Source organism: Parus major, chromosome Z (genome assembly GCF_001522545.3).
Source record: "Parus major isolate Abel chromosome Z, Parus_major1.1, whole genome shotgun sequence".
Classification (NCBI taxonomy): Eukaryota; Metazoa; Chordata; class Aves; order Passeriformes; family Paridae; genus Parus; species Parus major.
Genome location: NC_031799.1, coordinates 17104246 through 17176334, shown reverse-complemented (window position 1 = coordinate 17176334; position 72089 = coordinate 17104246). Strand labels below are relative to the sequence as shown.

Below are 72089 nucleotides of genomic sequence, written 5' to 3'. Positions count from 1 at the left end.
GCCAGCCTTCTCTGGCAGTGAACGACTCACAAATGTGACAGGCAAGGTTCAGGCCTGGAAGCAGACCATGCAGACACCACAAAGCTTTGCATTCTGAAAAAAAGATGATGCCCCAGCAGCTAAGCAGGGCACCCTGGCTGCCCCAATCACTAACCAATTTGTAAAAGCACAGCATTTCTCAACTCCTCCTCTCTCATGAGCTTATGCCAACCACAAATTCATTGGGAGGCTTGCTTGAACTTTTGCAGTGGTTTCATCTTTCTGAAAGCAGTTTGCAGACAGCAGCAAAAACTAATGTGGGAATAGCTGGCCCTGTTTATACCAGCAACTGATTAATGAAGTCCTGTTGCACAATAAAAGCAACAGAAGTTGCCACATGCCAGGAAACTTTCAGTGAATCACTGGAATCAGGACTGGATGAGGCTTCAAGGCATACAGGTTTCCTCCCAACCCAGGACAGACACAGCTGAAGCAAGTGGCTCAAGACGACAGTGCACTGTGCAGGCACAGCTGAGGGGCCCATCAGCATGGTTCCAAAATGGGCTTCATACAAGATTAGGACAAATGCCTGCACAGCTGTGTTTTTTAAAAGCTAATACCAACTTCAAGAAAACCAGAAAAAGACCTAGTAACTGTGAACTATGAGGATTAGCATTATATATTATTATACAGTTCAAGAGGAAAGTTATTCTTACGAGCTGTGTCCACTTTAACAGAGGAAATGAAATGGAAAAATACTGCAACAGTCCCAGTTACAGACAACTGCACAATCTAATAGATTAAATGGTATGTCCAGAAATTAGGTTTTTATTTTATGATCTACCTCATGGACAGGTGAACACCAATATGTACAAATATCAACAACAGCAGACAGCTGAGAACCTAATGATGCAAATGGTTAAATCTTCATCTGTGCATCAAATGCAGACTATTTTAAGAGAAATTCAAGCCTACAGCTTTTCTCTCTGGATGGTATAGCTACAGCTCCCTCTTATACAAAAATGATGATGAAGTACATACTGAAACAATGTACATATTTTATTGACACAGACTTCTTCAGTTTTGAATCTATTAATTCAGCTGACAATAGTGTAGTAATTTGAAAAAAGTTCTTCTCCTTCCTTGATGTCTCTGAGAGTGACAAGAACTACACACCTCAAGTGGCTGTAAAAGAAGAAGAAACAAAACATGTGAAAGCGAACAGTTACATTTTCCTTTGAATTGTTTTCAATTCTTCATTTCAAGAAGCTAAAGCAGTGGCCTCACCTAGATTAGTTTTGAGTAATATGCACAATGCAGGGCAGGGAACATGGAAAAACAACACTTGAAGACAGACAGCAAATATAAGCAAAACCAATATAATTACCAAAACCGCACCACCTATGTAAATATGCAAAAAATGTTTCCACTCAATTGTTCCATACAATCATTCAGAGCAGAAAAGAATTAGTCACGACTGCAAGAGACACATTTACTCAGACAGGAGCAGAAGCTACAGCAGCGTTCATGCAGCAGAAGCTACTCCTGTGGACACACCTGTCCATAGGTGCCATCTGGCTAAAGTGTCTCTCCTAAGGCCCACCACCACCCAGGAACACAGCACCTAACTGCACCAGAGACCGGCTGCCATCTGCAGCAACGGGTCAATTATCACAGAACCACTAGGCTTGGAAGAGACCTTTAAGACCATCAAGTCCAACCCATGCCCCAACACCTCAACTAAACCACAGCACCAAGTTTTTTCAGTTTTTCATCCAGTCTTTCTTTAAACACATCCAGGGATGGTGACTCCACCATTTCCCTGGGCAGACAATTCCAGTACTTTATCACTCTTTCCATACAAAACTTCTTCCTAATATCCAACCTATGTTCCCCTTGGCACAGCTAAAGACTGTGTCCTCTCATTCTGACAGTTGTTGTCTGGAGAAAGAGACCAACCCCCATCCAACCACAACCACCTTTCAGGCAGTTGTAGAGACTGATAAGGTCACCTCTGAGTCTCCTTTTCTCCAGCACCGGCCAGCTGAAATCAGGGGCTGGCAGGCAGAGATTTCACAGAGAAATGCAGAAACCCACCCCTCTAAAATTCGTTTTAGTAAACAACCATGCCTTAAAGCTGAAGTATGTTCTCTAGGAAGTATGCTCTCTAGGAAGGAGAGTACATGCTTTGGCGATACTGGTGAACGAGGAAGTGAAAAACAGCATCAACCCAAGTCTCAACTATTAAAAGTTTAGGGGGAGGCCAGTTTGAAAAATACAAAACAAGGTAAGTGTTGAGAACTCCTTCATAAGATACAAAAATGTCTAGAAACCAGATAATCTATGTTGTTAGCATCATATACATCAGTACTGAAACAAGTACCTAGAAGCAGATGGGATCTTTCATCTGGGGCTGTACACTGGGAGAAATGATGATCAGAAGACGGTATTTTCTTGGACAGATTCCAAGCAAGAGCAAAATTGCCCCTTCCTGAAGCAGTCCCATAGTTTATGGGCTTTTGCGCTTCAAGTACAACATCCAGGCTTCCTGAGAATTCAGTCCTATTGCTTATTTTATTAGCATTACCTAATTATCTGCAGATTCCAAGTGCATCTTTAACCTTGACTCAACAAACTCCAAGTTTAATCAGAAAAGCCGCTTTTCCAATATGAACTGTAACTTTCTCCAGTGAAATTTCAGAGTACTTAAATAACTCTAGAATTACATTCAAAGTTCAGATGATCTGCTCTAAAATTCTTATACATCCTTGAAATGAAGATTATCTGAGAAAGATTTCCAAGTGCTCCAATTTCTGAAAAAAGGTGTACTTTCAAGTCATAACCAGGATGTTGTAATTTTACTAATTATACTGTAACTATAAGTCTATGCCTTTATATTGCATAGTATTTCACTTGTCTCAATACAATTTTAAGTTTCTTCTTGCAAATTCATCTGCTTATTTGTCACCTAATCAGAAGACATGGAGAAGAGAGTAAGAAGTCTAAATTCTGAATTATCTCAGAAGGGCTTTAGTCAAGGCTGAAACAGATTTGAGATATATACTGAAAAGCCTCAGCACTGTAAGACAAAGTACAACTAGTGCTTTATGGGCTTCAGAAGAATTGCACTATAGTGCAACAACTGCTTGCAAAACTTGTCTTCAGAGCTGATGTCATTTATGAAAATGTGGAAAAAGTAATGAAGTCTTGTAATTAAAATTAGTCTATTCAGAGAGGTAACTCTCCCATACAATTGCACACATTTGTGTAACTCATCTTCACATGATTTGTTATTTTTCAACCATGTTTGTCTTTTCTTTACACATGCAATATGCCTTGTATCAGAGAAATCTATGAGCTCTTTCATTTGCTGCCAACCTCTCTATGTCATGGCTGTAGACGATGTTTGGAAGATACTGTTTCAGTTCTACTGGAAAATGTCCTGGCACATCAAACTCTTGATAACACACATTTGCTGCTTTTTCTGGGAATAAAAGAAAAAAAAAGTTATTAGGTAGGATTTCGAGATATGTAAAAACCTCAAATCTACTGCTACAGAAGAACCAGATGCTTCATCAAGCCTGAAAACCATTCTGCTGTTGGGAGGTATTGCACTCCTCTGAAGGACTATTTTGAACTACACAAGAGGTATGCATCAATGCTTTGCCCAGTTACCAACATGTCTACGAAGAGGAACAACTTCCTTAGTGCCTGGTGTAGCTTATAGAACTGTTAAATGTCCCAAATACACAGTGTTTGCTTTTACAATTTAAAAAAAAAAAAAAATTGAAAAATATTTTTGCCTGGTGGCAGAACATATCAGAAACACAGGCTGGGAGAAAATCACCACTTACATTGACATGAAGACTGGAAGAAACAGCTTTATGGGACAGCCCTGTATTGCAGTGCCAACCCTTGGTTTGCTCCTCCAGCAAACTTTCTGAATGCTGCTTGGAGGGGAATCTTTAGTGTAATGCAGGCTACAAGTGCCGCTTAGAAGCTGAGTATCAATTCAACTTTCTGTACAGTACAACTGTTCCCATGAATTACTTAAGATCAACAGTGACACAGAATAAGTAGTTCCCTTCTTCAGCTCCAAGAAATGAGATTGAAACAACAGTTCCTTAGATTTGTGCATATATTTAAGGAAGTCTAAAAAAGGTCTTACAGTTCAAAGTGAGCCGTGATAAAATCTTATGGTACGTCACTATGTGTAGTTTTGTCGTGAAGCCTCCTGGAACCATACTGGGAAACTTGATCTGCAGCTCTCTACTGTCTTAGGCTGGTGATACTTTGCCAGATATCCTTTCCCACCATCTCACTTTTGGGGTGTATGCCTTTCATTCTACATACCAGGATGGAAACTGGGGCATCAGTAAGAAAACTTTTGTTTTTGTGTATTTGAAGTGATGCTGCACAGAAGGATTCTAACACTCAGCTGTGACAAAAAGCCTCAGAAATGTTTTACTCCCTAAGTGCCTGTTTTAAACAGTACTACTGCACCCCAAGATCAATTACCTATTTTCTGTTACCTTCAAAATAATTTATATCCGTAAAGCCAAACTCATACTTGGAAAATTTACCTGGCAACTTACCATGTGAGCAGTTGTTGACATACTGTCCCACTGCCAGTGGGTTTTGCGGGGTGGCTGTGAGCCAGCTCTCATCACTCATTTGCAAAGGGCCAAGTTGATCTCTTCTGCTGCAAGACCTGAAATGCCCAACAGTGTTAGCATGGATCATGCCTCCTTTACCTAATAGGTTATCTTTCTCTGTAGGAACAGCCACAGTCACTACATAGAGTTATAGCTGCCCAACCCGTCTGGGGTGGAGGACACGTGCATAGACCAATACCTCTCACTGCTCTGTGGTGTCCTTCAGACTCTGGTGGAAGCACCTGCAGAAAACCACCACACACTCTTCCACAAATCAACATCTAATACTACCACTACGGAAGTGTCAACACCTTTCACTCATCTCTAAAAATGCGAAGACTTATTACAATATTAGTTTTGAACTAATTCCATTAATTAAAATCTGGTTTTAGTTGGTATTAATATTCAAATTAGGTATTATTTTATATCATTGTCTTAGTTCTTTTCACATCATATTTAAACACAAATTGCAACAAATTATATTTTAAGGTAAATCGACCGGTTAGCTGTGTCAGGGGAAGCTCAGACTGGACATTATGAAAAGATTCTTCTCTGAGAGGGTGGCCAGTCACAGGGCTCCTCTGGGGAATGGTCACAGCACCAAGTCTGCCACAGTTCAAGGAGCATGTGCATGATGCTCTTAGTGATACAGTTCAGTTTCAGATAGCTCCACAAGGAACAGGGAGGTTGACTTAGTAAAGTAAGAAGGTTGGAGTAACAGCTCAGAAACATTTCAGTGCTTTTACACTACATCCTGCACTGGTAGAACTATTTTCTGTACAGGAAAGTATCTACATCAATATGCATCTCACTGGTCCTACAAATGAAGACAAAAGTACATGCTGGGTCACATCCAGCGTCTCTCATTCTTGTGCTGTTCACATTATGAGCAATGCACAGATGGACGACAATCATGTACAATTCAGGGTAAGAAACAGGGAACTGAGGAGTATTTCTGTTTTAAATCAGATGAGTGACAATCCTCTATTTATTTTGCTTACCTATACACTGATCTTGACAGTCCTTTATCATTCCCATCAATAAGGACACCATCAATGCACCTAAAAATAAAGGGATTGCCAAGGGACTGGAAAAAGATGGGCTCATGCTTTCTGTATACTGTACCTGTTGCAAGACAGATATTATTTCAGAAGTAAGTTAACTGCCAGAATGGGCTTTCAGTCCCCGCCACACAGAAACTCAAAGCGCAGACAGCGGGTGGAAGTCCCCTCTCACTTAGTGACATTGACATCTGGAAACCTACAAGCTTTCAGACAATTTTCTGGATGTAAAAAATCCCCTCTCAACTAAATGAGCTGATACAGTCCAAAGAGAGAAACCTCACAAGAAGTCATAGAAGGCCTGAACTGAGTATCTTTGGGAGAGGTAGATAAAGCCCCACAGCCACCTAGTGCACTTCAGAGATTAAAACATCCCATGGTATTTGTTCAGGAAAACACAGTTTAAGATACTAAGCTGTTTTATTAGTACTGAGTCAGGACTCTGAAAAACACACACAGATTCAGCAAAGAATCTGAAAAACATCTCCCCATTACCCCAGGGATTTTATTAGGTCCAGGAGATGGAAAACGACAAACCAAGAAAAAATTATTTCAGCACATTGCTTCCCAAATCTAAGGAAAGGATTTAACCTGCCACGACTTCAAAGCACAAGAAAGCAACAGCTGACTTGTTTGCCACTTTTCATGAAATTGCTGTACTGCATCCCTCACACCCACTACATCTTCAGCACCTGCCTGCAGAAATCATGCACTGCAGTCTCACAAGAAGCCAGGCAAAGGCCACAGGCAAGCTGGAGTCCCTTTACACAAGGTTCCATCCCCAGACTGGCAGGTTCCTTCTCTACCCTGAAAAGTCATTTCAGTAGCCAATCCTCTTGTTTTGCTCTAAGAGCTGTTACAGGGGACTATGCATGAGCCTATGCTCACATCTAGTATCTGCCTGAAATTTGAATTAAACTGCAAAAGTAGTAGGCTCTCTTGCTGTCACTTGACAATTAGTTAGTTCATGAGTAATTAATGGCAATGGCCAGGCACTCCAAAAAACACTCCACTGCCCAGTGAATGCTTGGGCTGCTCCAATCCTGCACTGCTGGCAGAAGACAGAGACCACAGGAGATGATTTTGCTGGCAGATGAAACAGAAAAAAACCCAAAGCAACTGAGCAGAGCTGCTAGCTTGGCCATACTGACAGAATTACAAACCTTTTTAAGAAATGTATGCAAATACAGTTCCATGAAATCAGGAACAGAGAAGTATTGATTCTTCCAAACATACCTCATGGAATAAAGCTCTGCTAAATGAAGGTTTTATTTTCATTCTCCATTTTTCACTTCTGTACTTTGAAGAATCTCATGCAATTGTCTACTAACCTCTGTGGAGATCTCAAAAACCTCATTTTTCAGATCCTGAACCAAAACCGAAACCCCAAGGAATTAAACTGTACTGCTGATCTACTTTAAATTTCTCCCTTGCATTTACATTTCAAGAATCTGGAACAAGCAGCTGCTGGAAAACCAGGCTTTAAGTAATAATTTTTTTTTAATAAACAAAATTATCCTTCCCAATATTGTTTTTTGTATTTCCAAAATAACTCTTGGCAGTTTATAAATATTCTCATGCAGCCTAACTAGTAATTTTGTTAAGGAATGACAGAAAAAAACCCCCATAAAATAAAAATTAGTGTATATCTTTGGCATTCTATGACCAGGTGGTTAGAAGTCCCATCTAACTTAATCAAAAATAAGAACATTCCATTACCAGGATACATAGATACAACCGTCCCTTTTGGTACAAAGCCTCTGGTAACAAAGACTCCAGTTCCAGCAGACACCAGGGAACTCCGGTCTCTGCTAACAGTGAACCCAAGCGTGTTAAACAAAACTTCCTCAGGACTAAATAGGTGCTGACTCTGATGGTTACAAGAATTTACTTTTGACCGCTTCTGCTCCACAGTAAGTAATTCCAGATATTGACACTTGACTTCTGGAAGTAAGGCCAGAATATCTGCTTGCCTACTGAAGTCATTTATGAACAGAGCTTTAAATGTTTTGAGTAGTGTTTCAAAGACGGCTTCATCAGCAATAATTTTGTCTTGACAGTTGTCAGGAACATATCGAAGGGTCCTGTAAAGAAAATACAATACTTAAAAATTAGAAACATGTATTACTTTCTATTCTAAATAGAGGGGAGACACTTTGCAACACCAGTAACTTCGATACTGTTGTTTTAGAAAACCCCAAGCTTTATTCAGCTTGTTCTAGCTAAAGCCACTGCTCTTAACACTAAAAAAGACTGCTTAGTTAAAACCAGTAATTGTTCTACTATAAATAATCTCTGTGTATTTACCATGAGCAGGTTAAATCCTACTAAGCTCAGTGAAAACAGCACCGAAAATGAAACATAATTATCATGTTTATTAAAAAAAAAAAAATACAAAGAGTTCATTACACTTCAAATGAGGCAAGACAAATATTGCACAGGCAAGTAAAGTTTTAATTTATTACTTATTTTAATTTTGTTACTTATAACCATGTCATAATAATTTAAATACTACTTTTACAATTAAAATAGGGCATACACGTTACCAACAAATTATCTATCTATCTATCTATCTATCTATCTATCTATCTATCTATCTATCTATCTATCTATCACATTAAACACCATTTTAAAGTATCTAAGAATTTCATGCCAGCCATGGGGCGACCAATGCTGAAGCACTTCTGAGTGACAAACCCGAGTGAGCTCCTGCGGCACAGCAGACCAACCCGGCTAGGGGCAGCGGGGTCTAGGCTGGGGCCCGGGACCTTTCCCCGCGCCTCACCTGCGCTGGCGGCGGAGGTTGAGGGCGAGCCAGGGCACGAAGCGGTACTTGTACGAGCCCCAGCGCCGCCGCAGCTCCCGCAGCATGGCCGCCTCTCCCTGCCGGCCCCGGCACCACCCACCCCGGCGAGCCGCGCCCGCGCGAACTGGGATAACCAATCAGCGCTCCGGACACACGCCGGCGCGTTCGTGTTCTGAGCTGCCATTGGCTGCGAGCGGCCGGCGGGGCGCCGAGCGGCCGGCGGGCTGTGAGGGGGGAGCCGCCAGGACCGAGGGTGAGGCCCTCGCGCTCGGCGGTAACGACGCGCAATACCCAGAACTGCAGGCACCGGGAATGAAAATGCATAGCTCCCGGGTGCACACTTACAGACGTAAATACACACACTTCTCTCGGAACAACGTTACACTGCACCTTCTGTGTTGTACTGAACAATCCAAAAAGACAAGATCAGATTTAAGGATGGTTTAAAAATTACCTAGAAGCGGGTATTTAAGACTACTCCTAACACTGTTAGATCACCCCTCCAAAATAATGGCAGTGCCTGTTTCTAGCGATGCTAAGGACTGTTAGTACCTCGGATGGTCACAGAACGAACTAGGTCGGAAAAGACCCCTCAGACCGGGTCCAACCTTTGACAAAACACCACTGTATCATTGTTCAATCTTCCCTTAAACATCTACAGGGACAGTGACTCCAACACCTCCCTGGCTGGGGAGGCCAGCCAGAGCCAGCCCATTCCAATGTTTAATCACCCTCCCTGTGAGGAAATCCCTCCTGATAACCAACCTGAACCAGCTGCACAGCAGCTGAAGGCCACGTCCTCACGTCCTGTTGCCCGAGAGAAGAGGCCGATCCGCACCTGGCTCCAACCTCCTTGCAGGCAGGTCACATCTGAACTTCTTTTTCTCCAAGCTGAGACCATCCCCAACCCTCAGCTGCTCCTCTTAAGACTTGTCCTCCAGAGTTGTGATCCATGTCATAAAAAGAGTGGCTCAGTTACAGACATGAGACCTGTTACAATTCTGTCCACACTTTTAACTAGTATTTGACTGTGATAACAGAGACATGAGTTGTACGTTGTAGCATGATAAGCTTCTGTAGATTTAAAGGTGCTTCCCACTGACTGATGTACACCAAGCAGCAGCATTGAAGTATATTAATGAAGATTGAAGGGATGTACTACAAATCACGAGCATTTACAAACAGGGCCATAAGCCATTTTGGTGCCTCATTCTACCATCACATATCTCTAAGGTAATTAAAAAAAAAAAAAATCTAGTGAGGAAAACAATCACTCAGCAATTGGTCTTCAAAAATTAGCAATGGCCCCCAAGTAATTCTCTACAAACACTATAGGTGTAAAGATAAGGGTACTGTTATTGTTGGCCACTGTTGTCCTTTGCCTGCTTGGATACTTAGTTTCATAAAACTTTTATCTTTGGATGCTACTCCTTATCTGCAGTTCAGCTTAACACTGCCAGTGAACTGGGAAAGTAAGAACATGTGTGCATGTATTTTACTTTGGAAAGCAGTTAAAAAGATATGAAGCACTTGAGAATTGGTTTTTGAGTAAACAGAAATCAGACCTCAAAACAGTCAAAGGGCTTACACTGCCTCCTCTGGACCTGAAATTTTGTCAAGGGTTTGGGAATTTGAGACAGGCCCACCAAAGCAATGTAACTATCAGAATTAACTTCCCATCTCAGAACTCTACAAACACTTAAAAGCTGTGCCCATAGTCAATTCTACTGCTGGCTTGATCATCTTTTTCAAGAACAGGAGCTGTGCAACGGGCTATTGTTAACTGAAGAAATTGAGGAAAGATTAAGCAAAAGGCACAGTGGCTACCAGGAAGGTGCTTTCCTGACATCTCCTGGCCTTCCTCGGTAATTACAGGGATGAAAGATCTCACTTCAGTACTTTCAGCTCTGGTTTCCGCAGCCATATGCCATAAACAGAAAACAACGCACATGTCCACCACACAACAACACATGCATATTGTGGCTCTTAAAAGTAAGGCAGTCACAGCATGATTCAGGTCATTAAGGAAGACTAAGCAATGAGTGAAAAATTACTAAGGGAAGTAGAGAGCTTTGGGAGGTGGGCTGTCAGGTCACAACAGTCACACACAAGCTGCCCACTTTTATGTGATGAAACAACATACGTGAGCCTTTGTGACACTCTAACAGGTCCTGGAGGCAGTCCTTAGCCTTGAGTGAGAACTTGCAAAAACACCATTAGACTTTAACCTACGACCAGTATACGGAAATGTAATTTTATTCCCACTAGGGAAGTCACACCAGGCAAAGAGCTTTGCCCTGTAGAAGAACTGAACATGCCCTGAGCACATACTCGGTTCCCCAAGTAGGCGTCTTTGAAATTTACTGCCATCTCCTGGGCATCAGTGATCTCTGCCATCCCTTGTTCCTGAAAAGGAGGCTGTAACATCACAAGTACAACACAGTATTGCAGGATTCAGAACTTCTGTAGTAAATCAGATAAAAAAACACTATAACCCGTTTATCTTCTACTTAATCCTTGCCATGTATTTTCTTTTCTAACATTTCAGGTAGTACATTTTCCTGATTTGAGAAATCAGATACTGGAATTTATTTGAAGATTTCTGCTGCCAGTTTTTTCTGGTGAATTGATATATCTATCAGCAGAAAGTCTCATGCCTAAAAAAAATAATAAAAAAGTGCAGTCCTTCAAAAAACAGAATTTATAGTCACAAGAAAATCTTTAGTTGAAATCTGTTTCCATAAAAAATATTAATTTTTAAAATTTCAAAAATATTTGGAGAAAGACAAGAACTGAAACAAACCCTAGTTTTGCAATATATGGAATGCCTGATTAAGAAAAGGCTTATGTTTGCTATTAAAATCTCAAGCAACAGAATAATTTCAGCAGAAACATAAACCAACAGATTAACTTCCAACAGACATTTTGATAGCTCTAGAACTGACTTAACCAGCCCACCTGAATAGCTAATTGCTACATTTGCAATAATGCAAAATTTAAACAATTCTTGTCTTAAAGGCATAATCAAGTGAGGTTCATATATAACAATGCTGTCATAAGAGAAGTTTCTTCCTTTATCATTGATTAAAGAAAAGAAATTAGTCTTTGTTGCTGGCCTTTATCTAAGCACTTTATTAATTCACCCAAGATATATATATATATATATATATATAGCCCATATATATTCACTTGTGTAATTTAATATTGGAAACTAATATTCACTTACTTGTGTAATTTAATATTGGAAACTAACTCTTGATATATCAAGTGTATGAAATGGTGTATAAACAGTAAATTGTAACAGAAATATTTTATTTTCACCAGTAAAAGGAATGAGTTTGTCTTACAGTAAGCAAAGGACCAAGTTTGTTCAAAAACTTTTATTTACTATGAAGACAAAAAACACCAAAATACGTACAAATTATACTATATAAAATTGGTTCAATGGGGTAAAAACTTTTAATTAAAATATCTTGATATATTTAAAATAACAAAGGATACAATGAAGCCAAATTTCTTAACCCAGAGATTTCTGTAAAATTTGCTTGCACAGTAAGGTGCTAATAGAAGTTAGCCCTTAAGCCCTGGAAGTCTTAGGAATCAGTCACATAGCAAATATAATTTCATTGTGAAAGTGAACTTTGGTAGAAGAAACTCTATAGGACACCTGAGGTAGTAGAAACTGGAATAAACAGCAGTAGACGTTATTTACAACTTAAGTACCAAATAACATTAAGAACACAAAAAAAATAATTACACAATACAATTTTCAGTCCAGCTTTGATCCAAAGAAAATAAGAATATTACATCACATCTCCATTTTAAAAAACACCACAATTACCAGCAAGCCGAGGGAAATGCAAACTCAAACAAATGCATTTGGACACCTAAGAGGCAGTTTGAGTTTGAAATGTGGTAGGTATGGTGATCTACATAGTAATACTGATTAGCTGAGGTTCATCAGTTTATACAGTTTACATTTCTGCCAGAAACAGTATTAATCTGACAACTGATCTTCCAGTATATAAATTGGCAAGAGTGCATCCTTTAAAGCTTGCACATAAGAAAGACTTGGAAACAATCTTATTAGAATGAGAAATTCTAAAGTGGTCAAAAAAAAAAAAAAAGTCAAGTACAAAACAGAGCTACCAAACTTCACATTTCGGTATTATTTTTTTAACTCTTCAAAGTCTGCCAATCTTCAAAAACAAAGGAATGTAAAATTTCCAAAAGAAACACATTCACAACTAATGACATGGTTTTTTTTTTCTTTTATTAGTATGAGCACTATCATTCATGTAAACTTATCTTTAAGATGTCTTGCTTCCAATTTGTATTTTACACTTTTAAGGTACTATAGCTTATTTAGTTTGTCCTGAGTCTTTGAAAATAACCAATTCTATTTGAGTCCAACAATCCAACTGGCTTCTGAAGAGTTATAACATGAACAGTATTTCTTTTCAAAATGGATTAAACACAATCATTATTAGATTAAAAAAGATCCCCATTTTTAAAAAAGCAAAAGAAAAAGCTGCCATTTTCCTTCAGAATTACATGCATCAGAATCTAAAAACCTGCCTTTAAAATAATTTTAAAAACCTGTTTAAAAAAAAGAACCCCACACCTCCTAAAAACTGACAAGTTTTGCACTACAGGTGAAGCCTTACTTCACATTTTACTTTATCTTGATCTTCAAGTCCAAGTTTGTTTCTTGTTAAAATAAATACCTTTCTTATGGTAATATTTTTAACATTTTCAAATTAAATTATCACTAATGGCTACAGTAAATAGATGATGTATGGCAGAAGGAAAACAGCAGGTAAAACTTGTTATCAGTAGAGAATGTAACCTCAGTTTCTTTACACAAAGAATGAGATTTGCTCATTTGGCACCTGCTCACGCTGAAGTACATGCCAAAGTCTCCCATAAAATCTTTAAATGGGAGCTGGGTTTGGGGGGCCTTTGACATGAAACTTCTCTACACGATTTGCCAGAAGAAACTGCTATATGAAAAAAAAAGGCTCAACAACTTCTAGCATGGTTCAGACTAAGTTGCTTTATACAGAACAATCTTGTTTATTAAATAATCTATACTATCAGAGCCTTCAACATATCCTTGTTGAAGGTGGCATTTTATCCCAGATTTCCAGCAAATCTGGTTTTAAAACTCTTGTATCAGGAAAATATTCCATGACACAGCTTGCATCTTTTTTTCTAAAGACTATTTTAAAATATCCCCTTTTCATGAAAGATAAAAATACAAAGAAAACAAACTTTGATTTCAAAAGAAATTACATGGCCAGCAGTAAATGCACAGTGAACCATGAGTGCCTGCTCTTACTTTAATAGGAAGGCAAATGCTTTTTTTAAAGTTTTCATCAATATTTGGATTTGTTACTCAGAGAACATCATGTAATTAAAAGGGACAGATACAGAATGTCCTTTTAACCAGTACTGAAAACTTACTAATTGCAGAGCATATACATGTGAAATTGAACAGTGATTGCTATATTAAAATAGATCTTGAGCCTCTCAGCTTCTAATACTGCTGAAAAAGTGCTCTAAATAAAATAAAAATCACTTACCTGCTAAATAATCATGCAGATTTAAGGAAAAATGTCTTTATGTTAACATAGAGCCAGATGTTTGAAAAGGCACAGTTTACAAATCTCTGCATGAGTTGTCAAACATTGCATACTGAGTTTAGGTAAAGATCTTGATTTGTCAATCACATACTAAGGTAGGGTCCTGCACTGGCCTTATGGTCTTGATGTATCTATCATTAAGGCCAGCAGAATAATATAATTTGCTGCATTTTACTGCACTGCAAGACAGTTATTGTATATTCAGTAGCATTTTCTTCAGTATTTCAGCCTTACACACAAGTAGCTACCATGTAGTACGGAAGACTGGGTGTTTCAGCAGCTCCCTTGAAGGGGGTCTGTCCTGAGGTTGAAGTTCTAAACACCGAAGAGTCACATCTTTCAAGCCTGGAGACAGATGTGTAGGGATTGATGGAGCAGTAGTTGCACTAGCAATCTGAGCAAGGGGAAATAACTTATTAGAAGTCAGTGATTAAGCCCCCTTTCTACCCCAAAAACATTCTACAAACTGATTTCAGCTGATGAGTTAAATATATGAACTTTTCTCCATTCAGCATGTTTCCTAATGCAGTTTGAAGATTACATTACTACTTTCAGTTTATTGTCCTTATGCCTATTACTTTTTAGTTTGACCCCCTCCTGATACTTTTTTTGAAAAGTTCTTCTCACAGCAAGATCCTGCAGTGATCATCTCTGAGCCACAAGGAAAAGCTCCTACAGCACACATACAGACTCTGTTCTTCAGTCTACTAGCTGCCTTCACAGCTAGCTGACATGATTCACCACAGAGAGAGATTAAGCTGAGTGAAGTTTCACTACAAGTTAAGCTGAGTGTGCTTTCTTGCACTGCCTTTACTGTATCTCTGCTACTACTCTAAAGGTAAATATTTCTCAGAAAGACACAGATCTCTCCCAGCCAAATTAATTGTCATTTTATTGAGATGCATTAAAGCAGGATGACTGGGAATACTAGAGTGGCACCACCAGACTCATAGAGACACAGAGAACCAAGACATCTCTTAGCACAAGTGATTTTACTTAGAACATCTCTGAGTATTACTATACAATGTCGGTTTTCTGCAATACTTCATTTACTTGCAGCAGTACTTTCTTCATTTATGCCTATAGTTCAACTGGACTTTAAGAATTAAATATAACAGATTTTAATAAGAAACATGAATGCTGAGATGAATGATCTAGCAAAGGAAGGGGCAAAAATCATACATAGCATGACATAATGGAAAACATCTTTCAGCAAAATCTGCTTGTGGAACATAAGGCTTTTACAAAAGGACTTTCCCCACCATGAAATATGAATACATTCACAAATGGTTTATGGTAAAAAAAGTTCAAATCCCAATCTTCTGCCTAATTTAAAATCAACTCTAACACTGTATTTTTATGTCTTAGAACAGACATTTCTGAGCAACCTGCTCTAGTGGTAGGTGCCCCAGCACATGGTGGAGAAGGTAGAACTAGATTATCTTTAAGGTCCCTTCCAACACACACTGTTCTGAAATTCTAAGATTTTGAATATCATGTATGTAGTATCTTTTTTTGGTATCAGTTTGTTCAGGCTTTTTGTTTTGTTTTTTTTTTTAAAGTATGTTTATATTAGTCCTAGTATTGCTTCTGTACTAACAGCTCCAACACAAAAACAAGCTATTGCAACAACCCCTGCTACATGCATGCTTTTCTAAAATTCACATTGCTATACACAAGATTACTTGGCATCTTTTGTAGTATATTGGTAATAACAAAATACCTCACCTTAAATATCAGAGCAAGATGATTGGAGTGTTTCTCTGCGTTCCAAGGAGGTTTAGCACAAGCCATTTCTATGACAACACAGCCAACGCTCCACACATCACAGCTCCTTCCATATTGCTGACCTCTCAGGACCTGAACAGACACCAAAAATCAGTTTATATGCTTCAAAGTCTCTAAGCTCTAAGTCATTTAGAAGTAGACCTCAACATAGCATCAAACAAGTGTATTATGATTAACATTTCAGGCTAAGAGAGTAACCAGTGATGTCAATGCCAGAAGATTTACACAGGTCTAGAGATCTAGTAAATAAAATACTTGTCCAAGCGGCAAGCAAAGTACCTTGCACTGGCGAGCTTTTGAGCAAATGTTTATTTGGGCATTAGTAACAACACTTGTGATAACTGTGTCTTGTAGCAAACTACTTAAAACAACTTTGACAGCAAGAAAGAAACGTCATTGTTGCCATGTTGGAATCATTCCTAATCTTTAGAACAAAGGCATTTAAAACACATTTGAAACATATACAACAATTTTCTGGGTTTTGGCTACATGAATTAGCTTGAAGAGTTCAAACTAATTTTTTGAAATAACTTTAAAAACTGTTTTCTTACCTCCGGTGCCATAAATGCAATAGTTCCCAACAACTGTCCCTGAAACTCCCCAGCACCAGTTCCTTTTGATGCCAACCTGGCTGCAGCTCCAAAATCAGCAATTCTTAATCTATGACCTGTGCTGTCAATTAGCAAATTGGCACCTGTCAACAGCACAATAAAAATACTACTAGTTGGCTTTCTATTAAAGGCAAAAGGATGAACAGACACTTGACACTTTTCCTTCCTGCACTTCAAAATTATTAAACAGTTTGACACTCCCCACCCCAGTATCAAAGAAATCTAAAAATCAAGGATACAGTCTAATAACCTCACTCTCCTGTTATGCCTGAATGATACTGCACACAGCTTGAGGCTGTTCAAGAGATTTCGAGAGGCAATCAAATTTTCAAACACACAGAATTCTGGAACAATGCCTGGAGATGGTATAACGGAAGAAAACGGTGACCTAAAGCCCTGGAGGCTTTCATTGCCTGCAGCTCCTCATGAAATTTCAAGTTATTTCATTATCAAGCAACCCTGAGTTGCTCTAAAGATAATTACAAGCAATTTAAAGTTTCACTATATCAAAAAGAATTAATAAAGACAAATATTTACCATCAATATGTTCTACTTATATATATTATATATATATATATATAAAAAAAAATATATATATATATATCCAGTTCATGGACAGCTACAGTGACATTAAAGGGAAAAGTTCAGTAAGATTGGTATTTCCCAGTAAAGTTTGCATGTTACTCAGGGTACAACTGTATTAATGTTCAATTAGGATGAAGGAAGAAGACTCATAACAATATTTCCACACATTAGAAATCTGGCTTTTTGCCTTGGTTTGTTCACAGATATTACTATCATTTAAACACTGACTATCATGTGTAAACACTGACATTAATTTAAGCAGCAGTAGTTTTAAAACTGTATGGCAACTTCCTATCTTATTTTAGCCAGCTGAGAAAGACTATTTTTCTAAACTGTTAGCACAGATAGCAAATATCCATAAGCTTGCCACAAACATTCTGATTAATTTCAGTAGCAATTTGATTAACTTCAACAATAGAGTTTCTTAAAAATGATCAGACAAACCCAGTAGAAATACCGCTCCTGAGATGGTATCTGATGGTATCTATGGTCTCAGGCCAAAACAAATGCTGCTTTCTGAATACTCCTTCTTAGAAGAATTTATCAGTAATTCTCACCTTTAACATCTCTATGGATTATCTGATTCTCATGGAGGTAAGAAAGGCCACGTAACAGTTGTTCTGTGTAATTAATAATAACCGATTCTTTGAAGGCTCCATATTTACTTAGCAAATGAGCAACTGAACCCCCTAAAAGATAAAACAGTACATTCTATCAACAGACATTCTGTTACTAGAGTGCAACACTGCATCCTAAAACTGGAACTTGATATTATTAGTATTTCTAATTTCTATTTCTCCTTCCCCTACCCCCAAAAATTAAAATAATTTAATGGGCAAAAAGTGATGTAGGTCATTCCTCAATTACTTTTTAAATGGAACTGCACGCATTAAAGACAAAAGTCTTCGTGCTTCCTAGTAATTTTATACTTCCTTAAAAACAACACTTTATCCACACTTCAAATTGACATGTAAGCAGCAGAACATTAACTATTTTTGAGGCAGTAGGTAAGTGCAACCTCCAGCAAGCATTCCCTCTTAATATCTTATGTTTGTTATCATCCAATACATAGAACTATGCAGACAAGCCCAGAAAAACAGTATATTCCTCTATTTTCCAAAACTGGTAACAGATTATCAAGATTTTAGATTTCCAATTTGTCTCTGAAAGTACTGTAATACAACCTGGGCTTGAATGAGGTAAACCCAGTTCCTGGCATTTAACTATCATTATTACATTTCAGAAAAAAATTACACTTAGTAAGTTTAACACTCAAAATTGAGAATCTTGCTCTACTTCTTGTAATGACATGTACTTAGGGGCTTTGTATGTTAGCACTCTGACCATAAGTTAGGGTGTTATGCTTTCTTTTACAGCAAATGAGGATGTATAAAGCACCACTTTGTAACTGGACAGCAGCAATATATAATCACATTCATAAAATTAATAAAACTACTTTTCAAAATAAATAGAGATTTTACTGTCCCTGCTCTATACAATTATGAAAAGATTTCAAATTTTTTTACTAGATTACCAGTTAAGAGATCTAAGATTTGAACTAATTTTTCCAAAAGCACTATTTACTACTTATTATTTGAAACTTACTTTTCAGTTCTTAAATGCTCTGCATGTCACCTGACACAATTTTTATGAAAAAGTTGGGGACAAAAATAAATTACAGGAATTCCAAACTTTCTAGCAAAGTTATTTTTAATAGCAACCTCAAACTGCACAGATACACTGAAAATGCAACAGTTTGAGAGACAGTCACTTCAGCTGGAAATAAAGCACAGTTTTTAACTTCTCATTTAGAGTCATCTTTCTTCATGGTTTCCAAGTGCTTTAACTGTAGACAGGTTTGGTATGGAAAATTCTCAATCACAGAAGGATGCACCATTAAGAATATTGCTATGACCACTTCAGCAGTTCTGTAAATAGACTTTTATACTGGTTGCTAACACAGCAATGAAAATATAAATTCACAACTTCACGCAATGCAACACTTCCAAATAGTATTTTGACCAGTTGTTTACCTGCCATCCATTCAATGAAGAGGTTATAGTTACTTTTCTCGCATGTAGCACCCAACATTCGAATAATGTTAGGATGGTTCAGATGACTCATCATCCTTATTTCTTCCCTCAGTGCTTCAACCACCTCTTCTTGCTCAGATGATGTATTCCTGACATATGTCACCTGTTTTGAAATATGGTATTCAACCTAAGTACAAGTCGTGTAATCACCTTTCAGTACAGCAACAAGAATGGATGGTTTTCATCACCACCTGTAACTTCTATTTTTACCTCCAACCCCATCAGCTGAGAAATATCTACATGTGAGACAGTCACAAAAAATTAAGAGTGATCTTCTAGGGAACAAACAAAAACTTCTCCAAGTATAGAGTGGGGAAACATCCCTCTTTTTGCCTCTGTTTAAACTAGGAAGAAACTCTTCATTTCCAGATATTGAGGAAAAGGAAGAAAGAAAAGGCATGAGATAGGATCCTGAGTGTCACTTATATAATCTTACTGGTTAAATGATAAATGTTTCATAACTAAAGCTCTTACAAAAATTCAACTGAGGGGAAACTTGACAGATCAGAAGTAATGGAATTGCAGCCAATCTCAGCTTTGATCCATACTAAATATGACAAAATCACAGAATCACTAGGCTGGAAGAGACCTCCAAGATCACAGAGTCCAACCGATGCCCTAATACCTCAAGTAAAAATGATCACCTGGCAGGGAATTTCCCTAGGCATCACAATCACCATCACATCTCCAAGACCACATGAACAGTCCCACTTTTTCACAAGCAAAAGTTTCAAAGGAGGAATACCTGGTGTATTTTTCATATATATATACAGTACATTATATAGAATATCTAGTGTGTGTGTGTGTATGTATATATATGTATATATATATATATATATATAAAATAAAGATATTCTTTCCTTGAGCAATTTCAAAACATTCAATCTATTCCAAAGGTGTAAGTTCATTGTAGAACTGGTAAAAGTTAGGGGACTAAAATTCCCTCTATTTTGTTACCACTGATTCAGCCCTAGGGCAGCTCTAGTGTGAACAATTTACTCACACCTGAAACCTTCAAAAATCTTGACTGAAGCATGTGCCTCTTCTCAGCCACAGTTCTGTATCTATTAATTTATATAGTAAGAATACTTGCCTCCAAATTGCCTTTATTTAGTTAGCAAAGTTGTATCAGAGGAAACAAATATTAAACTATATTTCCTCCATTTAAAGTTATAGGAAAAATATTATTGACAAGTGAGGAGAAACTGTTTTAAATAGCCATTTTGCAAATAGGTCATTAATCTGGAATCAAGATGTCTGGGCTATATTCCTAACAGTCACCGTTTTATGAACCTGACAGAAGCAAAAACACACTTGAAGAACTATGGAAGAAAATGGGCATAAAAAAAAAATACCTTTTTTTTCACTCAAAGAATTGAAAAAACTTGTACATGTTAAATTAATACCATGCACACATAAAGGTTTTCTAAATTATGTGTTTTGTCAGAAGACATGACAAGGAATAGAAAAAGCACAAACACAAGAAAGCAAGATAGTGAGTTACTTTCCTGTAGTCTTTACCTGTTTTACAGCCATTAATGTCCCTGTTCCCACATCTTGAGCTTGGTAACAGGAAGAGAAAGCTCCAAGACCAATTTGCTGACCTTTAAGCCATTCTACATCTTCTCTGTAATGGTGCTTTGCTTTGGTATGTCCAGGCAGGGTTTCTGGTGTCTGCAAATTAAGTTCAAAATGAATTCCAAGTTTACTAATAAGCTTCTAAAATATTCAAGCTTATACACCTCTCCTCTCCCTTACACTTCTTCAACTCTTTGTTATATAGGTGTCAGCTGAGATGAGAGCACTATTCTGTAATTCACATACTCTGTAACATGAAACAGAGCTTCCTCTGTGTTACTATGTGAAGGTGAAAGGCAAGATTCAAGGACACAGGTTGGAGCACAACTTTTTTTCTGTTCCTTGTCTCACATCTAGTTAAGGCTTTAGCTTGCACCCACAGTAAACAGAACCAAAACCAGGTTGTTTTCTATTTAATTTTTCCCTCCTGTTTTATGCTTTACATGTTGTTACTTCCAAGGACCACAAATAAAATATCCCTTTCTCTATTATTGTTTCTTGTGCTTTTTATTTGCATATATGCATTTTTTTTCTGACTAATAAAGTATCTCTCATCTTCTCTCAAGAAAGGAGGAAAAGATCTTTTCCAATTCTTTCTTTTGAAAATGTTTGGTTTTGTACAATTGCCTTCAAAGTAAATCAGTATGAGGACTCACTACAGTTCTACTCCTGCTTAAAATTTTTGGTTTTATTTCCCAGTTTCCCCAATTTTACACTTTCTTTTTTGTCACTTTAAATATTGATAGAGTGATAGAGTGTTTCTCTTGCAAACATTCTCTCTACATTTGTTAATAACGTGGAAGGATTCTCTTAGCACCTGCAAGTGGCAGACTGTTTATATTCAATTTTTTATGAAAGGGTTTTAAGCACCTTCAAGTTTTCTGTCACTTTTGAAATATAACAGCACTGCTTTATAATTTCAGTGACCCTCAGTTGAAACTTAACCTAGATTCTCATATGTATACTTACATCCTGCTGAATGATTATGATATCTTCACCATTTTCGACCTGTAGTTGGGGAATTACTGGCAAGGCATCTTGGGATGCTGACATTGCCATAGCAATAGCTAAAGCTTCCTCCTCTTCAGCTTCCATCTTTTCCTTGCATTTTTGATTATGATTTACATCATCTTTGTAAGTATCATCATTTTCTGCCCGCTCAGGAGAAAGAACTGCAACTTCAGACTTGAATGTAACTGTGCCATCACTCATTGGCATGGAAGCCTCAAGTAGGTCCTCAATACTGGAATTGAGCTCTGCATTAACATCCAACCGGCACTTTTCATCTACTGGCGTGAACACTGTCTCTTCACTTGGGATAACTGCACTGCTATTGCCATCACACTGTGAAATATCATTCAGGTCAAGTGTCATACTGCTTTTTAAGGTTTCTCCTTGCTTGTTCACATCACCTGGGGTGGGTCGTGATGGCTTTGGCCTATGTACATGACTGGATGGCAATGGCCTGGCTTGAGTAAAAACTGGAGAAAGTTTCTCAGATTCTTTATTTTCAGAACAGTTTCGCTGAAACTGGAGAGAAAGTTTCCGCTGTGTTTGAGGAGAAGGTGAGGGGATTTTGCAGGGAACAAATCCCTGAGGTCTGAGTTTAGAGACATCTGTTACAGTGCCAGCTGGTACAGATGGGTTTGATGGAGACAGAAGTGTTGGGAATAGTGACTGGGAATGACTGGATGAGGGAGAAGAGTTCACACACTGACTGTGGGGTTTTCCTTTTGTTTGAATGGCTGGTTTTGGTTGCTCAGTGGTTACTGATGAAACAGGAAGTCCCACAGCAAGGCCAGCTAGCATCTCAGAAATGTCATCTGGACTGGAACTCAGTTTTCTGTCACTTAAACCTTTCCCACTCTTCCCTGATAACTGAACAGTATTATTAGGAGTATTATTTTCTGTAGTTTCTGGAGAGTTATCTGGCACAGGTAGCTGTAAAAAGTCTTCATGTTGGCATTCCCCAGAGTGCATTTCTTCCATGCCTAGCTGAATAGCTTCTGCAATTTCCATTTCATCTGCTATTGCCATCAGACGTCGACGCATCCTTGCATAATGAGTTGAACTTGTCATACTCAACATATCTAACAGCTTTACAAAAATATGGGGTGCTCTTGCTACCATTCTTGCTGCACTCAAAAATACTCTCCGTGACAGTTTGCCAACCATTGAGTGGGAATTGTCAATTGATTGCAAGGCGAAAGTTAAAAGGGAGAGAAGTTTCTTATACCTAAAAAAAGAAAAGAGGTCTCTTATACACTGACATGCTCTAGTTAACTAGTACCATTTCAAGATAATGTATTTAGTTGTCACTTCTGAAGTAGGAAGGAGATTTATTGTTGCACTTCAACAATACTGTGTTTCAAAATGCTTCACAGGTCAGAAGTTTTTAAGATGACAACTATTTACTCTGTAAAGTAAGCACACTTTGCATAGAAATATATGTTATTTGTTTACAGAAATTAGAACAACTACTTTTATGAAATCACCACCAACAAATTCAACTACAAAGAGCAACATATGCATAGTACAAACAAGTACCTGTCAACTACAGTATCAGCCTGCAAGACATCTCCACAGACAATGTGGGGATAAAATTCACCAGGAAATTCCAATAGCAGTCTGTCTATTAGACAAAGTCGCCCCAGCAGTGCTTGCCAATTGCTAGATTCAATTTCATTTCCAAGAATACAATTTAAGACGTAATCAACACCTCCAATACCAATGGATCCTGTAAAAAAGTTGATAAAATGAAGATTAGGTATTATGTTCACATCCTACACAAAGAACTGTATCATACAGAATTACTCATAGTTTGTCCAAATTAGTCCCCTTCCAAATTGCTGAGAGGACTACTGTTCTCTTTGCTATGCTTGTACTTGATAAATTCCAGTATTATTTACTTGTAATTATAATTGTATATGAAGAGTTATTATTACCAGATTTAAGTATTTCTCTCCCAACTGCCAGCTCGCCTGCTTGACCTTTACACATCTCCAATAGTGTTGAGACTGAAAGTTGACTTGTTCGACTGTAAGAAAGTGGAACCAAAAAAAAAAGAACTCCTTTAGCAAATGCTTTCAAGGAAAAACGTTTTATTCATTATATTTAAAAAACCATCAGCTAGCAATTATGTGTAAAATTATTTCACATCACTTTATTCCACTATTTGTAAGCTACCCGTCGTTGTGACATTTTTACAAGGAGACTTCCAGAAATGTAATGTCTATCACTAATACACAAATAAAACCCCAAACTGCCTTGTTCTCTTGCAAAATGTGGCCAAATGCATAAAACCAGTTCTGTGGTTAATTTATGAATAATTTCACTATTAACTTTAGATATTCTCTTGCTAGACTGTTGCTGTGGGATCTCTAGCTGCAGTTTCAGAAAAAATGCTGCTTAGAAACTAAACCTCCAGAAAAAAAACTCAAGCTGGTGAAGTTCTGCATCTAGTTTACACCACAGGAGAAGAAATGGCTGGTCTGGCAGAACAAACAGGGTAGCATATGATAGGAAGACTCAAACCAAGGGCAATTCACCCTATATAGCCATTTCCTATCATTACACTCTGAATTGAAAATCACAAATGTTAAGTTGCTGCTATTACTTCATAGCAAAGATGTGTAACAATTTCTGCTGAAGTATTAAGAATACTGAGAAGTACTTGCTAATAGCTCTAAGGAGAGTCACAAGAATTAGACCAAAGCAATAGGAACAGAGATGGAAAGGATGGGTTCATTACTGCACCTAACATCTTCCTTTACTTTAAGTGGGAGGAAGCCCTTATGAAAACAAAGTATACAATCATTTGCCTTCAAAATCTACCTATTTAAAGCCGTAAGTTTGCCAGCAGCAGTTAGGCTAGCAAAACAATGATATATATGTACAATCCACACATTTTATTTTAACACCAGCTAATTACACATGAATAGCAACAAATGAAGCTTTAAGATATTTCAGTAACAATCCAAAATGAAATTCATGAGACATCATACCTGTTAGCATCTGCACACTTAACTAATATTGTCTCTACCACTGGCTTGAGAAGTCGCTGTAGTTTAGTCCTCTCTGCCAAAGTATGACAGGGAGTGTACACTAGCATGGCTCTTAAAGTTTTCTAAGAGAAAGGAAAAAAACAATACATATGAAATCCAACTAGCTACACAATTTTTACTTTTTTAAAGAGACGTAAATAAGCATTAAAGAGTTGTAAATTCAATTCTACATAAATTGTGTTCAAAATGTCAGTGAAATGTTCAAAGGATGAATAGCTTACTACATATTCACTGCTAGAGTTAGTCAACTCCTTTTTGAGAATAAAAAGACATACTGTCAATACTTAGCACTGTGACAAGTGCCAGTGAAATTATGTCCTTTCACTTATGATGAGTATTTTGATCATCCTACTTTCAAAGGATAGTTAAAAGTCATCAGTGGTGCTCAACAGTTACTAGGATTCCTGATTTCACATATCTTCTCCCATTCCCTCCCTCTTCAAATATGAAGTAACTATGAAATCAGTAGAATACAACAAGTAAACAATTACTTACTAAAGCAGCAACATACACTTTGTAGACAGGGTCAGCACAGACCATGGACAGCACACTGCAGCAGGATTCCACCACCACATCTCCTGAGATAGCGGTCTGAGACGACCCACTAGCTGCTCCCAGAGCTCCAGCACTTGTGTTGTTTCCATTGCTGCTTCCAGAGTTTCCAGTACTTTCACCGTTAGCCAGTAATAGAGCACCACTAACATCATGGGAAAGACGTCTAAGTGCCATCTCTCGTATATTCCAGTTTCGAGAAAACAAGCAGCCAACTAGCTCCATCCCAAATACCTGCCAAGGAAGAAAGCAACATTACAGGAGTCAAAATGAGTAATGTTCCAACTTAAGTACCTGACAAGAGCAATCAAAAAGAGGAAAGATACTTCTAGTTAAAAATCACCAAGGCTGACAGCAAAAATATGTCTGAAGGTGCAGTGTCTTAAAAAAGTTTCTGTGATAGTAAAAACTCACTTAAGAGAATTTTATTTATTAAGTATGAAGTTGGTTTCCAGACATTGGTGTTAACAGTTCTGAAATCAAGGTCTGTCTATGCCAGATAAAAATAATGGCTAAAATAAAGGAAATGTAAGTTATCTTATTTTTAAGTGTGTGACCCCACGTTCAGATGAATCCACCTTTACACTCAAAAGGCTATTAGGTCTTTTACAAAACAGAATTACCTGAATCCATGGCTCAGCTGAATCTTTATATGTAGAAGGGATCTGCTGGACACCAAAATGAGTAAGGTTAAAATTGCTATCTTGAGTTCTTCTCTGTGATCCAACTGCAGACTGCTGCTGAGATTGTTGCTGAACCACACGGAGAACAGAAGAATCCACAGGGCTTGGTAATTCATGACTACAGATCAAGAACACAGATTAACAAATTAAACATTCAGAAATATCAATTAAATATCCAGAAAGAGATAGTTTATTATCACCAACTGAATCCTCACCTATAGAAATCATGAGATCTCCATTTAGATCTACAAAGTGGACAGATGAGTGGCTCTCTGTTTCTTCTGCATTCTTCTGCCCCTGGAATACAGCAACAGGATCATATGCACTTAAGTTTTACAGTGTACAAAAACATAAGGTGGCATAACTATTCTAAGTTTTACTGAAGAACATTAGTTTTATAATTAATACTTCTGAACTGAACCACTTGCAACAGTCTGGGCATTAAAATATAGGCGCTTAAATATTTTTTTTCTGCATGAAGAAATGCTTCACATCAGTACTATGATTAATATTTTAAGTTATGAACTGAAATTCTGGTCCTTTTGTACTCAAATGTAGAAAAATCTTATTTGTTAATGAAAACTGTAAATATTTATATACTTTATTTGATGTATTATAAGAAAATACTTCATAATTCATTATATAATCCTAGCTAGCATTATATGACTTTTATGCATTCTAATGACAAGTCACAAAGAGCTGAAAGCTCATTCCTAACCTTGTTCTAATAGGACATAATCTTTTCACTCTGATAAGAGAGGCTTAAACCTCTAGACCTGCAGGTAACTTCTCTATCAGAGCACTGAATTGCACACTTGATTTGTGAATAACTGATAAAATAAGGTGTATTAATAGTACATGAATGATACTAAATTTTCAGAGTTACAGTCATCATTTACGAGCAGATTTCCAGTTTTTTTATTGAACATAAAGCAATCAACCCAAAACCATACTGAACTATAGTACTTTAGCAGATTTAGAGTCCCTAGAACTTGACAAAACAAGGATAACATACATATTGACATGCAGTGGTGGTGTAATTTGTTCCTGCAGCCGTCTTCACAAACAGTTAGACTCTCTTCATCCAGCATGCCTAACAAACAAATGGGGCACATCTGTTCTTCTTCATCCTTCATACTATAAAGAGAGACATTTGTAATTGTAGAAGAGGCATATCAGAATTCAGAACAGGCTTTAACAGTGAAAAAATATTAACTTCCAGTTCGGAACAATCACTTCTGGATAACTACAGGCTATTCATGAATAATTCTCCTAAACCTTGGTCTGAGTAAGTAAGCAACTAGATTTTTAGAAGCACTGAGTACAGACAACACTTTGTTGAAATGAAAGGGAAAGTCACAAAACGCATGACATCTTTTCAAACTAGGTCAGATACCAATTAAGAGATTGAAAGGTCCAGCTTTGGGCACTTCACATTTTCTTCCCTAAGGCTTCTTTAAACAAACCATCCTTAACTTTTTAATTTATCATTTGGGTTTGAAAAACTAAGGAATTTTTGTATTTTGAAAATTACCTACATTCTTTTTCATCAAATTCCTTTCAAAGTATGGAGTCACAAGGCAGCCTTTAGCTCTTTAAAAGAAACTGCATACATTCTTTGATGAACATAGTAAAACTCAAAAAATAAAGAACTACTCAAGAATTTTCTGCTACTAACAGAAACTGATGGAATAGATTCACATGAACAGTAACATACATGTCCCACACAGATATTTAAAAAAACTCCTATTTTCTTTTTTCTGCTTGCTGTTTCTATTTTATTTTTCTCCACTTCAATTTTTAAATGGATATAACCAGAGATTTACCAAAAAATTGCTTCTAAACTTAAAAATTCAATGGAAAGCACACATTTTTAATCTTCTGCAATATTGTTTAAATGTGAAAAACTCTAATTACCGATTGCAAAAAATTTAAGTTACAGTTGGTGTGATTCAAAAACTTTGCAGACATCATTAATTTGTTCACCAACAATATATTTTTAAAATAAAATTAACTTGCACATGCATTCTTTCTATACACATGTATTCCTTTCTATTTCTCTGCAAATGTTTGCAAAGCTATTTATTCCTTGGAAAAATGCATTAAAGTAAGCTTACAATGAAAAATAATTTTCCACACGTGTGTGTGTGTGTATATATATATATATATATATAAATTAGAAACTCATTTTTTAAGAATTAGCGGTAAGCAAAACATAACTGCGAGTCACAGGAATTATCAGAACTGAGTAAACTTCTATCTCAAATGAATCTGATGCTCAGTGTTCCTCAATACCCATACCATACATATTTAGACTTGCACAAAACAAGACAAAGAAGTGATAACTAATGCAGAAAAGTTTACAATCCTATGAAAAAAAAAATTCCTATACAAAGTATCAACATAAAAGGAACTGGCTTGCCAGAAATGTAGTTCCAGAGTAATTATACATTTAACAACTTTATTTATGCAACTCATTTACAGTGACACAATTTGGAAAAGTAAGTAAAAGACGAAGTGAAATTTAAGTCACAATCTGTATATCAGAATTATAAACCTGTCTGAATATATTCATCTTACTATATGCTCATTATCACAAAGTAACATATTAAGCAAGGTACTCCTTAAGTTAGATTCCACTTCACATAAAACAAAGCCTCATTTATGGTAGCCATTTTTGGTCTAACCTCTCTAAATGATGTACAGTTTACCCATTAAATAATGAAAGCACAAATAATTTCTTAAAAAAATTAATCAGTATCTTTTCAAAACCATAGAAAGAATGTACAGATGAACTCAAGTAGAAGTAGTCAGGGAAAAAATAATGGAAGAATAACACATCACTTGAAATTCATAGACAAGGCAATAATTCATAGACAAGGCATAACTAATGTGTTAATAGCTCTCTTAAAATAATTTAATCACCCTTTTAAGAAACATATGTTTGCTTCTGGTTTTATATTTATGCATGTTTTTATATAGAGTGCCTTTACCTAAATATTTTTCAGTGTATTGTCCGAGGCACAAGCAGGACAGGAGACAAAAAATAAATCATGTTTATTCTTTTATTAATGTTTATACAAATGCAGTATTTAAAAAAATGCACACAAAAGGCTTCCAAAGTTTATATATGCTTCAGTCTAGCACTCAAGATTTCAAAAGTTTGTTTCACAAAATTAATAAAGGGCCAAAAAAAAATCTTTTCACAACTCTATTTAACATTTTCCAAAAAGAAGTTACAAAACAAATATTCCCACTTGGTACCACAGTGACTAATGTATGCTTGACTTGATTGCTTGCAAATGCAGAGACTTAACGTGGCTTGAAATGAAAGTAGCTTTGAACAAAAAGAATGTAGGTGATTCTGAAACTACAGAATAAAGCTTGTAATTCCTTTTAAAAATACTAACCTGTTTTCTGAACTAGATGTAGAAGTACTAGATGATGACAATGTATGAGAATTTGACATGCGTGAGACAAACTTCTGGATGGTGTTACGAGATGGAGCTTTGATCCTTGAGCTACGCCTACTGTGATATTTCTGGAACAAACTCTCAACCTAACATCAGAAAAAGATAGCAACAGTCTTATTTATGCTATGAATATCTTGTAATTAAAAGTCACATTACCAAAGTGTAAACTACTGCTAACAGGAAAGATCTATTCGCGTTTACAATAATGCATTAGCAGTAGCAGCAGCAATTTCAGAAGTCTTACTACTAAAAAGATCACAAGAAACATTTTACACCAAAAACTTATCTGCTTATTGAAAATAACTTTAAGCCCTAACTATACACGATTACTTAAAAATACCCACATTTTTTCTTCCTTTTAGCAAATCAGTAAGACAGATCTATAAATTTTAATATAAAATCCCACAAGTTGAATGACTCACTAAACTACAGCTCTCTACTATTTAGGCAGTTATGTCTTATATTTGCAGGTATTTTTTTCCATTTATAGAACTCCTGAGACTGAATTAAAGATATCATTATAAACATATGTTCTTGTTGCTTTGAAATCCAACAGTTTTCAGCATTTTTAAGAGAGTGTCCTAAAGACATTATTGAATGTTTTCTAGATCGTCATTACATCTGTTAGAAATTGATTACCTCAAAGTTCTTCAGCGTCTTTCGCCAGAGCATTGGGTCAGAGGGTTCAAGTTGAAAGACCCTCAGCATAACAAACAGCAGATGAATACAAAATGTCCCACGGCCACAGCTACAAGTCTGCGAAGAAAAGTATATGCTAAGGTTCTACTGACTTGGTTATTTTTTTTCCACATTTAAGTGTATCATAGAACATATCCACCCCCCCAAAAAAAAGTATTTCAAAGATAGGCATAAATGTCCTCTTGCCTAGCCTTACAAAGAAATGAGAATTACTAAAATATTATTCAGAAATGCATACATGAGAGCATAAAATTACAACACCAGTTTTCAATTTGTTTTCTCCCCACCTCCCCTTTTTTGTTTAAATCAACTGAAGCTATTTTTAAGCTTCATACTGGAAGGAATTTATGCATATAATCATAAATCCACAACATGACATCAAGCAAACTTCTTTTGCTTCTGTTTACCCAACCTGGCTGTGTCCCAATACTGCATCACACAGTACTAAGAAAGCCTATGAAAAGGATCTCATTATGGTATTAATGAAATTATCACACTATTTAAGGGAATTCTGTCATGTGTTTGTCATTTATATATATCCTGTGACTAGAGGAATTAAGGGGCCGAATTTTAGCCAAGAATATGTAAGACATGTAATTCAGAGACACTTCTAGGAATAAGTCTTTTTTTCTTTTAAGAAAGAATCTGTAGGCAAACGTAATTTACAAATTACAAACTGATTTTGGTATTACATGAGTACAGATTACACTTTTAAACATTACTTTATAGAACCGTGATCATCAATTGAACTAGTCTGGCTTTGAACAGTTTTCCAAGATTAACTATGAACTGATAAAAGCTATAGACAAGACAAAAATGTTTCCTACCTGAGGCCCAATAAATACTCTGTATTTATTATCAGGGCTGTCACCTCCAATTAAGAAAGAGTTGGGTCCTATCTGCTGCAGCAAGTACAGCCTGGCTCTCATCACTTTGTTGACACGGCGATTTGTCTCCTCAGGGCTGTACGGAGAGAAGCCATCTGGAGACGGGGCTCGTCGAGGTGGTGTTATCCGTCCGCTCTGAAACTACAGAAGTGCCTCCGTCATGAGCATTCAAAGGACAGAAAAACGTTTAAATAGGTACAATTTATTTATTTATTTATTTACAGAGTATGAGTCCCCAAAATCTACTACTAACAGAACTACTACAATCTCTTAGACTACATGATTTAAAAGGATTACATTTCTCCCATGCCCAAAACTCAAGGGCAGAAGAAAATCAAAATTCTGTAGCTGAAACTTGTCTGACATTGGGACACAAAAAGGAATCTTTCAAATTGCTTCTTATTTTCATTTCATCATTGTTGCATTACCATATTACTACTGAGTTATCAAATATAATTCAATCCAAAGATGAACAGAGACTTATTAATCAATAAAGCATATTATTCTATAAGGCTCTAATGCTAGTATACTTAATAAATGAAAAAATGCTATGACTACAGTTTACAAAATGGAATACAAGTTCAACAAAGATCAAAAGTTTAAGAAAATTCCAAAGAAAAAGAAAAGATACAGCTTTCTCCCTATTCAGCCAAGAAAACAACTTTAAGATGAGGATGCTTTTGGGGTTTTTTAATATTGTTTCCCCATAATCAAAAATCAATGGCCCAAACCTTTTATGAAGATTGTCTCATTTAAATTCTTCACATTTCTAACATTATGAGATGCATTAATGGTTCGATCCCATTTCAGATCTTCTGATTTTATTTGCATGCATTGAATTTCATGTTAGGATGAAAGTTAATAATTAATTCACTGTCCATCATAAAGGTAAAATATAAATTTGATTTTTACTGTTTTTAATGTGAAAAGTTAATATAAAACAAAAAACCCCAACCAAGTAAAAACGGTTGCTTTTGGTTTTTTAATTTCAATTTCAGTTTGTTTTTTTTAATTTCAATTTCTCTTGTCAAGAGGAAAGGGCCAGTGCTGCTGTGTTGTAACTTGTGATACTTGTCTCTAGTTCAGAAGAATGGAATTCAGAAATAAAACATATTTTAACTGATGCTGGAAGAACTTGTTTAGAACAACAGGAAAATAAAATCAATTCCATCTTATGTATCTTCTAATTGTACTGTGAATTGCACTGTGAATTTAACTGTTGAACATTTTTACAATGTAAGATATTATTGATCAAAATATACTCTTGATCTTCTTTAATGGAACTGTTGCACAAAACATTCTATTCTAGGGGTTCCCTAGAATGCAGTGACAGTGATTTTAGACTTCTAACAATGTACATACACAAGTCTTCCCTAATGTGTACATAAAGATAAGCTCTGAAACAGAGGATCACAACAGCATACCAGTAAGACTTTTCTACAGAAATTTTAATCCCTTCTAGAGTCCTATCCTTAATGGAACATACCTGCCCCGAGAACTGACAGGCAGAAGACACAGTTATAAATAAACAAAAACAACAACAAAGCCAACAAAAAACCCAACAAAAACCAAATAAAAACAAGACAAAACAAAAAGCCCATCAACAAAAAAACTCCCAGCACTTCTTCACACTAATCAAGCTAAGAGATCTATTCATGACTGAATATCTACAGTTCATTTACTTCCTAGCAACAACAGATGAAAGCAGGACTGAAGGAAAGAGAAAACACACGACAATACTACATGAGGTATGTATGTCACTCAAGTGATAACCTGTAATAACTTCTTTATATCAGCATCTTGCTCTACAGAGAGAGGACCAACTGCCCTATAAGCAAAACACTGTAGAATATACCCATCTTGAAAATTACATCACAGCTTGAAACTTACAGGCACTGGAGATACCCTTTTTCTTCTAACACCTGGTGACTCAGATTTAACTGTCCTAGCAGATGATGAAGAGGAGCTGCTAGGAGAAGGACTACGTCTTCCTTTCTGTGTAGGTGAAGAAGCAGTGTTTTGACCTTCAGCTTGAGGATCTAGAGAGAGTTTGTTCATTTCTGATCCATCTACTTTTCCAGGGATAGGTTTCACCACCTTGCAGGAATTAAACCACATGTTAAAGTTATTAATTGGTAATTTTACATTGAAGCAAAGAAAATTAATCAATTATTCTTTTGTTGTAATTAAGCTATTATACAGATATCCAAGTATTCTTTAGGCCATACTACTAAGACCTAAGAGGGATTAGCTTACTGATCTATATGCAATACAAAAGCAAGAACCTTTCTTTCAGTCCATTTGTGCAGTTTATGTTAGTTGTGGCAGCAAATGATTTGATTCTCAAGGTATAATTCTACATATATACCACAAAAAATAGCAGTTTCCCCACCTGGACAGTAGAAGTCAAAATAACTTTCTTCTCTACAAGTACTGTGCTTATTAAGAGCTATAATATATGTATCCATCCATTCTACATGGTACCAGCTGAAAAATACCAGGACTATTTCTTTAGCACAACACTTTTGCAAAATAAAGACTTCAAACTTGGAGGTAATCCAGCAAAAGTTAAGTGTGCTGTTCTTTGTAAAAACCACTCACTTTTTTTGTCTGCCATACAAGTAAAATAGCTACACCACATCTGGCGTCTGAGGTAACCACTGTGCATGCACAATGTGGGTAGAAGGGGTGCTCAAGCAAAGGGAGTACATACACAACAGTGCTTTGTTGCATGAACACTTAATTTTAAATTGGCACTGAGAACTGGAATATTTCAAAGACAACTCTCAGCTTTCTGCCAGCCAGACCTACATAATGCATAAGAACATTATGTAACATCTCTGGGAATCAAATTAAAAACAGTCACATTGGGAAGATGCAGTTTTAGTTCCACATTTCTCAATGTCTCAGAGGCCTGACTTAACATTGGAAGGAAGCTCCAAGCAACACCTCAAATAAACAGAGCAGATCTCTCCTAGAAAGTTTCAGCAGTCTCTTTAAGACAAAAACTGAAAGGAGCTTTCCCTTCTCAGCGTAGTAAGGGATATCTAGACTCAGTGCCCAGTTACAAAAGTGAGCAGGATAAAAGAGAAATATAAAGGGCAGTGAAAACCCTTCTTCCCCTCCTAACAATTACAGTAATGCTTCTCCTTGGCTGGAAGATCAAAATGCAAATTCATGTACCTATGGACAAACTACTTGTGCTTGAAAACATCAAAAATGTCAAATTATAGCAATTACGAATCTGGAGTGTCAAATGTTGTATAAACGCATTCAGATACCTCAAGGGAAGTGGGCTGAGTAAATACATTCAAGCTATTCAGTAACCCAAAAACATTTAAATTTTTTAAGTCAAAATTGTGTTATTCGACCCTTTGAGGTAATGAGGTTTGGTGCTCTTGTAGGTATTTTCAGTGTTATTTCTCCCAACAGAAGCTTCTTATTTCTGTTCCAGAAAAGCTGTCTCCAAACACTTGCCTACTACAACAGATGATCTTAACTTTACATTAGTGGAGACCCATTACATGCGGAGTCACATCAACCAGTGCAACTCCATTCATAGGTAATAGCTATTAATTAACCAGCATTATGCTGAATAGAATTGGAACTACTCTTAAAATATTTCAGGCTTGATCTACCTATATTTTCTTAAAAGCTCTTCCAAGCCATTTATGCCAAAGCAGTACCCAAAAGGCTAACAGAAGGCTGTCACGCACACTTGAGCAGAGCTGAGAGCGGCCTGGAGGAACACCCGAGTTTGGGTTTGCGCCTGGCTTCAGCCGGTTTTCCCTGCTGAGCGGCGCTCCCTGGGTTGCTGCCGCTGGAGGGCAGCGGTGCCGCAGCGGTGCCGCAGCCGTGCGTGCGGCTCACAGAGAGCACCGCGATAACGCCTCTGCTTAAAAATAAACAGCAACAATCGCGGGACATTTCAGAAAGTCAGCCGCGCTGTCCTGTTACAAACACCGCGAAGGAAACGGACAGGAAACGGACAGGAGCACCATAATTAAGAGTAGAGAAATTGTTAAGACAGAAAGTTTTCTAACAGAAAGACATTTAAGTGATTTTTATTTGTGATAGCTGTTACAGATACTGTCCTTCCATCCAGTGCCACTTACCACAGGGCCTCTCCTGCTTCTTCTTTCCAGCCATTCATGCTTCCAAGCTGGCATACACGTTGCCTTGAGTTTCTCCCTGATCATGCGCTCTTCTGGGCGGTCATCCATCTTCTGCAACCCCCTAAGGGTTTCTTTATTCTCCATGTCACGACTACAGCAAAGAAAAAGAGTCATAAACACAATTAATTTCAGTTAAAGTATAATGCCACAGGATTCTTAAACTTTGTGCCACCCTATTCTCTCTCTCCTTACAATGCAGCTGCTAAGACATTATTTCCACCAGACTGCAAGAAGCCTTTCAAGAGTTATAACTAATATGTTATTCTGCCATTTGAAGCAGAATACATGTTTAGAGGGATATTTCTTTAAAATGTGTGCACTACTTTAGGACAGTGCACCTGTAAGGACTGAACACCCCGTAAAAACGAGTATCTCAGCAAATATAAAGCCAATACAAGAATTACCCTCTATGTAATGTCATGCCATTCATCAAAGGTTTCACAAGTGTTCCAATGGTTCATGCATTCCTTGGCAATTCAAAGCTTGCAATCTCCATTTTCAAGTAACTGACAAAATTAATATAAATTAAAGATGAAAATTTCCCATAATCATAAGATGCACAAGCATGAAACTATGTACTGAGTACCTCTTCATATATTAACTCTGCTCAAAGAAAGAACTTGTAAACTAATACACAGTAAGTATCAGAGAATAATAAAATGGCCTGGGTTGGAAGAGCCCTTAAAGATCACCTAGTTCTGACTCTGTCACTGTGGGCAGGAACACCTCCCACTAGACCAGGTTGCCCCAACCAACCTGGCCTAAAGTATATTTAAACTAGACACAAGTCACAAAATTGAGGCTAGTAGCCTTCTGAGCTCTTTGCAGGTGACTAATAACTCAAGAGCTCTTAAAGTCAGCTAAAATAAGAGCAAAATTCACAGCAAGTTCTCTTCTGTAAAATGAAAACTTAATCCATCTGGGTTTATATTTTTTCACCTACAGCAAAGTAGTTCCTTGTGATTGCTGGCAACAACAAAAAAGCAAAAAACACTGTTAGACACCGAGAAACAAATATGAACAGTCTGGAAGATTTCCTGATTCTGTTGAGCTATCTGCAAAATCACCAAGAAAACCACATTCTTAAGCAGCAGCACATGATCCCCACCCATCTTCTTGAAGCCAGAGCTCTTCAAAAATAAGCAAGCTTTATTAAGCCAACTGTCAGAATGAGACTTTATTCCAAAAATAAAATCACAACTTAAAGAGGAAGACTATATAATAATTTAGCAACAACCACCGCTTTCTTCCATGCAATCTCAGCTTTTAAAACATTTAACCATACAGTCACAACTGCATTTATGTACTGTATGATGACCTAAAATATATTCCCTGAAATATGCATTGCAATAGAATGATGTTAAAATTACAATTCCTATCTTCAGCAGCACTGTATTACTAAGGTCATTTATCACAAATTTGTACTTTAAAGAAAATTATAAGTTTTTGCAGGTCAGAAGAAGAGTAGTTATTTTTCTTCTTTCATTGTAGAGACAAAGGAAACGAAGGATTCTGAGGCAGGAAATAATTCTTCCTGTTAAGTGCTGAAACGTAATAAGCAGATGAAAAGAAAATATATTTTTTTTAAAGCTAACTTCTACTGTTAATAACTAATTTTAGATATGCTGAACTGTGTGATTCTAATTATTAAGGACTTAAAAATGTTTATAAGAAGAAACACAATCCACCTAAGAATGAATGCTTTTTCAGAGGTTTAGCACTCATGCTTGCTTAATTCCAAAAGTAATGCAAATGAATTCCATAGCATTGCCTGCTAGATACAGAAACAAAAGTAGTGACAATTAATGAAAAACAAAGATATAACAGTAGGTAGAGTCCAAATTAAAAACTTGCCTGTAAGTTTCAAATGCTAAATAAACCACTGTGTAAAAAGAGTCAATTCTTTTTTTCCTCAGTCAAAAAAAATTTTTCCTCAGTCAAAAAAAATCTGTTCAAAGACAAAAAGTATTTGATAAGAACAGCACAGCTCTGAAGTAATATAGGTGCAAGTTAAAATATAATTACTCTATTTTTTATAGTAGTTATTTCATGGCATGAACTCTAAATATGTGCATGAAATATCTCAGTTGCATGAATACTTCATATACTAGATAGAAAACACCATGCCAACAGGGAAAGAACGACACAGTATTTCATTTGTTCATATAACCATGATTAACTTCCCAACTGATATAAAAAAAGTCTTTTAGAGGCCCTTGGACTTGAATTCATGAACAATGTAATACAACAGTAGAGGCTTCACAATCTCTACTTGTTCTCTAAAAAGCAGAAGCAGCTATCCTCCTCTCATGTGACAGCTAAACCGATCTACTCTTGTCTGCACAAAGAACTCTTGTGCTTTCTCTACACGCAGGTGGGAAAGACCAACTGTGTCTGAAAGCTTTTGCTTAGTAATTCAGTTCTCTTATGCAGAATTTAAGTTGTATGTGTGTCTGTCTGTGTATCTATCATCACAACAACTTCATATTTTAACTCAAGCCTTGGCTAAAATATCCATTAGAATATTCATGTCTGCTAGGTCTGTGGAAAAAATACTTTTCCTGTGACTGCACCAAGCTCCTACAAAACTGCAAGATGCTCTCATCTTGTGACCCTGAACGTGCAAGGTTTGGGGTTTTTTGTTTGTTTGTTTTGTTTTGCTTTTTACATCTATTACATCTACAATTCTCCCTCGTCTATTCCAGGCATGCTGAAGTTTATCTACACAGCAATGTCTAGTGTCTGTAGACCATTGTATCTCAGCACAAAATAAAAACAAGAAATCCAGAGCAAATTCCACCAAGGAATTCATCCTGCAGTGTATGGAGTATTTTGATCTTCATAGAGCAGCATGTATTTGTGATAGCCACATACTTCAGTGACTCTCGGGTGGTGTTTTATTTGAATCACAGTGCAAAGCTAATGAGCAAGTGAAAAACAAACCTCAGAGAACATGCTTGGACCAGGGGAGCCTTACATTTCTAAACAGCCCACTCCTCTGAAGCAAGGATTTTGCTCTTAAATATTTCAGTTTCCCATGAGTCAAACAAAAAAGGATAGAAGATACTTTTTTGGGATAAATTTTAACTTTTAAATTTTGCTTCCCTCCCCCTTAAGGCAACTCTAAGTATCTTCTGAATTCTTGGTATTGGTATTTCCAAACCAACTGACACCAGCTCTTGTGTTGTCAAGAAGTACCAAAGAAATGGCTCTAAATTGAGTTCTGGAGTAGTGAGCAAGGTCAACAGTGTGATGAATACTGGAGTTTAATGCATAAGATCACTGATCTGCACTTTAGTAATTCCATCATTCACACTGGATTATTTGCTTCATGAGCTACAAAACTCGATCTATTAACACACTGCATAAAAGAAATCTACTGCAACATTTTATGAAGCAGAGAAGGCAAAATGTCCTTAATTTCTATGTCTTAATTTTGAAGACTTGTGAGCAGCTATTGAGTAGCTAGATCACTAACAGCTTGTTTTCTGTGGATCAATGATTCAGTATTTTATAATAAAGTATGCAGTACATGTGCTATTTTAGTGAACTATGGTGAAATACACAAGCAAACTTTACTTCTAATAGCTTAGTGAATACTAATTCTCTGCCAGTATTTTTCTTACAAAGGTATATAATGTTATATGAAAGCTCAACTCTAGCTCTGGTTCATTTCCAAATTGTACATTGCTTACATTGTACTTCTCAACAGTTAGTTGTCTTGGCTTCTCTGCTATCTTACATGGGTAAAAAAAACAACTTTAGCCAACAGCCAGACTGGACCACATTTTATTAGCAGCAGGAAGAAAGGAAAAAGGCAAGCTCTGAAATAGGAGCCAATGCACCAAGAAAGATAAGTTCTATTTGCTATATCCACAAGTACCCAGTCATAGCAAGGAAAAAGTTATTGGCTGGTGAGTTGTTTCTTTTTGGTTTTTTTCCTTTTAAACATTCACCTGATGCAATTTAGCAAAAGGAACTTGTATATGAGCAGTGGTCAAACCATGGGGAACCACAAGAAGCATCATGAACAAAAGTGGTCACAAAGCAGCTACATCAGAGCAATCAATGCAGTTAGTAACAGGTTTGATGCAAGAGCACTGGATGAGAAAGAACAAATACAGAGACATTATATAATCTGTTCAATACAAATGCCATCTATTATAACAATCAATACTGGAAGTGACCTTAGATGGGATATCAAGATCTCACTTTGAGCACCTTAAGCAAGAATTAAGAATGTGGTCACCCAGCTAAATGCAAACAGAGCGTCAGTAGGTCCCAAGAACACCAAGCTAATTGGCCAGCTGGCCAGGAGGCATGGCACATAGAAGCAGTGCTCAATGTGAGGAACAGGGACAAAAGAGTTAGCTATTCCCTGAACTGAGAGAACTACCTAACATACTAATAGTTGAGGAGGTCAGCTACTAGTATGTTAGGTAACTTCTTGCCACTAACAGTTCCAGTAGTGCTCACAATTTCTCTATTGCCATTAACTACTTCTTATGAAATCAAGATCAGTAACGAAAAACAGAGCAAGATGGATGTTCCTTCTCTTGCTGATTCACCACTGCTTACATCTATCATCTAACCATATGTACCCATTCTAATAAAGCAAAAATTAGGTATGGCACATACTATGAAAACTTTCACAGGGAACTTTCTCAATCTGGAAATAAATGGCAGCAACTGGCACTTAACAACAGAATTGAATGTGCTACTTCCTAGAGACAAAGGTACATGGCTTCCTAAAATAGTTACAGAGATTTTAGCTGAATGTTACAGAAGTGTGAAATTTAAATGTATTATTCTGTTAAGAGTACTCCCTTGAAGGCTGGTATGTCAAAAGGTGAAATTGTCAAAGAATATTTCACTGCTAACGGGACAACATTTACAATCAAAGCTCCAACTGCACAGACTGAGCCATCCCCCTCAGTGGAACCTCACAGGCCCTGGCCAGGAAGGACCATCCTTCCTGTGAGCCTCAGTGATGAAGGCTCAAAACCCCAAAGACAGATGTCAAAACATACAGAGGTAGATTTTCTGCACAAATTTTCTAGTTCCTATGAAGTCAAACTCACCTAATGTAAAACACTTGTTTTATTTCTTGCTCTGAAACCACCTAGCTAATCCTTTGAGATATATTATTCAGTAGCCACAGAAAATAAATCCTCCTATGAAACAAGAAATGACAGCCGCTGTTTGTAATAGATGCTTGCTATGAAGCTAATAAAATGGGCTTCTCTCCTGTGTATTTCTTAAAAAAGCTATCAGACATCTCACACCAGTATCACAGAAAGTTCTTATGCTCTCTTTCTATCATTATTTAGTCAGCCAGTTGCAGTCCAGATGGATCAGGGTTTGCACACAGGTGTTTTCAAGATGTGAAAAGCAGTAGTAACATTACATGATCTCTCAGACTCTACACTTTCATACTAAATGCTTTAGAGAGAGAATTTGGTACTTTATCTCTAAAGCCTTTAAAGTTTATGCCATTATTGAGCAGAATTTTTAGAACTTACAGGAGGTAGATAATTTATATTGATACAAGAGACCCAAAGGTAATTATAATTGTGTTGTTTAATTATTTCAATTTTGAGTTTTGCTTAATATCCCCAAATGAGTTTATAAAGGTTTATACATTTATTACTATATGACAAATTTCAGCATCCTAGCAGACAGCAGAACCCAGATGCCCAGTTCATGTTACTCCAATTGAAGAGGACATGCTAGTACTGTCCCCATTGTGGTGCAACACAGCACTGGGCTTTACTTCAAAAACAGCTGTAATGTCATTACAAAGACTGAAAAGGAGTACTCACTGACAGCTTTATGATTAGTTCATCTGCAGCAGGTTATAGGATCTCAAGCATACATGTTAGGAATTCCTTCCCCCAGTTTAGCCCACCAGAGTCATCCAGCTCTTACAGAAGTATAAGAACAAATTTTCACTTGTCACATATCATGTTCCTTTTTTAACAGAATCAAATTCTTCATTTCTAGAATGAAGTCTGATCTCTTAGGCACCAAACTGATCTTTTGCCTCAGATTCATCAAGGCTATCCTGGATCAAATTAGGAGTACTAGTTGAAATGGGATTGGCCAACATATAGAAAGGATCAGGTCAGAGCAGATATGGCCCTTGCTGACGCAGAAGTCTGAAGCCGTTAACAGAAAGATCTGAATTAAAGGTAGAGTAAAACCCAAAATACAAGTTCTTAGAAAAGTTCTCACTGGAAATTATTTTTATATGTCCATGTGTCAGGTACATATCCTACTGTTTCAAGTGTCTGTCCTGTTTTTTAAAGATAAAATTTCGTATTGTGTGTATATATATATATATATATATATACATATATATGTATAATTTGTTGACTGTCACAGAAGAGTAAAACATCTCCACACATAAAGCACAAGATTAAGAGTTTCTTAGCAAATTTTACTTCCCTGTCTCCAGTAAAGAACATCAGATATTTCATACAAAAAAAAATTATGCTTTGAATCAGCTTAAGGTACTAGGGTTAAGCAGATAAACCTGCACTCTACATTCTCCACATTCAATAAGAATGGTGGAAATGATAGGATACAAACAAGTAACTTGTACAAGATAAGCTACACAATTTAAAAGCTACAAGCTACTAAATGATTGCCGTATAGTTATAAATGAGAAAAAATTTAGAATGTCTTGGCCCTGTTCAAAGTGGCAGAATTTTCAGCAGATACCAAATGTTCAGAGATTACTGCTGGACAGTTCTTTCAGAATATGTTCATATGCAAAATATGTTCATAAAAATAAACAGTGAAACAAAGCAAATGAGAAAAACTGAAGGCTTATATATATGTTATTTCTAGAAAATAAACATAACATCCTCTACAAATTCTGGGTCTTAATGACTGGTTAGTCTGGCCTCACAGAAGGAGACCAGAGATGCAGAAAGAAATTTAACAGGACTCTTCCTCTCTACTCTGAAGAATGAGCTGATTGACATGCCTTCATGATAATCATTATTTCTCACCAGGGTTATATTTGTTTCTTAGCATACACTGCTGACAATTAAAACCAATTAATATTGTTATCAATTAGTTGTACTGAAGTAGCAATTAGGCGTCATGAAGCAAGCCCCTAGTATTCTAAGCATCCCAATTTGCTTTTTTTTTTAAAATTTATGTTTCGTTATTTGGTGGTCACTTTTAAAGTTAAAGCTTTATTTTTTCCCCTCTTTTTGTATTTCTTGTCTACATACTTATCAGTCTAAGTCACACTGAGTATTTGTATCATCAGTAAAATATCGTGATACAGAAACAGTAAGTCATACTAAACAGGCACTGAACTTGCTAAAGAGAGATATGTCTTGCTCACTGATAGTCAGAGACTCATTCAAAAAGACCTTGTACTCTGAAGATTGATGCATACACTGAATTTTGATCAAAGGCCAAAGTGGACTAAATGTTTCCATAGAGATTTCTGACTGTCACAAAAAGTTTTACTACAATGCAGGAATAACATAAAAAATTCCTTGCAAGCCTATTCTGAGTAACTGCTGGGTGAAAAATATACAACCCCAGCAACCCTGTAGCACTTATGGTAGATATATATATTGAAGAGCGCTGTATCTTCTTTCAGCAGGGAGTCACAGGGGAACTGGCTCTCACCATGAAGATCCAGATTTAGGTTCTGTAGATCCTTAATGCTCACACATGCAGTGACTTTGCAGGTATAGTATGCTCTGTGCTGATCAGGGTTGTCTCCTTTGGAACAACAAGACCTTTTGGTGGTATCTGTCAGCTAATCTAACCACAGGCCAACCATACAGTAACTACAATGGCAGCTACTATTACAAATGTTTATTTTTTTAAGACAACAAGCTATCATAACAAGAAAAATGTCAGAAAAAGACATTCAAAACTTCCGTGAGCATATAAAAATTATATTCAGTGCTCCCATTTTGCCTTCTTTAAAGTCTACAGAATAAAGAGAAAATAACAGAAATCTTAGCAGATAAGAAAAAGTGTTTAGTGAGACAATTTTTAAAAATTAAAAAAAAAAAAATCCAAATTAAAAAAATATTTAAAAAAAGAAATCTGTGCAATTAGCAGGCAAGGAAAATGTTTTTCCATAATAATCAACCATGGCTCCATAACAAAACAAGAAAGCCAATACAGGACAGCAAGCATACTCCTTAAAAATGCACCATTTTTTCTTATAATTTTCAGTGTATTCCTGAGATTTTAAAACTTTGCTGCTTCATATCTCTAATAATGTATTTAAGTTCTAATTTATAGTAATGCATACTCCTTATGAAATGTAATTCTTGATACTAACTAGAAATTACACACTGTCAGCATAAAAATGCAGTGAGCACACTTCCATATGATATATGGATCTGGGTAAAGGAAAATGGGTATCTTCAGTATTTGTTTAAAAACTGACTTACAAATTGCATACCCATTCACATAGCAGTGTGAAAGCATAACACAAGAGAAGCATTACTTTATGAGAATTCCAGCTTGTCACCAGTGACTTGACAAAAGACACTGTTACATGTGAGCCACATTTGATCAGAAAGCCTTTGCATTCAAATTTTCAGATTAACCATTTAATCCCAGGTTCCTAGGCACAATACATGCTGTGCACAAGTAACTGCAAATAACATTATCATAAAACATGAGCACCCCTCCATAAAAAGAGAAAAATAACACTAAAAAGATGCATCAGAATTGAATTGTATAGATAGATAATGCACTCACATGAAGCATGCTAGTATGTGAAAAGGAATAGTCTGATTTCATCAAGACACACCATGCAAGAGGAATTAGAAGCAGTATGAAGCTTCATACAGTACTTGAGGGATGATGTAAGGATAAGAGCTGTTAGGTCAACTGGTATCAGTTTTCCTATCTGTGAAACACTCTTAAAAAAATGAAACTTGCAAAACTAATTAATTTTTATCTAGTGACATATATGTGGTCCTTCTAAGTCCAGATTCATGAAAGAATAGTAACATTTGACATGAAGGACTAAGTTTTAAAGAGACCCTAGTGGTGAATAAAGATGACTTAATCAGATTTCAGTTAGCACACTGACTGCTATTCCCAACCTGCTGAAGGTTTTGTGGGCCACCAAGAACTGTCATCTCTGTTTATAAAAACCAGTGTTCAGAACGTACAGCTCTACACACTAACTCCTTGCATCTCATTCTGACCACCATCCTGTGTTCTCTAAACCTAGGACTTCCTTAATTACAGAAAAAGTAGTAGGTAGAGATGGGGGGCAGGAGGGGGGAAGTTAAACTGCATTTCATGCAAAATGTCATCAGACATCAGAGAATATTCCCTTAATGTGAATTCAAAATGTTGTGCGGGAAGCTGCAAGTGGTGCCTTCACTTTTGCCTTTCAGCAGTCCACCAGAAGAAAATGCTTTGGCTACTTGTAATTGATCGCATTTATTTTGGCAATTTTTGATTCAAGCAATTTTTTAGTATTCCCACGCTTGCCAGCTTTAAGAATTATTATCTTTCCTCCAGGATTGTGTGGAGTGATTGTTTAGCAAAAATACCTAAAATACCATCACTTTACTAATTACACCACAACTTTGCACACTGAAAGCTACTCTGTGCATAAAGCAGTACAAAAATATTAAAATATATAACCTATTGGAAAGTATAAACCACACTGTGGAATAACCCCAAATTTACACTGATATTTACTCATCTCCCACTGCTGCATTATTCCAACATTCTAGTTATATATACTTACAAGGTAGTTGGAACAGATCTGTCTATAACCTCATACATGACTTTGAGACCACAAAAGATATTGAACATAAATATTAACATTTTAAAACAAGTAACGAACATCAAGTAACACGAGTAATGATCATGTCATCTGTATGTGCATTTGGCAGACTGCTCAACAAAACACTTTTGAAGAGGAATGGAGGAAGGCTTTCCAGAATGGGATAGTTAGTATTTTACTGTCCTCTCTGATCAGCACCACAACTGAGTAAGAGTAATTACTGCTTATTACTACATTCTGAGATCTCCTCCCAAAGGTAACTGCATGGGGTTTGGCTGGGAAGGAGTTACAACAATCTTAAACAAACTTAAACCTCCATACATCATTGTTAAATAAAATCAGAGTAACTAAATCAATCTTTTTTTTTTATTCATCCAGAAGAATCAGGGAACGGGGGAAAAAAAGTTGTGAAATTTCTAAACAGGAATAAGCACAGGCAATCATGGAACACAAGCCTTGTGGACATAAAAAGGAATTCAAACAACTGCAAAAAGTTAAAATGATTGACCTGAAAAAATCTCTGAAATGTTTATTGCAAAAATACTAACAGCAGCACTCACTGCTTGCTTTATTACTATGGATAGGTATTATATTAAAGTAACTTAACAAAAGCTTCTTCATTTGTCCTAACCCACAAGCACAAAAGAAAAAATAACCCATGTCTTTGAAGAAACAGCCTCACATTGATGCAGCTACAAAATAACTAGGATTCCAAAAGAGCTCATTTACTTTCTCATTGAGAAAACTACTGCACTGTTTATACGACAAGCACCAAAGGGATTTTCAGTGGGTTTCATGACAACATGATTATTTGGAGCACAGGAATATACAGATATATGTATACTTCAGACAGAGGAAACATGTTTTCAATTATAAATATATTTCTCTCGCCTATTTAAACTTAAAAGAGGAACTTAGGAAGCAGAATGAAACTGACGGACTTAAAATTCAAGTTTAGCTTTATCTGGGATTTAATTAAAATATTTAATACCAACAGTCATCATAAATGCAGTAATTAGTATGTCAAAAAGTGTATGATGACACATTCTTCTTTATCTGCCCATTAAACTGCTTGCTTCATCAGAAACTGACTGTCAGCATTCAAGACAAAAGGGTATGATTTTTTTAATGTTATTGACCAGTTAAGATACCAGTTCCCATTTAAGATGTATTTTTCTTTAGTCACATAAAACCAGCAACTACTCAGACCATCTTTTGGGTAACTGGCAGCAAATCTCTGCCCATCCAAATTTTTCAACTATAATGTTGAAGCACAACTGCGAGAAAAGACTTCAAGCCATGAACCAGCAACCAAGAAAAATATGATTAAGAATTGCCATGAAATTCATCCATACTAAAGGACACTGAAAAGTTACAGATCAGAACTATTTGTGCAGTACCCTCAAGCAGTGCTTCAGCTGAGATAGCAGCACTCAGGGAAGTCCATAGCTTTAAAGAAAAAACAAAAACCACTAACACACAAGTGTACTTTCAGATTTTTAAACTGCTCGCCCACATAGCCTGAAAGACAAACATTGTGATTATTCTGCAATACTGTACACTAGGCTTTTGTGGACTACTCATGTAAGCTCCTCAATGCCATCTTCAAGATCCATCTCCTGTCCACAGCTGTGTTTGACCTCTACAAATTAATTCTGATGGAGCAGTTCTCTGAAATTTATACATTATTGTTAAGCTTCCATTTAGAAAATGAAAATTATAATAACAAAATGCTTTCATGAATATTCAGAATATATGGAAGAATGCTGGGATGCTCCCAGCATCCCACCCTGAGATTCACAAAGTCTAAATATTCGTGCACTGTAATGACAACATTTCCTTGCTTCACTACTGCCTCCACACCTAAAGGAACTAGTTTAAAATTTTGATATAAAACACGTGGTCAGGCTCCCATGAAACACTATGGCTTACCTGAACTTTATAGAGACTTGAAAGCAGTGTAGTGCTTCTGTGAGACCAGAAAGGCTGAAGGTACTAAAGTTTTTATAACATTAACTCTACTAATAAAATTAAGGTATGCATAAAAGTGAACTTTTTTCAATGTGCCAGAATTAAAATAATTACAAACATTTTGGATAGGTTGAAACACCACTTAACCTCACATATAAGCAAAGAAGTTCCAAGGTTTTCTCAAACTTCTTATGGAACATTATTTGAGAAACCAGAATAAACATACATTTGTCTGGAAGATAACATTTCACTGTTAAACATAAGAAGTAAGGCCATATTGAAATTAGAATTTCAAGTAAGTAAATTTGGGCTTGTTAAGAAAGCCTTCTAAAATAATTTTACAGCTTGGTTTTCAGAAGTCTGTATTTGCAGACTTTATTTCAAAACTGTACCTTTGTGCAGAGAAGCCCTGCCTTTCTTATTTGTGCTCAGTTTATTCCCAGAGAAATATGGAGGTCCATTCAGGAGTACTTCTTCTACAACAGAAACTGATCAAGTCAAATGTCAATATCCACCTTTTTTCCTTTTTCTTTTTAAGATGTCTTCCCTCACTGTGCAGATTTGGAGGCTGCTAGTATAATTCATGTGGTTACATTTCATTAATTTATATTTGTCCCTTGATGCCTTTAGCTCAGAAGTCAACTTTCAAAAACATCCTCAACTTAAAGTACTTCATTATCCCAACTACAATTTCTCCACAGTCTCAATATGCCTCCCTAAAAAACCAATATGCCAGGTTTACCATCCATTTGAAATAAACAATCTAAAATAAGGAAAAGTCAAAATACAAATATTTTGGTTTTATTCTACCAACTGATTAACAACAATCATGATAAGGAATTAGAGAGTATGATTCAGGCAGCAGTGGAAAAGAAAACATTTCTGTAATTTACTAAAAATAGCTCAAAAGAATCTTCAGTCCTGAATAGCAGATGCTTTATTCAGATTGTGCCAGCATGCTTTTGTTTTTGTAAAGAAGTATCAGAACTTTGATTTTCAGTTTCACATGTACCGTACTTGGAATATTTTGGGGGTTTTGTGGTTTGTTTTTTTTGGGGGGGGGAGGGGGCGGTGGTTGTTAAGAAAGAAAATAACTTTCAGGGCAAGTTAAAGCTGTAGAGGAAAAGCACGTGTGCATTGTCAATCCCTGGTATAGGTATCTCATTTACAAAAGGATCATGAAATAAAGGTATTTAATATTCCGTTTTGTTGCCACCAACACATAAAGCATTTTAAAAAACCACATGTTAAGCAGAAAGCCTGTTACACAAAGCTGTATGTACAGCTACAGGACAGTATTTTCATAGTTCTTTTAACTTTCAAAGCAAAAGAACTTTGTATGCTGCTGTAAGCAAATCATATATATATTTCTCCCTACAAGGAAACTTTAACATGAGTACTGCTTTAATGCACAGATATGTTTTACCAGTTACTTGGATTTCCCTATGTACTAAATTTCAATGCTGTCCCCCAGCAATGTTGGATTTCAGATAGTTTCCATACAATTAATTCACAATTAATACTTTAACAACAAAAGGTAAGAAAATACAGTCTTGTTTATGGACTTATCTACCTGCTCTAGAGGGATATAGCACAATTGCAGCCCTCATCTCCGAGAGCAGACTGGTTTTTAATTTACCATCTAACACTGTCAGTGCAACCAGTGTGACACAAAATTCAGCACTGGATGGAAGACAAACCACAGACTGGAGACCATGCCACTGCCAAATGCCACACTTAAACTTAGTTCAGGTGTGAGAAAATGCAGTTACAGCAGTATGATGTGCATCTAGACTCATAAAGAAAGCTGTGCTCCCCTTCTCAGGGCAGGGCACACTTAGACTTGACATATAAAGCTAGCATAAGATTTCAAACTGAAGCTGCATTTGAAAGCTTTGTTTTCTACACAGTTCACTTCAAAATAACTACTTTCCAAGGTCAATTTTTTAAATTCATCTTCCTAAAATTCAACATATTATGAAATATTGTTAAGCAATTAAAAAAAACCAAAAAACAGTGCAATTAATCTTTTAAAATCTGTCATGCATAAAAAAAGATAAAACATTTTCCCAAATTATCTCGCCTGAAAATACAAAATCAACTAAGTAAGAATGCTGAATGTTGCCTCAAAAACTCAAGTACAACTGACAACTTTCTTCTGAATATTTCAACTCAATCATGTACTCATACAATGAAGGGGAAATTCAACACAAAGTCTACCCTGTAGACCAGAATTGAGCTAGATAATAAAACAGAAAAATCAGAAGTACTGCATTTCTCTGCCACATAAAGCAGCTTCCAGCAGGCTGCAACAAAGTTCTAGAACATTCCTATAAAAAAGCAAAATGTGACAAGAGATATTAAGGTATTTTTAGAGATAATGTAGTCTTCAAAAAAAAGCTGAAATGAGTCTCAGGGGATATTATCAAATGGAATGTCACATAGAACATGTGTAAACTGGAGGTTCGAAGAGGTTACTGAAAGATTCCAACTGACAACACAGAAAAAGTAAAAATTGCAAGTTTTTTATTTTTTTACCAAACAGCTTTCAAAAATTTGAGGAAACAAAAGCAAAAAAGTTAAAATGGTTTTTCAGAATATTAAACTGAAAGCAAACCTACTTAAGGAACACACCCAAATTTCATTTCTTCTTACTTCCCTTTCTTCCATTTTGAATCAGTTAAAGAAAAGCCAAGGTACTTTGTCAAGTAATGGTCATTTTATAATTTGCAATTTGTAATTTGGTAATGGATCTCAACCTCAGACACAAACATCTAAGATTTATAGATTAAGATGCTTTTAAACATTAAAAAACATACCAAATATTTTAAAAAAATAATAATCAAACAGCAAAGAGTACTGAAAATATTTATATGCAAGTAGAATCTTGAACCTGCTGCTAGAGTACTCTTAGATCAAGCACTAATATCAGAACTAGAGCAGTAACAAGCCTAGAAACACTTTAGGTAATACCCAGGCTTTGAAAAACAGCTATTTATGCCAACCCAAAGGAAGGAGGGGCCAGAAGCTATTGTAACTTGTGTAGATAACCTATTGAAACAGTTCCATACACCATCTCTGTAGACACAAGGTCAGTTTAAGGAGTTCCCATTCCCTACCTAAGTTATTAATTCCTATTTATCCCTACTGATATTGATCTGCCTTCAGAACCAAACCCCAAAACACCACCACACATTCTGAAACTTTAAATTGGAGAGGAGAAAGTGGAAAACTGTTGGTCTGGGTTTGATCTCCAACCTAATTCATATGGTGCTTCAACAGTTTCCCAGAAAAAAAACCCAGGATGACACTTCTGACAAACAAGCTTCTTTTACAGTACATATGCATTGTAACACAGATTTATTCAAGTAGAGAAGATCCCCCACATTCAGAAATGGGACTTACCATACTGAAGACTACAGTTCGGCAGGATGAAGAAAATCTTATTACTAAAATAAAGTTGCCAGAGCAGAAGCAAAAGTCCTCAAAAGCTGAAATTTGTTTTCCTTCAACCAGCAGGACAGCAGAGGTTATGACCTTCAGCCATGAGATTTAAATGTATTTGAAAGCTTAACAATGAAAGAAAGTCATACTACCTATTTTTTCCCCTTTTCTGTTCAAGAAGTTACCCCCAAAAGTAACACCTTCCTTTTTTTCTTATTTATTGTAGGAAGAAAATGCTACATTTCCAGGACAAAAAAGGAAACATGTCAGTATGACTAAGCATAAGAATTGAGCTTACAGAGAACTGCAGACCCTGTGCATTCATAAGGCTCCCAGCTGCACAGTCTATCACTCCACAGGACCTCCCCATTGAAGCATCTTTGTAAATCCAAGCTGCAAGTCCATCCAGCCCAGCATCCTATGTCAAACTGCAACTATCTGTGCATGCTGTGATAAAACCACAGAACAATCTCTGAGAAACTCCTCCCACTAGATTCTTTCTCGCTTTCAGCAGCCAATACGTGGCTTCAGGGATGAATTAGAGGAAGGTACCTTCCCATTAATTTGTCTGATTTATTTTTTATCTGCTATATCTTTCATCTGTTGGTTCCTATGTAGACTGCAATCTAGCAATTGAAGGCATGCCATGTGAAATGACCCAAGGTTTAAGAGCTTTAAAAGAGACTGAGCTGACCTCAGGGAAAAAGGAAAAATTGTGCTCATTCACCACACCACAAAACTAAAAAAAAACCCTTATGTTGAAAATAAATGTAGTAAATCCCCATTGTTTATTTGAATATATATGCCACCTTTGTGTGCAAATGTAGGTCACAGAACAAACCCCCACTGTTACAAATCAGAAAGACTGTAGGCTGGGGGGATACAATAACTTTAAAAAATTTGCATAAAGTCACACACACACACACACACCTTGAACTTCCTGCTTCTTCTAAAACCCTCATGCAAGTATTAAAAGAGCTGTAACCATCAAATCTGATCCTGTAGGCAAGTCAAAAGAGAGGGGAGTGCTCAGGTATCTTCCTGAGGTATTGAGAAAACACACTTGTCTACAGGTACAGTCTTTGTTTTCCTTATTTTTGCTTTGACTAAGTTTATCTTGAAAAGGTCATTAACTTCTGTAGGCAGAAGACATTGCATGTCTTTGACTTAGTGCCACACTATCAGCATTATTACACAAGAATGATGCAAGAAATTCCACTGTTTCAATGCTCAAAAAATGTTACACCAGAAATGCCACTATATGCAACTGAATTTAAACTACACTAAGAATTATCCAATGAATTATTCAATGAGTAAGTTCCACTCAAATCAAATGGGCAGAGAGAAAAACCAGAGTGACCTACTTGACCTTTTGGGGACGGAAGGAGAAACTGTAGAACTACAGTTTATGTCAAAACTCTAAAGGAAGCTGTCGGTGCCAGCAGACATTCAACACACACATCTGTCAGGGTTATCATTATATACAACCCAGAAGAGGAGAAGAAAGGCAAGTTCAACTTTTTGAAGGTTTTTCCCTTGGGCAATTATATTAGCAACAAATTCTTAAAAATAAGATCTGTTTGCACCATGGCATGTTAAAAAATGATTTCTAGGTTATACAAAAAGAAATCAGAAGGCGATTATAATTACTAAAAAGTATAAAAAACCCAACAAAAACCAAACCAAAACAAACAAAAAACCAAGCCAACAAAAAAGCCACCACCACCAATCAAAACCAAAAAAACCCCAATAAAAATCCTCACAAACAACAAACCTGAACAAAAAACCCCACCAAAAAACCTAAACAAGTGTCCAGTTAACTTCCTCCCAAACAGTAATGTTAAAACAGAAACATTTTGTGTCCTGGAACACGTTCCTTTGGATCTCAGTAGCTCTTCCTGCTCTAGTCACTGAAGTTTCTGACAAAGAAGTCTGTAATTTCCTGCTTTGCAAAACTATCAAAACGACTGTCACTTTTTCAGCATTTAACATGCAGACAGGAACAGATTACTGTACTCAGATGGTGCTGGTGTTTTATTATCACACCGGAAATGGAACCTCAGCTATGAAGGGAAGCTGGCAGCAGAATTTAAGATAAACAAAACAAAAAATCACCTCAGATTTCTGAGGGAATCTACAATAAAAAGGCAAAGCTTAGGAAGAACATGACCACACACTGATCAAGAAAGATGCATTCTCATAATCTCTCAAACAGAAAATTCAATACACACATTAAAGTGGTATTTGTCATAACAGAGAAGCATTAAGACAAAGAAGATTACAAATGAAAGTTTAAGAAAGCTTCATAAGGACTCCTCTTGCAAAGCCAGTGAACAAAAAAGCATTTTGCTGAAGTCAGCTGCATGCTTTTGGTTTCTCTTATCTGACTAAGAAAAAGCCCTTCTCTTCTTGCACTGCAGCTTGCAAAAATTTCTATGAAAAACAGTTCTTGAGAGGCAGATATTTGAAAAACAGAAGTTAACAGTCAGGCACTGTTAAAATAGCTGAGCATGTTTGACAAAGCAATTTGATTATTACATTAAGAAAACGAAAATGGCCAGACGAAGTAAAAATACAGCAGTTTGTTTCAAAAACTAGAAGAGGAAAATGCACGTGTGACTTAGCCTTGCATCACTTTTGCACTGAATTGTTCCAAATACCATACTACACTAGTAGACTTGCCTAACAGCATAATTAAATAAACTTAAAAGTTATGATCAGCACAGAACTGAATTTTACTATATGATGTCACAGTTCAGCTCTCCTTAGATGGCTTGTTTAAGTAATAAACAATTTACTGCAAGAGAGCTGTCAAGAACACAACAGGAAGTGTTTCACTGGAGGACTTTGTTTTCCTGCACTGCAGAACACACTCACTGGGACTGTACTCTGTTACCTTTTGACTTTGCATTAAGTCCACAGCAAACTCAACATCTGCTAAAGATTCAGCTGCATGAGGTAAGCTAAAAATAGTGAAAGGTACTTGTTACCTGTAATTTATCTCAGAAGACTTTTATAGCAGTAATTTTAAAGAGTCATTTAGGAGAAAAAAAACAACCTTAGATCAGCTTTTTTTTTAAATGAAAGTTATTTTTCAGTTCATAAAATGCAGATATTTATCCTATAAACTTACTGTCTTTACACCAAAAGCAAACTAGTGTCATTCACATGCAATACATTTAGTTGAAAGTGCAAAATAAAGGAATCATCTAATTTTGGAGATGTTACTGTGTAACTACCAGCTGGATGTTCGATTTACAACTTATTTCCAGTTTCATGGTGCATTAGAAAGTAAGCTATTTATCCATATCCTATGGATATCTCTCATCCACAGCACACCATATCGTACTCTCTCTTCAGTCCAGGATCCAATAAGCAAAGAGAGGTATTCACATTTATGTAACAGCATTAATTTAAAAACAATGTTCTTACTAAGAAGAAAAAAGAACATGAAATCTAGCCCATGAATGGAAGTGTTGTCAAAAAATGTGGGAAGCAACTTATTTGAACTTTTACTTTATTCAATCAACATATCCATTGTTTTCCTCGCTTATGAAGGGCAGCAAAATATACATGTAAGAAAAGTAAGCAAAAATGTCTATGTCTAACTTAAAATATAAATGCACAAATGCCACTAGTGTCTGGTGGGGTGAGGCAGGGGGATGGGGAAAAAAATTATATCTTTGTCTGAATCTTTTTCTCATTTCATATATTCACCAGTTAGTACCATTTTAAGCAAACTGCGATATTTTAATCAATGCACATTAAAATAAGTTTCTAGTGTGAAACATTGTTAAGCTGTCATAAAATCAAAATACACTAGAGCTATTCTGGTATTAATGATGGGATCTAAGTATGTATATACTTTTCAGGACCTCCTGGGTAACAGACACTGTTAAAGAGAATTCAATAAATTTAATTAAGTTTTAGACTGAAACATAGGTGTAATAAGGAAAGAATACGCACTTAATTTTAAATCTTATGTTTGAAAGTAATCTATACAATTGTGCACCTACAAGAAAACTGTATTTGAACTAGCAAAGCATGAGCGTCTGAGCTTTCTGGTAAGAAGCCAGAATCATGAGCCCACCTCCCAAAATCTAGTACAGAACCTAACTACAGAAATATTTTGTCCCTCCTCTTCTCCCTACTTAGTACAGTGAGGAACAACAAATGGAAAACACATGAAACACCAAGAAAGGCAAACACAAAGAGGCCATAAATGATGATGCTGAAGAGGTCCAGAGTTTCAGCAAAGCCAAGCCCTGTCCCTTTTCCTTTCCACATCTCACTGGCAGACACAAATCCTTACCAACACAGACTACAAGTTTCAAGGCTGTCAGAGAAACCATCTTGTCTTACAAAAGGTCCAGCAGATTGATGGCTTTCAAGTGTCATTTCACTTCAGAACTAACCTAAAAGTTCCATGCCTAGTAACTTCACAGCACTTAATTCACGGAAATATTCTTTCTGCATTGTAGTTTTAACAGGAATTTCTGAAACTAAATGCATATCAGTGAGTTTTTACATCAATTTATTACCAGTTTCTCATGAAATCTCATGTAGTTTTGACCATCATGATGCTCTAAAATTGGAAAGGCAGTAAGTGAATACTGTGCTTTCAAGTGTGTCTTAATTTGGTTTCCAGAGCTTTTCCACTTCATTTTATTTCAGGGTTCTAAAGGAACATTGACTGAATTTTCTGTTTAAAAACCATCTCAATTTCTCTGTGCAACAAGCAAATCACCAAAACTTACTGGCTGAAATTGGTGGATTAAAGTCTGTCATCACAAACATTTAACCAAAAGCACCTCAAGAAAGATATGTATTTTGAAAAAAGCAAATTATCTTTGCATATGTTCTTATCCAAGCATTATTCTTCGAAGATTCTTAACTACCTCCAACTTCTAAGTAATTATGTAAATAACATTTAATACTGTGTATTCATTCCTTAACAAGTCAGAATAAACCACATCACTCGGAGCAAACTGGCTGATAAATGCACTCTTCTGCTTTGCTCCCACTTTCACCTTTGAAAATAAAGGGCACTATATTTCTGAAAAAGGTGTAAGTCTACTAGTGACTATTTTCCTGAATTGCTCCCTTCCCATCCCTGCCTTCACATTAAAATAGCTTCCCAATTCATATGAAAGTATCCAAGAAGCAGTTTCATTTTCTAAAAAATGTCAAGCCTCCCAAAGGCGCTTCCAAATTTAGGCTTCACATTTAAGTAGCTAAATCTGTATTTCAGCTGTATTCAAAACCAACCTTCACTTTCACCATAAACAACTCTACTTAAAGACGGCACAGTAAAGAAAAAGGAATAGAAGAGGCATTCCTTTCCGGAGGACATGTAAATCACATACCAACATTAGAAATTCAGAACTATTAAAAATTAAAAGATAAAAATTAATTCTAAAAAATTGAGTAACTAAAGTGGGGTTTCTTTTCTGTATGAACATTCAGACAGAAGCATATCAACCTAGAAAGCCACAACACAGTACAGTAAGGTTTTCAAACTCCTGTATTAAAACCCAAATACCACCAAAACGAAATCACTGAATAAGGGATATGACAGTTACTTTTGAAAAAAAGTTCACTGTAAAAATGAGACTACAATGAAAGAGAATCCAACTGGATGATATTTTAAAAAAATACAGAAAAAAAAAGCAAGAAGAATTTTCTAGTTTGAAGTTATGGTATGGTTTCTGAGAATTTTTCAAGTGCTAGCAAGTACTTAAGGCACAGGTGAGGCCCAGCTCATTTAATCCTTTTTTTATTTGATGAAGCCAAACTCATCCAGAACTGATTTCTGTAATTCTCTATATACACAGTTTTGTTGAAGTACCTTCAGGAAGTAAAAATCTAAATTGCACAGTTCAAAAGAGTATTTATCCTTGTGCTTTAGTGTTTAATTCCTTCTGAAGAAAATTCCTCACTCTTTGCATTAGACTCATTGGACCAATCTACAGATTTTAAAGTGACAATGTATTTGCCAGCAGCCATAACTGTCTTTAATCAAAATTAAATTAAAGGAAAATGGAGCGCTAATTATATTCAAGAACATTAATTCTTATTTGGAAAGATGAGATTGTCCCATCTGCCTCAAAAAAGTTTCCCTTCTAGTTTCATGAGTGTTTTTTGCATGGCGATAAGTAAAATCTCAGTCAGTTTTGTACTGGCCATACTTCCATAATCTATCAGAGGATCTAATACCAGAATCCATACAAAAAGACATAAAAAAAAAAAAAGCCTGAGCCACAGTGCTGTTTTTTTTTAAAAAACACATTTAAACATAAGAAACACAAGGACTTGAAGTGATAGTAATGGAAATCATAAAAATTTGGGAAATAAAAGCCCAAGAGTTTACTGAACCAACTTAAGAAAGGTTAAGTGATGCCACTTGTTATAGAGAAAGTATCTTTCACTCAAAGGAAATTGGTAACAGCAACTGAATCTGAATTTCCTGAGGTGCTACCAAGAAACTCATCAGCACTGATTAAGCACATTAAATCGTAAAGCAGCAACAAATTAAATAGGTGATTATCACGAAGTCTGAGCATTGTGGCAGCTGTTTGAGTTAAGAGTTCCACTTGTGATTACCCATTGTGCTATAGCTTCTCTAGAAGGACTTTCAAGCTCAGTTGAAGCAACTTGACATAGAAATAATTCTGTCCCAGAATTTGTCTGACTATTACAATTTAATAACCCGATTTAATTTTATTTACTTATCTACACCATGTAAGCTTTACTTTAAAGAAAAAAAAGTGGGGGCAAATATGTCCATACCTCTTGCAACTCTAGAAGGTGCTCCAGTTTAATGGCATTTCCATATATTCAGAGATTACAAAAGGACTCACGTAAAATCAACATATGATCAGACATCTTACAAGTTTAGCCAACGTCACTGAAACACATTTGCAATATGCTCATTTTACAGGCGAAAGAATACTATTCTGAAAGACCTTTACAAAGCAAATGCCTAAGAGAACAAAAAAAGTATTTTATATAACACACAGATAATATTTAATAAAATACTCAAAGATTAGGCAAACATTTGTGATCACTAAAGTTATCAAACTAATTTTATTTCTTACCATGAGAACTTGTACGACAGTAGTGCATCTCAAATATGGGACAGAAACTGGGAAAGCAGTCTCACTTCTTTAAGGAGGTATGAAAGTGGTTTTCAAATCAAAATGAAACCACAATAATATATACAAACCCAGAAATAAAAATTAGTTTCCAGGACACACTGGTATAACTATAGCTGGGGGAAAGTCTGCATGTGAAACAAATCATGACCTTGTGACTTACTAATGGACTGTTTATGGAAATACTTCTCTCAACAAGTTAATATTTTACTAGGTACTAGAGTGACCTGACTGTGAACCAGAAGCTGAAGACTCATGTCATCCATTTAAGTAATTGCTACATTAAAATGTCAGACAGTCTGGGACAAGCAAAGGGTGACAGAGTCCCAAGTCCATGCAAGCATCAGAAAGAAAACATGCCTTTGAAACGTTGGAACAAGACTGATTTCAGTGCAGGACCAGTGAAGAACACACTGTCACATAATCCTCTCCTGGAAAACCAAAAGACATTTGCGTAGTCAGCCTCAGATACATAACACAGACTGTATCTCTCTGAATACTCTCGACAGGAAAGGTCACTACTTTCAGAAGACACACTTCCCGTACTTATTTAGTATATCTGGGTTAAGCATTAGCCATCCAGTCATGCACCTACACAAAATTAGAAACAAGCTGCTGTATGAATATGGAACAGCAGAGTTCTAAACTCTTACTCCTTGGCTGCCCACTCACAGCTACTGAAGAACTAATGCAGTTACACAGAAAGGGTTAAGAATCCTTTAACTTTAGATTATTTTAGCAAGTGCAAATAAGTATACAGTAGCCCAACAAATCCTTATCAAAAGTCACCATGGCAAGAACTAACCACTTCCTTTGCAAGAGCCAGCTTCATCCACTCCCAGTTATAAAAACATGCCATTTATTTGAACATGGAAAGGGAGTAACAGTGCTAGACCCATATTGTCTCATTTCCTATTTCCTTTTAAGTATCAAAATGCAGGTCTTTTCACAATGAGATTCAGAAACGCAATGAGGCATATATTGGGCCTTCAGGAGATAAAGTGAAATGTCGGTTCTCTAAAATGAATTTACGGGGGGAAAAAGAGCAAGTTTTCCTCCCTCAACATGATTATAAAGAAACATGAGGAAAGACTGGACAGACAGTTAAGAAAAATGCCAAAACCCTCGCCTGATAATAACTACATTGAAAACTTTGACTGCATAATTATTTTTGGTTTCAAGCAAAAATTGGTAGTTTAAAAAATGGTAATAGCGGAAAAACTACCTCCACCAAATCAGAAATGTATTTGTCATCATGTCTGATGCACAAATATTTTGAGATCTTGAGGCAATGGTGTCTTCTTGACCAGAAATTAATTGACAATACTTAATGAAAAAAAGAGTCTGTCCCTTCCTAAGGCATCAGCTCCCATAATATGAGCTGTGCTCTCCCCACAGAGGGGAGACAGTACGCAGCTGGTCCTAAGTAGTATAACCACTTGAGCTTTCTTACAGATGACATGTCACATCTCTGAAAATGCTGCTATAGTATAAATCAGTTCTCCATGGCTTTAGCTTTGTCCCAGTCCAGTTTGCCCACTTACTAGTTGTGCAAATCAGAGCTTTAGCACTTTTAGCTCTATCATCAAAGAAACTTAGTGTAGCTGTTGTACCAGTGTTAACCAGAAAACGTAAATTTGTTCAGCAGTCTTTCCCCTCACAAACATTAATGGAAGAGACCTGAACTATTTCCCTATAAGCTGGATAAAACAAACTGAGTATTTTTTCAAAATCTTACAGCTCCTTAAGTATAGCTATTTATAGCTAAAGGTCCTAAAATGAAACAGTTACAATCTTACTTATGACCACTTCCAACATTATATCTTTTGAAACCACGTTTTAATCATGACAAACCCATGAGTTTTAGATATTTAATAAATCAGCATGTGCCAGAACACAATCAGCATAGCCTAGGCAAAAGCAACTTAAGTGTGCTAATTGAAAGACACATTTCTATGTAGAGATTCTGTTACAGCCAGGAGGTCTTGCACTTTGTAGCACATACTACAAGCAGATGTTGCACCATTTTTTTCCCCCTCAAAGTTCTACAGAGGTATGTAGTGCCTGAAGCATCAGAGACAGTCCAGCTTGCTAACTTTACAAGTCCTTGAACAAGTTTTATGTAGCTGAGTGCCACAAGGTGCAGAGAACTTACTTAGCCAGTATGAGTACAACAGGTATGGTAGCTTCATTCTGCTGCCAGCTGCTACACAGAGCTGATGAGCAGAGAAAGCACACTCTTTCCTGACACAGCCTGACAGAGTCACATGTAACTCCAAGGAGGGTGTAATGGTAAATTTATGTTTTGAACAAAACCCACAGTGATTAGTCACATACTTAGTGATAAATGCCTTGCTTTATTTCAGACTGACACCAGCATTACAAATATGATAGATACACATGAAGTGAACACTTGTTCACAAAGAATACCAATAAAGCCTATAGGGCTCCCCGTCTATTTAAGGTTTTTGCTAGAGGCTCCCTCACAGGATTAAAATCTGAGTTTTGTCTAAGTCCTAGCTATTTATGTCTCAACTACTTATTAGTTGCACATGCAAGTACATTAAATACAGTTGAAATCCTAATGCACACAGTTAAGCTGCTTCCTAGGAAGAAGTACTTTCGAAAAATTATTTGTCGAATAAGAAAAAATGAAAGACCTATTTTGATGAAGCTTCTGGAACTCTGTCTACATGATAGAAATTGGCAGATTTCCTATTAGTTGCTCTTGCTAGTTCCTCAACAGTCCACCCGGTAGGCTGAAAGGAAGCCAAAAATCTAAATATTCTGGCTGTGCTCTCCCCTGAAGTCTTGATTCCCAGGGTCTGCAAGTGGCTTGCCCTGGCACTGGACCTATATTCTCATTTGCAGTCAATTTTAAAATAAAGGAATGCAATTCATATGTAGCTGATTTCAAAATGTCAAAGCAATTTTCCTTCTCCACTTGGCTTTGCTGGGCACCCTCACTAGCAGCAGCAGAACTGTAAAGCACTGCCACAAATATGCAACTCAGAGCAGGTCAGAACAAGCAAACAGTAGAGCATACTAATTTACTGCTGAGACACCAGGGAGAATTAAATACTTCAGCACTTTTACCAGGACAAGATGGTTTACCATTGTACCTGAACATGCTGGAACTTAACCACATGCTTAAAAGACATATCTGACAGTAGCACAGTTCTGCTTACCATATGTACACTTAACTTTTCATAAAGAGCTAAATTATACTTCAAAATTTTCAATACAAATAACAATTTCAAGATCAAGTATAACTGTACTTCAAATGAGTTTAGAAAGATAAGTTTAGAACAGTAAGCAGTTTCATTTGTTTACTATCATGAATTAAGGCTTGGTTAAGGACACTCTTTTTCTGAGAAATGCCTGTTTTCACTAAGGTTTATGACCTTATTAGTAAATTGCATCCCAAAGAGCATCAGCCAAGGAAATTTACTGTCACTGCTTTATTTGGAACAGACAGTAAACATTTGAATGAGATGTCATCAAGACCTTTTTCATGGACATGTCAATAGGCAATGTTCACATCAAACCTTTCCAACACTTTTTTTTTTTTTTTCTTCAGAAAGAGAAGTCCATCTACTGTAGAAAAGAGACAGGATTTGCAGGACAGTCTAGGAGTCTGCAAACCTTGACTTCTCTTTCTTCGTGTAATAAAAAACCCCCTCGGACTGATAAATTCTTTTTGTCTAAAATAATAAGCATCTCAGGCACAGGGAACACTTCACATTTTTTTATATTACTGTTCTGGTACTTTCTAAGCCTTTTTCCTATATTTTCCATTCCTAAGAGAGTCAGCTTGGAACCACTGGTTTTGAAGTATCAGTACAAGAAAAAAAGCATTATTTTTTAGAATTGAACCCTTTTCTACCAGCAATATAGCAGAAATGAGTGACAACAGTAACCACGTTGGTCCAGAGGATACTGGTGTGCAGCATAAGCCAAATGCAAAGACCAGGCACGAATCTCCCAAGTCAAACACTTTGCCAGTCCATAACTTTCCTCACTCAGCTTGCTTAGTGTATCAGTGTATCTTGGTTTACAGTGCTGAACACATCCTTACATGAAAGCACCCACAACTTTGAAAAGATGGAAAACATCTTAGTTTAATCCAAAATATTTATTATTTTATTATGTGCCCTCTTACCACAAAAAAGGGCATTCAGTCTGCATGTTAATCTTCACAGTGAGAGAAACCAAACAAATCAAACTTTTCCATATTGGTTTGGCCCAAGGCATTTCTAAAATGACAACCCCAAGGCCACCTGCACTGCTCTCTGCCAGAGCTCTGCATGGCTTAAGGCGTCTCATTTCATGCTTTCTTGTCCACAAGGCTGGAGGGCAGGTGAAGTGGGAGCTTCTTCTCCCTCTTCATGTACTACTGGCTAAAAGCAATTGCAGAAGAATTTGCATATCTTTAAGATCTCTCTTCCATGTACCCCTGTTCTTCCTCCCCAGAGCCTTTGGGAAGGGTAAGAAACATGCAGCTGCAACTCAGAGTAAATTCTTCTCAAGGGAACAGACTCTAGATTTTAGTTAATTTTAGGAAGATGTTTAAAGAAGTGTGTAAACAAGGCTGTGTGGAGCAGAATGTACAGGTCACTAGTCCTACCCTAACCTTGGAGGTTCAAAGAGAAAGCAAGTTTTCCTGGTTACTGTGACCCTGCCAGAAACCAGGACCCACCCCTGCCAGGCAGATAGTGAAGAGCTTGGCTGCATTTACTGATTTGTTATAGAAATAGTTTCCACACCATGGAAAACCTAATAGAAACCCCAAAGCCCTCACACTTTCTACACGCTGGGGCATTTGATTTGCCTGCAGAGATCAGGAGACCCACTGTAATAAGCTTTCCTTACAAATCAATTCAGAATTTACAGTTAAAAAACCCAAAAAATCAATGTTAATTCTATCTTTACAGAAGAACCATTTGCTGGATCTATATGTAGGCATTATTGAATTATCTTTTTAAAAAGAAACTTAAGCACATTAGTACAATTTTAAGAATAACACCATCCAGCTCCATACAAATAAAAAATTAATTCTTCACGCTTCTATTTCATGTATGAGCTGTGAAAGAACTTTACCCAATTACAGAAGCCACCCCCTATAATTTATTTATATAAATAATCTAACAAAGTTATTATGCAATACAGATCCTTAATATGGAAGATCCTTTCCAAGTTTTTAAGAATACATTAACACTGTCTCAGCAAGCTTCCATGAGAATTAAAAATGCAATAATTTCTTATATTAAGCAAAGAAATCTGTAATTGTAGCCAGACTTCTGTAGAAGTATTTCCTTTAGTGAAATAACAAACAATTCAGATCTTTATTTATGGAAATATTTTAGACACTAATTATAGATCTAATGCTAAAGTTAAAAAATGTAAACAGATTGAAAAGACTATTAATATCAGACCTTGCAATTCCATGATCTAAAACCATGAAGGAAGCAAAAAAAAAAGAAAAAAAGTACTAAAATATTGATAAATGCAGAAACTGTCACTGACTACACAAGAATTTTCAAACTACACATTCTGCAACCAGAAATTAAATTACCATCATAGTTCAAAGCAATCAGAATATTGTCTTAGCCATGGTGGTAAATAAACACTAGCCTGCTAGACTGTCTTAATCTGACAAGCTCAATAAACTGTACATGAACTGCAAATTGGTTGTCACTGCAAATTTCACCACACCTTTGACAGATATTTACATTTCTATATACATCTCCAAAGGCAGAGCACTTACACACTATCCACAGAGCTTAGAAGCCTCTCTTTTAAAGATACTAAGAATTAACAAAACAGTATTGCGCAGATATTTTACTTGCTGTAGAATGGGAGGTAACACAAACAATTTGTATAAAAAAACCCAAAACTGTATCTCAATTCATTACAACAAATTAGGGTTAGGAGTTTTTTCCCCTTTCAGCATTTTCAGTATTTAGACCAAGCTCTTTCAGCATCTGAAAGGAACGGCCCTGGAGACAGAAACAAGATGGTTATACAGGACTGCAAAAATCTCAGGGTGTAAGATGGCATTTCAGAGAAATACCTACTGAAATGAAACACATATATGCAGACCTTTGAGGGTAAACTACCGGCTCCCAAAAGTACCTGCTCATCACTGGTGATAGTAAGAAATGAGTAAGAACTCATTTCAATTTGCTCAAGACGACTGGAGGCTCAAGAAGAGGATGGGGAAGAGGTCAGAAAGCAAGATGTCAGATGCGGTCAGATGTCAGTGAGGTCAAGCAGATGCAGCTCACTTCCCAGCACTCTGCTTCCACCTTCCACAGTGACCCTGGGTTAGCTACAAGGAGCTGCAGTATCAAGAGCAGGGTGAAATCTGTTGATGGGAAATACTAGGAAAGAACTGAAATTGTCCAGCATAATAATCACATTAGCAGTCATTTAACTAGCAATTAGAATACTAGGACAAGAGAGATGAGAACAGACACTATTATGCTATGTTTCCATGATTGATTTGAATAGTCTACATTTCAGGGACACAAATGAAATATATGGTAACAGTGTGAAACAAACACAGACTGACTTGAATTACAGTTTAATCTCAGAAATAGGAATACTCCATGACGTTCTAAATTTAAAGGAAGAAAAAACACTTTTTGCAAACATCTTAAAATCTTTAAGATTTCTTTAAAATCATCACATGCTGAACACTATCAATACAACTGGGCATTAATAAGCCAAAAATAGAGGGAGTGATGCCTTTATCATATTTTATTAAGACAATTTGAAAACTATTTCATCCATTTCCAGACAGAAAGCAAATAATTTCCAATTTTAAATTGCTCTTAAGTAGCAAGTAAATAGAGCTGCTGTGTTTTCAGGCCATTTTACAGGCAAAACTCATCTTCTAAAAGCCCACTAACAAACAAACAACCCCCACAAAATAAAGCAAACAAACCCCCAAAACTCAACAAAACCTCCCAAAACTACAAGCCAAGAAACTAAAAAAAAAACCCCCTTACTCCCCTCCCAAAAAAAACAAAACAAAACAAACGACACCAAAACCCCCTCAAAACTCCAAACATACCGGAAAAAAATAGTCAAGACACTTCACAGCACCAACCAGAATTCTCCAGTTGTACTTGTGTAGTGCTGTGAGACTGGAAAGCGGAAGCAACCCTGCAGGCAATACACTCTGCCTCTAGTTAAAGATAAAAAGGGAGGGTAGCAACAGAAAGCAGCTCTCCACTTAACCATGTTCTCCTAGTCACACAGAGACAAGTAATGAAGCCCTTTAAAAAGCTTTCTGTCCACTCTGCCTTAAGCAAAAGAATGAACTGTAATTCTAGAGCTTTAAGTGAGCGCAGAGCAGATAAAAAGTAAATTAAGATGACCCTCGGGGTCTCTGCAGAGAATCCTCTGAGAACACTCAGATTAGCTTTAGAAACTCAGAACTCAAACCAGATCCATCCTCTTATCACCACTTCTGCTGAAAACTAGCTTTACAAGTTTGTTTAAGAAACAGCTACATGGCAACATATAATTTGTATTTTAAACAAGCTTAAGCCAAGTTTCACCAATACTGGAAGCCAGTGAAAGCCAACAGAAGCATTCTCACATTCATTCCACCCCCAGATTCTTGCTTCTACTCCTGCCTCATGCTCCCCTGCAGCAGCATAAATCTCTGCACAGCTGCATCATTACTTTTGAAAGTGTTAGTACTCGAAAAGGTCTTGTGAAGTTCAAATCCATCATACAGAAGGAAAAACTGGTATTCAAATCTTGCGCTCTCCATGTTCGACCTTTGGGTAAGATATGACTGCACATGTCTACACACAGGTATTGCACTGAGCAGTACTTAGACTCCACTGAGTGACAGTAGAGACTGAACCTTTAGTATCACTAAATCCAATGAGACAGAAAGCTCCAGATTAGTTAGTTACAATCTATTTACTTTGCACAGGAACAAAGAAACTGCCATACCAGATCAGACCATTTAAGCAGAACCCTACGACTTGCAATAACTAAGAGTGATAAAAATCAGACATGGTAGAGGGTGACCCTCTTCCAAAAGTACTCTCAAGCCACGGAGCACAGGACAGGCAGAAAGGCAATCGTCTTTCACTGCAGTATCCGCTTAAACTGGAAGCAGAAAATTTGGTGCCTTATTTACACAGATGGTTTCAAACATCAAGCATTAGAGAGACTTGGATAAAATATAAAATTATATTTTACCTTAGCTGGGAATAGCCAAGATCAATAATAAGCTGTATTTTTTTACTTTAGCTTTCTCTATTCTGACAAGAACAGAGAAACTTAGCATTTTAGTAACAGAAAAATCTCTGGCCGTGCTGTGTGGTCATTGTAGGTACCCTCCCTCTGTTCCCACTCCATCTCCCAGTGCTCTGTTAAAAGCATTCATGTCCTCCTTTGAAAGTCAAAGGTGCTACAGAGCTGAAACTGATGAGCTTTTACTAGTACACCTGTACATATTGACAAAACTTCAGTTTAAGAGTGTGACTTTGGTGTCTCTAGCATGTGTCAAACAGCAACTGCAGAAAAATACAGTATAAGCATCTACAAGGGCTGCTTTGCAGCTGAACTATCTAGCACATGCCAAACACCTAATTTTACGATAGTCACAAAGTATGTGGTTACTGCACACAGAAGAGATGAACTGCACCATTTATTTCCTTCTGTCTTTATAAAAATATGATTTTGACAATATAAACTAATGCTGTACTACGGGAAGTAATAAGGTATCTACACCAATTTCAGACACAAACATCACTTTAAGGTCTGAATGTTTTAAGAGCATAATGTTAAGCTGACAAAGAAGGAGGTGCATTCTACCTCCATGGATTTCCCTCACACTACAAAAAACAACACTACAGTTATTACTGAATTTGCTATTTGGATCTTGTTATAAACAAAAACAATATACTGACAGTAAACATGGGATAAGAGACCTGAAGTGCTTTATCACGTTGAAGATATAATTCCTAGGAAGACAGCTCCCTTCCTCTTACAATGATATAAGAAAGCTTACACCTGCTTTTAATGAAAATATTCCCTCTACTGCCTGACAAGCAGAATTGCTTGAGACCTTAAAGAAAAAAGGTAATATTTACATCCATAATTCAACAGCAGTCAGTTTCCCTTCTCAGCTTCATTTTGAGGCTCAGGAAGGTCTTCCAGCACAAACGAAAACAGAGAATCTATTTAAAAGGAAGTAACTGTAATACCAAAGAGACTGATAGGGGGACTTCGGAGCAAGCACAGTATCTTCTAACTCATAGTAGATCCAACAGCTGCCCAGGCAAATTTAATGTGTATTACTTTTACTCACATATAAATGAGCCTCTCTCTTCCAGCTGAAACAAGTCAATATTAAAATGAGGGCAGATAAAGGTTTTAAATTTTTTAAACAGCTTCATAAAGTACTACCTGGTCTAATATTCTTTTAGTTGTAACACAGCACACAAAATTATTGAGATTACTGTAAATGAGTGTTTATAGGGTATTTCTGCAGGTCAATCATTGTTAAAGTTGTCATGTATTTTCAACTGCATTTATAATAAACTCAGAGTAGGCTCACTCAAATACTGAAAAGAAAAGCATTTGGCATTCAGTATTTTTTAAGATTTGTTAACATTCCTGGTCAAATAGCACAAAGCACTTACAAGTATTTTAACTTGTATATACACTCAATACACTGATTTACCCAAATGCAGGTACTTAAAAGTAAGCAAAACTGTCCACGTGAAAAGGAAAAAAAATCCACAGCTGCTTTGTCATTGCTGCTGTGGGACCAGCTACCAAGGACGGGCGCAGTGTTTCAGCACTGATGCGATATACATTGACCTTCCTGCACCTCTGATGTCAAGCCTAACTCCCACTTGCTATCACCATGAGACTCAACTGCTTTATGCATATTCTGATACAGCTTCTTTTTCTTCTTGAAAGCCATGAAACTTGATACAACTATATTACAATACAGAGTACATTATAATTTCATGACTTTATAAAAACAAAGATGGTGCTAAGAGTTTATAAAAAGACAAGGCACTCACTAAAATATGTACATCATTCCCCTTCCCCATAAACATTTACAATTTCCTGCTAATCCTTCTGTAAGTACAGAGCCATTTCTTATCTGCACAACCACACCACAACAAGTATTTTTACACTGTCCTAGGAACAGGCCAAAATCCATCTGAATTGCTAAGAATACATATAAACAGGACATTGGTCTATAAAACAGTTCTTATTACAGTACTCACATGGTAATTTAACCTTTAAAAAATATTCCTGAGGTTTGACTGACATAAGACACAACTGAAAAGAACACACAAGTCATAAGTCCAAACAGGAATTATATTTTTATGAGGTTTAAATGATTAGCCAAACTGTTAGGCATCACTAAAATACGTGCCTGGATGTTAAATACTAAGTTCTTAAACAACAGAGTCCACATCAGATAAAACCTTACAAGAGATGCAGGTGAAATTGTCATCTCCACATCAAAATTACATGGTCATACTGCAGTGCTTACACACACACAGAAGGAAGCCAGTAAGACCCAGTGAGTACATGTTAAAGCTGAAATGTGTCCTGAAGCATCTGAACTGCTCCACCACGGGCATAAGCTTGCTTTCCTTCTGACTACTTGCACAAATGTTAAACAGGCAAAATACTGGCAGTTCACAAGAAAATGGACTTATTGATTAATACATATATAAGGCAAATACGGGCTGCAAAAAGCAGGGCACTGATTATTACCACCGAAATTTATCACCTAGTCTAAGCCACGATAAAATCACTTTCTCCTGAACAAAAAGAGAGGAAATTATGCTTCAAAGACTTTCTCGTACTAAAAGAAATCAGTTCTGCGTTACTGCGAAGCTGCAAATTAGAATCTGACTTCGGAGAAGTCCTGTGTGTGAGGGGGTGGTGTTGTGGAAAACAAAAATAAAATAAAGTCGATTACTCCGTTTTGCAGCAAGGTGCTGGGGCAGCGCAGGTAGCGCCTGGAGAGCACCTAAGGCTGGCGCTCAGCCGCCGTCCGCAGCGCGGCCCCAGCCCCGCGGCAGCACCGCGCTCGCTCGCCCCGAGCCCCAATGGCTGCTGACACATCCGGCCCCGGCCCCGCCACCGCCCCGAGCTCACACTTCAAAGCCGTTCGGGACTCCGGCAGAAGTCAAACACAAACGTACCCCGGAGCCAGACGGGCCGCCCCCCGCGGCTCGGCTCCCGCGCAGCTCCGCACCGCTGACAGCTGCGGCCGGCGGGGCACCCCGGCCCGGCCGTGCCCCTCCCTCAGCCCCGTACCAGGTGCCCCGGGGGAAGGCGGGCGGCGGGCGAGCTCTGCTCGCCGCGCCCCAGAGCTGGGCTCCGCGGCAGCTCCCGCCGCCCCCGCATCCGCTACCGGCCCGCGGCCAGCGGGGAACGGGGCGCAAGAGCCCGCCCCGAGCCCCGTCCGCGGGAGCAGCCCCGACTCCGCCGCTGTCACGCAGCGCCCGCCCGGACCGACCCTTGCCCGCCCCTCCAGCCGTCGGCGCCCCTCACCTCGCGGCGGGGGACGGCTCCATCCTCCGCTCGGCGGCGGGGTCCGTCCCCGCCGGGCTCCCCGCCGGCAGCGGCTCCAGGAGCTCGGCGCAGCGGCTGGGGGAGGCAGCCGGGCTGGCGGGGCTGGAGCGCGGTGGCTCGGGCAGGTAGTGGAGCAGCAACGTCTCGGGGGGCTCCGGCGAGGAGGAAGAGGAGGAGGCGGCCGGGGCGGCGGCGAGGAAGAGGGGCGCCTCCGGCAGCCGGTCCAGCTCCACACTCCGCACTTTGCGCAGCTGCTTCCGTCTCCAGTCAGAGCGCTGTTCCCGGCAGCCGCCGCCGCCCGCCTCCCGCAAGAGCCCCCCGCCGCTCCCGGCGACGCTCCCCGCCACCGCGCCGCCCTTCAGGCTTCCGCAGGCGGCGGCGGCGGCCGCCTCCGCGCCGCCGCCCGAGGATAATCCCGATGACGAGGCGCGATCCCCCGCCGCCGCCGCCATTTTCTCTGTCGGGTCACATCGGGCTCCCGAGCACCGGGGGCCGCCGGCGGACAGCGCGCTGCGCAAACGGCGCCGCCTGCGCAAACGGCGTAGGGCGGGGGCGGACGGCGGGCGCGGATTGGCGGCAGCGGGCGCCGGGGGCGGGGCCGCGCCCGTAGGTGCCGCGGGGCCGCGCCCCGCCCGCCCCCGCGCAGGTGTCGGGACTGTGAGGGAGCCGGGCGGGAGCAGCGCCGGGTGCTGTCGCAGCTGCTCCGCGGGGCAGGGGCTAGTACCGGAGCCGGAGCCGGAGCCGCAGCCGCAGCCGGACGGGGTCTGTCCCTGTGGCCGAGCGGAGCCCGGGCCGGTGGAGGCGCCAAGCGGGGAGCGCGGCCCCGCCCCCACGCGGCCCTCCCCATGTGCGGGAGAGCGGCGGAGGCGCCTGTGGCCCCGGGGTGGGGTAAGGCACGGCAGGCCGGCCGCGCTGGGCTCCCCGGTGCGAGGCGCGGAGAAACTTTTCCGGATCTCGGAGCGCTCCCAGCTCGCACCCCCGTAACCTGAGCCTCTCCTCTCCCCAGCATTTCCCTGGCAGCCGGCGAGGGGCCAGGAGGAGTGGAGCGCCCGCGGTGCCTCGCTGCGTGCAGCCGAGAAATCGCTTCTCCGGTGTGCCCCAGCTCACCTGGTCGTTCCTCTCTGGAGTTAGTAGCAAATTAAATGCGCATTCTCGCACGTAGCCTCCGCGCGTCCTTCGGGCTGCGCTCAGTTGGCCGGCGCCGCTCCCCTCGTCCTCAGGTAGCTCTCCATGTCTGTAAACGACGGAGAAGTGTTAATGTCTTGCCGGAGCACAGCCGGCTCCATGTGTGCGCAGGAATGCACATGTAGATGAGATTATACCCTGCCACGCACACCTACCGCTGCGGCTGTTTCCTGAGAGACTGCGAGAGAGAAGAAAGGCAGGAGACATCACATGACCAGAACCTTGGGGAGGTTCAAGTAAATTTTCTGCTTGGGATTTTCATTCGACCACATTGGGGTGGTTTTGCTTTATTGATCTGAGATGAGAAAAGGAAAAACTGAATACTGCTATGCATACAAGTCTGTTTCCAGGACAGTATATGATATTTAAATACAGTAGAAGTCATACAGTTCAAAGCACTTCAGCTGGATATTTCAGGCTTATTTCTCAGAATTTGTGAGAGAATTTGAGGTATCCAAGTGTAACATTAACTAAGCTTCTCAACAATGATTATTCGAATGGTCAGTTTGCTGGGATCAGTGATTTGATCTGAAGCACTAGTAGAGTGAGAATTACCTTCTAACAGAAGCAGATTATTTTTTGCCTTACGTATATGATCAGAGGCTGATCAAATGTAGGGTCTTTGCTGGAGGATGTGATGAGCAGATAGGAAGAGGTTTTTACCTCTAAACAAAAGCCTGAGGACACTCTTTGTACTCTATATACCTGCAGAATAGTATCAGTAGGCCTTGAGGTCACACTAAGTGAATTATTTAGGTCATCTGTCAAGATGCCACAACCACTACACCAGTCTTGTGCAGGTTTTTCAGTGAAGGATGCTGTGAGAAAGTTGCATTTATTGCCATCTTGCAAGTATGGTTTCTTTGGGATGAGCAGATCACTTAATATTCTCTTGTACAACTCAGATGTAAATTAATTCTGAGTTTCATAAAGGTAGCATTTGTCACTTAACTAAAGTCTCTGCTATAAATTAGAGAGTTTCCTGGAAGATTCCTAGACCTAGACATATTGACAATATGAGACAGTTACTCATGGGAATAACAACAAAGTATCCACTTCGTAGACTCAGCATGAAATTAGTTGCTCCCAAATCAGTGTGCTATTATATCTTTTCAAATATTCCTCTCCTCCATAAAAATCACATTTACAGAAAAAGGAAAGAAAATAACCACACAAAACCCTATGCTTTTAAAAATATCTAAACAGAACAAGAAGATGACTTTAGGTATTTTATAAATACTCATCACATGGAAGAGGAATATCCCTTTGAATAGCAAGTGGTTGGAATAGAGAAGAAAAAGCATGTCTTCAATAAAAGTAAATCTAGGAGGTAGGGATGCATACAATGTCTGTGACAATTCTAGGGGACAGCTCTCCCAGAGTGACTCCAACAAGGGAGAAGAAAACAGGAAACTAAAGGAAAATGTTAGGGTGGAAGTGGGGTACTGAGGAATGTCCAGGTACGCTGAGGTGAAATGTTATCTGGAATGCAGCTAAGAACAGGGCAAAACATAAAATACAGGGACAGTGGGAGTATAAGAAATATGTAAGTATAAGAAATAGCTAAAAGGAGACATGGGCTGTCACCACTCCTGTTAAGGCATGGAGTAAGGCCACTGCTGTCA

General features: G+C 37.6%; 2 protein-coding genes across 6 annotated transcripts; both read right to left on the bottom strand.

The window, feature by feature from the left end:
* Positions 1–775: 775 nt before the first annotated feature.
* On the bottom strand, positions 776–8588 carry SETD9 (SET domain containing 9). 2 transcript variants are annotated; one of them, XR_001518984.3, is made up of 6 exons: positions 8481–8588; positions 7415–7779; positions 5636–5759; positions 4575–4690; positions 2363–3463; positions 776–1164 (listed from the first exon to the last, which is right to left on the bottom strand). XR_001518984.3 is itself a non-coding variant. In XM_015615498.2 (6 exons), the coding sequence occupies exons 1-6, from the start codon at positions 8564–8566 to the stop codon at positions 1077–1079; spliced, it is 885 nt and encodes a 294-aa protein (XP_015470984.1). In that variant the 5' UTR covers positions 8567–8588; the 3' UTR covers positions 780–1076. The 2 variants fall into 2 exon arrangements, 1 of the variants encoding a protein (XP_015470984.1); XM_015615498.2 differs by having other exon boundaries at positions 780–1164; positions 3358–3463.
* A 3273-nt stretch (positions 8589–11861) lies between these two features.
* Positions 11862–70590, bottom strand: MAP3K1 (mitogen-activated protein kinase kinase kinase 1). Of its 4 annotated transcripts, none has more exons than XM_015653539.3 (20): positions 70387–70590; positions 35275–35425; positions 33050–33256; positions 31100–31300; positions 30213–30329; positions 29511–29659; positions 27116–27237; positions 26316–26397; positions 26041–26218; positions 25361–25651; positions 24806–24927; positions 23747–23838; positions 23349–23538; positions 21771–23037; positions 20745–20897; positions 19164–19326; positions 17688–17819; positions 16486–16628; positions 15875–16006; positions 11862–14540 (listed from the first exon to the last, which is right to left on the bottom strand). In XM_015653539.3, the coding sequence occupies exons 2-20, from the start codon at positions 35416–35418 to the stop codon at positions 14391–14393; spliced, it is 4035 nt and encodes a 1344-aa protein (XP_015509025.1). In that variant the 5' UTR covers positions 35419–35425; positions 70387–70590; the 3' UTR covers positions 11862–14390. The 4 variants fall into 4 exon arrangements, with proteins under 4 accessions (XP_015509025.1, XP_015509026.1, XP_015509024.1 ...); XM_015653540.3 differs by lacking the exon at positions 70387–70590 and adding an exon at positions 57643–57784; XM_015653538.3 differs by lacking the exon at positions 70387–70590 and adding an exon at positions 50844–50940.
* Between the last annotated feature and the right edge of the window lie 1499 nt (positions 70591–72089).

Excerpts from the sequence above, each read along its gene's own strand:
- MAP3K1 (XM_015653537.2), bottom strand. The coding sequence starts at position 35,764 with ATGAATGGCATGACATTACATAGAGG. Across the intron at positions 26,219-26,315 it reads AGATCTCATGATTTCTATAG|TCATGAATTACCAAGCCCTG; the intron begins GTGAGGATTCAG and ends CTTGATCTGTAG. Across the intron at positions 19,327-20,744 it reads CATTAATGGCTGTAAAACAG|GTGACATATGTCAGGAATAC; the intron begins GTAAAGACTACA and ends ATTTCAAAACAG.
- SETD9 (XM_015615498.2), bottom strand. The coding sequence starts at position 8,566 with ATGCTGCGGGAGCTGCGGCGGCGCTGGGGCTCGTACAAGTACCGCTTC. Across the intron at positions 7,780-8,480 it reads AACCTCCGCCGCCAGCGCAG|GACCCTTCGATATGTTCCTG; the intron begins GTGAGGCGCGGG and ends TTTTCTTTACAG. Across the intron at positions 5,760-7,414 it reads GGTTGTATCTATGTATCCTG|GTACAGTATACAGAAAGCAT; the intron begins GTAATGGAATGT and ends GTCTTGCAACAG.